General features: G+C 45.2%; 8 protein-coding genes across 11 annotated transcripts in view; 4 read left to right on the forward strand and 4 right to left on the reverse strand.

Moving 5' to 3' along the window:
- Positions 1-679: 679 nt before the first annotated feature.
- On the reverse strand, positions 680-24,779 carry LOC128303946 (sodium/potassium-transporting ATPase subunit beta-2). 2 transcript variants are annotated; one of them, XM_053041050.1, is made up of 8 exons: positions 24,727-24,779; positions 21,783-22,330; positions 13,770-13,910; positions 13,573-13,695; positions 13,335-13,498; positions 13,141-13,251; positions 12,905-13,073; positions 680-5,557 (listed from the first exon to the last, which is right to left on the reverse strand). In XM_053041050.1, the coding sequence occupies exons 2-8, from the start codon at positions 21,910-21,912 to the stop codon at positions 5,454-5,456; spliced, it is 942 nt and encodes a 313-aa protein (XP_052897010.1). In that variant the 5' UTR covers positions 21,913-22,330; positions 24,727-24,779; the 3' UTR covers positions 680-5,453. The 2 variants fall into 2 exon arrangements, with proteins under 2 accessions (XP_052897010.1, XP_052897009.1); XM_053041049.1 differs by lacking the exon at positions 24,727-24,779 and adding an exon at positions 23,334-23,456.
- Positions 24,780-29,474: 4,695 nt separating this feature from the next.
- LOC128304568 (dynein axonemal assembly factor 1 homolog) lies at positions 29,475-33,608 on the forward strand. The gene is made up of 10 exons (XM_053041766.1): positions 29,475-29,515; positions 29,583-29,674; positions 29,739-29,878; positions 29,982-30,069; positions 30,139-30,281; positions 30,347-30,445; positions 30,519-30,583; positions 30,655-30,740; positions 30,810-30,853; positions 30,914-33,608. Exons 1-10 carry the CDS (start codon positions 29,475-29,477, stop codon positions 33,515-33,517), a joined length of 3,402 nt encoding a protein of 1,133 aa, XP_052897726.1. The 3' UTR covers positions 33,518-33,608.
- A 116-nt stretch (positions 33,609-33,724) lies between these two features.
- On the reverse strand, positions 33,725-35,026 carry LOC128303595 (zinc carboxypeptidase A 1-like). Its single transcript, XM_053040593.1, has one exon. It carries the CDS (start codon positions 35,024-35,026, stop codon positions 33,734-33,736), a length of 1,293 nt encoding a protein of 430 aa, XP_052896553.1. The 3' UTR covers positions 33,725-33,733.
- A 1,267-nt stretch (positions 35,027-36,293) lies between these two features.
- On the forward strand, positions 36,294-41,819 carry LOC128303984 (cytosolic 10-formyltetrahydrofolate dehydrogenase). 2 transcript variants are annotated; one of them, XM_053041093.1, is made up of 3 exons: positions 36,294-36,323; positions 38,937-41,643; positions 41,710-41,819. In XM_053041093.1, the coding sequence occupies exons 1-3, from the start codon at positions 36,294-36,296 to the stop codon at positions 41,763-41,765; spliced, it is 2,793 nt and encodes a 930-aa protein (XP_052897053.1). In that variant the 3' UTR covers positions 41,766-41,819. The 2 variants fall into 2 exon arrangements, with proteins under 2 accessions (XP_052897053.1, XP_052897052.1); XM_053041092.1 differs by lacking the exon at positions 36,294-36,323 and adding an exon at positions 38,806-38,850.
- A 124-nt stretch (positions 41,820-41,943) lies between these two features.
- Positions 41,944-43,762, reverse strand: LOC128302662 (sodium channel protein Nach-like). Its single transcript, XM_053039529.1, has 4 exons — positions 43,472-43,762; positions 42,347-43,398; positions 42,169-42,275; positions 41,944-42,092 (listed from the first exon to the last, which is right to left on the reverse strand). The coding sequence occupies exons 1-4, from the start codon at positions 43,760-43,762 to the stop codon at positions 41,944-41,946; spliced, it is 1,599 nt and encodes a 532-aa protein (XP_052895489.1).
- Positions 43,763-48,459: 4,697 nt separating this feature from the next.
- Positions 48,460-49,642, forward strand: LOC128302663 (putative nuclease HARBI1; the record flags this gene model as incomplete). Its single annotated transcript, XM_053039530.1, has 4 exons — positions 48,460-48,557; positions 48,670-49,102; positions 49,166-49,310; positions 49,374-49,642. Coding segments are annotated over 4 exons (945 nt in total), but the record flags the coding sequence as incomplete, so codon positions are not given.
- A 66-nt stretch (positions 49,643-49,708) lies between these two features.
- Positions 49,709-50,474, reverse strand: LOC128305158 (uncharacterized). Its single transcript, XM_053042478.1, has 3 exons — positions 50,352-50,474; positions 50,049-50,281; positions 49,709-49,964 (listed from the first exon to the last, which is right to left on the reverse strand). The coding sequence occupies exons 1-3, from the start codon at positions 50,472-50,474 to the stop codon at positions 49,709-49,711; spliced, it is 612 nt and encodes a 203-aa protein (XP_052898438.1).
- A 5,209-nt stretch (positions 50,475-55,683) lies between these two features.
- The window catches only part of LOC128301905 (inositol-trisphosphate 3-kinase A), a 16,565-nt gene continuing 1,795 nt past the window's right edge, over positions 55,684-70,453 (forward strand). Inside the window, exons 1-3 of one of the 2 annotated variants that reach the window (XM_053038574.1) lie at positions 55,684-56,122; positions 60,564-60,659; positions 69,088-69,188. In XM_053038574.1, the coding sequence (XP_052894534.1) occupies positions 55,991-56,122; positions 60,564-60,659; positions 69,088-69,188 (329 nt within the window). In that variant the 5' untranslated portion in view covers positions 55,684-55,990. Of the gene's footprint in view, positions 56,123-60,181; positions 60,420-60,563; positions 60,660-69,087; positions 69,189-70,453 lie in introns of those variants that run through there. The other variant, XM_053038575.1, reaches the window with a different exon arrangement.

The following is a 70,453-nucleotide window of genomic DNA, read 5'->3' on the forward strand; positions in this document are numbered from 1 at the left end:
AATGCTATAACTCATAACGTACATAAACGCACCCTCCAAATCCAGCGCCATTGGTCCCGCGTGACCTGGCAAAACCGTTTTCAGCCGTATAAAATCCAGAGATGTGTGTCGCTACGGACTTTTCTTCTTTATTTCAATAATTGGTTTATTAAAAAGATTTAATAGCTTTACATTCCATTTTCAGCCTCCCATTTCTGCTTTCCTCCGCACGCTACCATTACGAACATTCCATGATGTGATTTTCCTTCTCGCCTCCGCTACACCAAACGCGTCACCCGCTCGCACTGCTCGTCTTCCCTTAAACCGACACCCTTGCGAACCTTGCTCATCGTGGTATCCTGTGCGACCTCAAACTTGAACCATTCCCTGCCCTCCTTCCTTGCACCAAGCCGTTCGCCATTTCCAATCTTTCAATCGCCTAGAACTCTCGTGTTGCGTGTTGCATACTAACAGAAATAAAATGATTTTACCTTGTTCTCTCAATTGTTTATGCTTGTTTTTGTTTGTTGCTTTCGTCGTCCCCGAATTCGATTACTTCTTGTGTTATTAATGTGGTGGGTGGTCTGTCTCCAATAGATCTTCAATAGCCTTCTTTAGGAGTAACAGGTTGTAATATTTTTTTTGTTCACTACTTTTCGCTCGCTTATTTCGTCCCTTCCATCCATTCCCGCAATGATGTGCCTCATTGGAGTGTTTAAGAAACAAAAAGCTGCATTACAAACGCCACTCGCTTAAAGCGTTTGGATTTCGTTTTTTTTTCATCTCTTTTATTTTTGTTCTGTTGTTTGTTTCGTTTCTCCAATTACTAACGTTTTGGGTTGTTTTTTTGTCATTTTATCATTCTTCTTGCAATTTATTGGGTTTTCTTTTGTTTTATAGTTTTATAGTATTAAGTAATGTGGTATTGGGGTGTTTTTCTTTCTGTTCTGCAAAACTTTTGCTCATTTTGCGTGATTTGTATTTTGCTTTCTCTGTTGTTTCTTCACGATGCTCGAAAAGCGACACTACCCGGCGACAGGTATTTAAACTAATGTGTGAGTGTTTTTTTTCTCTGTGTGTTTTGTGTGCTCGTGTTTATATGTGTGGCATGTGTAGGAGATGCGTGTGGTCATGGTCATGTAGATTAGCGCCACACGGTTTAGGCGTGTGCTTCGGGCGTGAAGTATTGCAAGTAAAGATGTGTGTACTGCTGCGTTTTTGTTTTGTTTGCTGCACTGTTCTATCCCATGTTTTTTGTTTCTGCTTTTTTATGTATTACTTTTACTTTTATTATTCAACGACATGTTTTTTTTGTTTGTTTATATCTAGAAGGTTTTTATTCATTATCATCTGTGTCTTGGATGTATGCGTGTAGGTTGTGTATATTTGTATGTGTGTGTGTGTGTGTATGTGTAATTGGTTTGTGGGTTTTTGTTTTTTCTTCACTTATGCCATCAACTCATCGGTATCCTAGTAAATATTCTCGACTAACAATAGATTTTTCTGCTTCAGCATCTCTTTCACTAAGTTAGAGATTTCTATTTCTCCTGCGTTTGCGTCTGTTTTCTTTTTTTTTATTCTTCTTTTACCATTTGTAACGTTAATGTTAATTAAAATTTAGCGCTATATTCTGTTTAGGGTTGTTTCTTTTGTATGTTTTTTTTTATTTCGCTTGCCGTCTCTTTCGAGTTTTCTTCCCGCGTATGCGTTCGCAATAACTACACACGCTGCATCTGGCTTTTCCACATCTATGTGTTCGACTTGCTGCTTCTAGATGCACAGAATCTTTGGAGCAGATAAAGGATGTACGGTTTCATTGCACCCGATGCATAAAAAGAAGGAAAACCAAATCCGAACATAGCATTTCTATTAACCACACGCTGTAGAGAAAACATGTAATACCTATATATGCGTATATGCGTGCAGCGTGCCGCGCGTACAAACACGAACGACCGACGACAACGACGACGATGACGATGCGAAAAAACAGTCCGGTGGCCATTGCATGGCACCGAAAAACTTAACAGGACACGAGATAAATGCTATCCTAAATAAATAATTTCTTAAGCCCTTCCCGCTCGTAACGCCATTTCCATCCCGAGCGCTCATAATATACTACCTAAACAAAGGGTTCCACCGTCAGTAAGCACGCTCCCACCAACACGGATGGCGCACGGAACTCCGACGAGCATCCCGGCCAATATGATGAGTGGATGTGTTTGTGTGTGTGTGTGTGTGTGTGTAGGTGTGCAGTACACATATCGATCGATCGATTTGGTTTTATACTTTATATTCTTAAAAAAATACTTATAACTCGTAATTTTCATTTGTGTTCCTACAGATGCCCTAAGCTCCCATAAAGTGTTTACGTTCTATTGTACGACTCTCTCGCCCTAACACCTCTTACTAAGCGTCTATGTGTGTGTGTGTGTTTGTGGGTGGGTGCATGCGTTGGATATTTTCTGTTTCTGCTTGTGTGGAGAGTCCTTTGCGCTTTCTTAACGGTGTGATGCGTTTATATGATGTTGCTTCAAGTTTCAATTTTTTTTCGATAAGTTATACGCTCCACTGATGTTATACCAGAGTTTTTTTTCGTTTATTTTAAATTTTAACTCTTTTTTGCGTATATTTATTCGATGCTGATGGTTTGCAAAGAATGATTTTCTTCTTTTCCGATTGAAAGCTGCACCAATTGCAACAATAGGTTATGTTTCGTTGGAATTTAATTGTTTTTACTACGAAAACCGATGTTTGGAGTTAACGTATACTTGGGCTTAGGTAACCAAGTAGTAAAGGTTTGCAAATTTAACGTTGCTGCAACGTTCCACGACTTTCCATTCCCACACCAAACTCGACGACATCGGTTCGGGGCTTTAACGCTTTCGTGACATTTTTTCACAATAACAGAATACACAATCTTGCTTGCTAATCCAGCTGCTGAAACTTCACAAACAGTGCAAACACATACACACACACACACACGCGCATAATTCGCGAAACAATTGATGACGTGACGCATATTAACGTGTTAGTAGATCGATTATCTGAGAGTTTGAAACGTTAAAGATGTGTTCGATTTGTGAATGATTAATCATAGACTGCTGATTACGAAAAACACAGGTGCTCAGATACGTGAAAGAACCAGCCCAACGCCTAGCAGTACATTACGTTCCAAGTGCTAACGAGTACAAATCTCTGTAAAGGCCAAAGAATTCAATTTATGAAGATAAACACCTTGAATGATGTTTAGTTTACAGCATGGGCACACCTGTCCGCGCGAAATAGTATCCTAGTACACGATTCATGTCAAGTGTAACATCGTTAAAATGGCGACTATAACAACCACAGCGAACACAAACAGCCTGCGCGCGGAACTAACACATGTAACGCAGGTGTATAAACACGCCGCATTTCAATTTGACATCTGTTTACAACTCTAGCTTCGCTATTTATAGTTGTGTTTTAGTTTCAACTTTAACTTTCGCATTTGCATCATCGTCCCGATTTTTTCTTTGCATCTTTTTTTTCATTTTTATACAACTGATGGCATTTTTCGCGTTGCACCTTTTGGTTTTTTTTCAACAAAGTTTTTGCATATTTTTTAACGTATCTCTCGCACATCACATCGCTTCGCTTTTGTTGTTTTTGTATATATTTGTGTGGGGGTGTGTGTGTTGTTTACGATTTCTTTTACTTTATTACTTCTCTTGTATTTAAACTTATTCATTGGGCAGTGAGTGATAAGAATAGAAAGAGGCCCTTCATGTTTGTTTTTATGACTTTGTGTTATGGTTTGCTTGATCTAGGACATTAGAACGTCTCGTGACGATCGGTCGCTACATGAAAACACTGGCAAATCTGGCGAATGGTCTGTTTTGCAAGCGTTTGCGACCGATTTTGTTGTATTTTTACTTAAATTAAATCGAAGCCCCGCAACTTGAGTCGGTGTTTGTTATCCTTTACGCTACTTACTACACATACACACGCCATGCAGTAGTAATGCAACGCGCCATATTACGTATGATAGCACACCATTTTGCCATCAAGATGAAAGAAATCCTCCATGATTTGTTCGTTTTATGTTTTTTTTGAGTGTGTTTTATTACTTTATTTTATTCTTCAATAGCTGCTGCCTAGTACATCGTACACGTTGAACGAGGGCGGTGAAATCCTTACCCGGCCCGACGGCCTATGGCCATTGCCCAGCATGTATACGTTGTGTGTGTGTGTGTATGTGTGTGAGTACGGCACGAGAAGAAAGTTTAGCGTGTGATACAAACTACATTGCTCCATGGTTGATGCTTCTTTTGCTGATGTACGGGTTCCTTGACGCAATTCTTCCAACTAGATCTACAATTTGCAGACTATTTCGGGGCTCGAGAAGCGAATCGACATAGATGCGAGGCGACACGGCAATCGAAACGGGGGAACATGTTGAACCCTGTCCCATTTGCTTTATCATACGTTCGGTGCGGTGTCACCCGGTTTCTTATACCTTGTCTAGTACTATGTTCTTTTTGCCAGAGATCATGCTATGCTGTTTTAAGAGGTGTAGGTGGAGTTTATACGGAAAGTTGTGTCACTATATCTAGCATCTGCACCTAAAGAACACATTCGCTCTCCTTTTACTACCGTAGAGTACGCCTGAACGCGTGTATCGGTGTGTCGCAGGTTTAGGTTTTGGTTTGCTTTGTTCATTTTGTTTGCTTGCTTGGTTTGCCCTGACTTACTTGACTCAAGCAGAGAGCGGAATGCCTCCGGGGATTTCTTCTTGTTTTGTTTGCAATTAGCTGTACAACTTACCTACAGTTATTACGATGGTCTTAAATCCTTTACTTTTATTATTAGTTTGTTTTCTTTTTGCTTTTTTAACGCGGGTATTATGTATACTATTGCAATAACAAAATCATACAACAATCTTCACCAACCGATAGTAGCTGAAGTACAAGGAAAAGTATAAAATGCCTAGCCAAATGATTCAAACGTTACGCCACACATACCGTCGCCTACTGCAATGTGTTTTTATATATGCCCTTGATTTTCGCGCCTTCAGCCCTCCGTAGCGCGACGATTTTTTAATGTTTCTTTTTGCATTTTTTGGTATCGCACGCTCGTCAGTTGGGTGTTTTCGTAATGTTTTGGTTTTCTTTTCTGTTGTTTTTGTTTTGTTCAATTTCGACGTTCTGCGCCTTCAACAACGCTCCTCCACGTGACTGCTTGCGCGCTACATTTTGCTGCTGCTGGTTGCTGCTTGTTCTGCGGTTGTCCTAACGCTAGCGTAAACTCATTCGATACTTCTAGGCCTGCTTTGTGCCTTCTGCCCCACTACCATCTTCTCACGCGTACCGACGATCAGACTTCGGTGCACCCTTCTGCTCCCTACAAAAAACGATGATAACACGTGCGCCCGGCGAAATGTGCGAAATGACCCTGGTGGTATTCGCTGTTTAAACTGCCACGTTCGAGCCACCGATTTAATCGATCATCAGCTCGAAATGAACGGACCCTCTTCGCTCAGCCCGATCGTACATGATGTTGCGGGCCCAGGCTTTGCACTCGATGTTGATGAGTACGCCAGCTAAAAGGAGAAGAACAAGAAATACCACATTAATTTAAGTTTAAGTTTTAAGTTAATTTAAGTATCTACAGGACCAGTACTAGATCACTAGTTCTTTCGTTTGAATCGAATCAACCTTTCCAATTGCATTCATTTTGTTTCCAACCCATTTCAATCAATCAATCACGCCTGAAACTATGCAATGCACTGAACATACGGTTCTGTATGTTCATTGAGCTACATCTGCTCTGTATCTGATTTCGGGCTACAATCATAAGATCCCTCATCAGAAGATCGTAAACCTTGAACTCGAGATTTGCTCCTGAAAAGTAAAAGGCCGTATCTCATATCAAAAACCGGTTGGGTGTAACGTTTTAAATAAAAAATTTGGCAAACCGGTTTCATTGACACATTTCCTTGTTCCTGTTGCATAGCGGTACTCGTTGCAAGCAGCATCAAACATAAAACGGCTTAACTTTCCTTATGTGCAAGAATGCAGAATCCCGTTGCAGTTGTGAATTTCGGGGAAAACCGGTTTAAAGAGTTATGTCGTAATTTTAAGGGAATTGATATAATCACCTCCGAGGTCGTTTGAACGCCAGTCAGTTACGGTCACGGCAAGTGTAATGATCATGCGATTGCATCTACTTTCTTCAGCGCTATTGCTTTCCGTGTATTGTTTTTGTGTTAGTGCCAATGTCGTTACGTTCGGAACGCCCGATGTGCAGCAGGAAATATGCTACAGAAAACGCATTCTCAAAGGATTGCGCAATCCAGTGGTGTTTACGTTTGATAATGTGAGTGGTTTGATAGCAAAAGTTATAGCACCGGAAAGTGAATTTTATCGAAGCATTTAATCGCTGTATTCCGCCGTTTACAGCCTCTGCCGCATAAAATACAATACATACGGATTGAAGCACCCCCTCACAGATATAACACTGAGTTGGGTGTAAAGATTGTACGAGGGGGCATTGGAGAATTGTTTGTAACGATTGAAATAAAAGACCTAAAACGGTCCTTCATAATAGGAAGCAATGTGGAAGTGGTGGTAAAGTGCTCTTCACCACCAACCACTACAGCTTTGCCAACAACATCTACAACAACATCGACTACTGCTACCACAACGTGTCCTGCTTTTAGTACATCTACTACTATCTCTACTCCAACTTCGACTGTGTCGACCACTGCTTCTTCAACATCAACTCCAGCCACCACGAGCTCTACAACTGCATCTTCTACTTCGTCGACAGCACCCACAACGGCTTCTTCTACAACGAATACTGCCACCACCAGCTCTACTGCTGGTCCTTCCATTCCAATAACATCATCTACAACTCAGTCAGCTACGGCTTCTCCTACAACTTCTACTACTGCTGTTTCTACCTCTACCAGTGCTTCTACTGGCCCTTCAACATTATCGATTCCATCTTCGACCACAACTGTATCGACCACTGCATCATCAACAAATAATCCTGCTTCCACGAGCTCTACAACTGGTTCTTCCATTTTGCCGACAGTTTTCACAACTACTTCTTCTACAACGATTCTTGGAACCAGCAGCTCTACCGTTGGTGCTTCCATTCCAATAACGTTATCCACAACTCAGTCAACCACGGCTTCTCTTACAACTCCTACTGCTACATCTGCCTCCACTACATCTACAATTGGTCCTGCCTCCACTACCAGCTCTACCACTGATGCTTCTACTTCATCAACATCATCCACAACTGAGACAACCACTACTTCTCCTGCAAATCCTACTACTTCTTCTGCTTCCTCCAGCTCCTCAACTGGTTCTTCTACATCATCTTCGACTGAGTCAACTACAGCTATTTCAAGCACCGTTACCAGCACTAGCTCTACAAGCGATGGTTCTACATCGTCGACAGCATCCACGACTGAGTCGACCACTGCCTCGTCCACAACGACTCCTGTCTCCACTACCAGCTCCACCACTGATGCTTCTACTTCATCAACATCATCCACACCTGAGACAACCACTGCTTCTCCTGCAAATCCTACTACTTCTTCTGCTTCCTCCAGCTCCTCAACTGGTTCTTCTACATCATCTTCGACCGAGTCAACTACAGCTATTTCAAGCACCGTTGGCAGCACAAGCTCTACAACCGATGGTTCTACATCGTCGACAGCATCCACAACTGAGTCGACCACTGCTTCGTCTACAACGACTCCTGCCTCAACCACTAGCTCCACGACTGATGCTTCTACTTTGTCAACATCACCCACACCTGAGACAACCACTGCTTCTCCTGCAAATCCTACTACTTCTTCTGCCACCTCCAGCTCCTCAACTGGTTCTTCTACATCATCCACAACTGAGTCAACCACTACATCTTCAAGCACTCCTGCTACCACAAGCTCTACAAGCGATTCTTCTACATCGTCGACAGCATCCACAACTGAGTCGACCACTGCTTCGTCTACAACGACTTCTGCCTCAACCACTAGCTCCACGACTGATGCTTCTACTTTGTCAACCATAAGCTCTTCGACTGATTCTTCTACATCGTCGACAGCATCCACAACTGAGTCGACCACTGCCTCGTCCACAACGACTAGTGTCTCCACCGCCAGCTCCACCACTGATGCTTCTACTTCATCAACATCATCCTCAACTGAGACAACCACTGCTTCTCCTGAAAATCCTACTACTTCTTCTACCACATCATCTTCGACTGAGTCGACTACTGCTACCACAAGCACTCCTGCTACCACAAGCTCTACAAGCGATTCTTCTACATCGTCGACAGCATCCACGACTGAGTCGACCACTGCTTCGTCTACAACGACTCCTGTCTCCACCGCCAGCTCCACCACTGATACTTCTACTTCATCAACATCATCCACAACTGAGACAACTACTGCTTCTCCTGAAAATCCTACTACTTCTTCTGCTACATCCAGCTCCTCAACTGATTCTTCTACATCTTCCACAACTGAGTCAACCACTACATCTTCAAGCACTCCTGCTACCATAAGCTCTTCGACTGATTCTTCTACATCGTCGACAGCATCCACAACTGAGTCGACCACTGCCTCGTCCACAACGACTAGTGTCTCCACTACCAGCTCCACCACTGATACTTCTACTTCATCAACATCATCCACAACTGAGACAACCACTGCTTCTCCTACAAATCCTACTACTTCTTCTGCCACATCATCTTCGACTGAGTCGACTACTGCTACCACCAGCACTCCTGCTACCACAAGCTCTACAAGCGATTCTTCTACATCGTCGACAGCATCCACAACTGAGTCGACCACTGCTTCGTCCACAACGACTAGTGTCTCCACTACCAGCTCCACCACTGATGCTTCTACTTCATCAACATCATCCACACCTGAGACAACCACTGCTTCTCCTGCAAATCCTACTACTTCTTCTGCCACATCATCTTCGACTGAGTCGACTACTGCTACCACCAGCACTCCTGCTACCACAAGCTCTACAAGCGATTCTTCTACATCGTCGACAGCATCCACGACTGAGTCGACCACTGCTTCGTCTACAACGACTCCTGTCTCCACCGCCAGCTCCACCACTGATACTTCTACTTCATCTACATCATCCACAACTGAGACAACCACTACTTCTCCTGCAAATCCTACTACTTCATCTGCTTCCTCCAGCTCCTCAACTGGTTCTTCTACATCATCTTCGACCGAGTCAACTACAGCTATTTCAAGCACCGTTGGCAGCACAAGCTCTACAACCGATGGTTCTACATCGTCGACAGCATCCACAACTGAGTCGACCACTGCTTCGTCTACAACGACTCCTGCCTCAACCACTAGCTCCACGACTGATGCTTCTACTTTGTCAACATCACCCACACCTGAGACAACCACTGCTTCTCCTGCAAATCCTACTACTTCTTCTGCCACCTCCAGCTCCTCAACTGGTTCTTCTACATCATCCACAACTGAGTCAACCACTACATCTTCAAGCACTCCTGCTACCACAAGCTCTACAAGCGATTCTTCTACATCGTCGACAGCATCCACAACTGAGTCGACCACTGCCTCGTCCACAACGACTCCTGTCTCCACTACCAGCTCCACCACTGATGCTTCTACTTCATCAACATCATCCACACCTGAGACAACCACTGCTTCTCCTGCAAATCCTACTACTTCTTCTGCTACATCCAGCTCCTCAACTGGTTCTTCTACATCTTCCACAACTGAGTCAACCACTACATCTTCAAGCACTCCTGCTACCACAAGCTCTTCGACTGATTCTTCTACATCGTCGACATCATCCACAACTGAGTCGACCACTGCTTCGTCTACAACGACTCCTGTCTCCACCGCCAGCTCCACCACTGATACTTCTACTTCATCAACATCACCCACACCTGAGACAACCACTGCTTCTCCTGCAAATCCTACTACTTCTTCTGCCACATCATCTTCGACTGAGTCGACTACTGCTACCACAAGCACTCCTGCTACCACAAGCTCTACAAGCGATTCTTCTACATCGTCGACAGCATCCACAACTGAGTCGACCACTGCTTCGTCCACAACGACTCCTGTCTCCACTACCAGCTCCACCACTGATGCTTCTACTTTGTCAACATCATCCACAACTGAGACAACCACTGCTTCTCCTACAAATCCTACTACTTCTTCTGCCACATCATCTTCGACTGAGTCGACTACTGCTACCACCAGCACTCCTGCTACCACAAGCTCTACAAGCGATTCTTCTACATCGTCGACAGCATCCACGACTGAGTCGACCACTGCTTCGTCTACAACGACTCCTGTCTCCACCGCCAGCTCCACCACTGATACTTCTACTTCATCTACATCATCCACAACTGAGACAACCACTACTTCTCCTGCAAATCCTACTACTTCATCTGCTTCCTCCAGCTCCTCAACTGGTTCTTCTACATCATCTTCGACCGAGTCAACTACAGCTATTTCAAGCACCGTTGGCAGCACAAGCTCTACAAGCGATGGTTCTACATCGTCGACAGCATCCACGACTGAGTCGACCACTGCTTCGTCTACAACGACTCCTGTCTCCACCGCCAGCTCCACCACTGATACTTCTACTTCATCAACATCATCCACACCTGAGACAACCACTGCTTCTCCTACAAATCCTACTACTTCTTCTGTCACATCCAGCTCCTCAACTGGTTCTTCTACATCTTCCACAACTGAGTCAACCACTACATCTTCAAGCACTCCTGCTACCACAAGCTCTACAAGCGATTCTTCTACATCGTCGACAGCATCCACAACTGAGTCGACCACTGCCTCGTCTACAACGACTAGTGTCTCCACCGCCAGCTCCACCACTGATGCTTCTACTTCATCAACATCATCCACAACTGAGACAACCACTGCTTCTCCTGAAAATCCTACTACTTCTTCTGCCACATCATCTTCGACTGAGTCGACTACTGCTACCACAAGCACTCCTGCTACCACAAGCTCTACAAGCGATTCTTCTACATCGTCGACAGCATCCACGACTGAGTCGACCACTGCTTCGTCTACAACGACTCCTGTCTCCACCGCCAGCTCCACCACTGATACTTCTACTTCATCAACATCATCCACAACTGAGACAACTACTGCTTCTCCTGAAAATCCTACTACTTCTTCTGCCACCTCCAGCTCCTCAACTGGTTCTTCTACATCTTCCACAACTGAGTCAACCACTACATCTTCAAGCACTCCTGCTACCACTAGCTCTACTAGCGATTCTTCTACATCGTCGACAGCATCCACAACTGAGTCGACCACTGCCTCGTCTACAACGACTAGTGTCTCCACCGCCAGCTCCACCACTGATGCTTCTACTTCATCAACATCATCCACAACTGAGACAACCACTGCTTCTCCTGAAAATCCTACTACTTCTTCTGCCACATCATCTTCGACTGAGTCGACTACTGCTACCACAAGCACTCCTGCTACCACAAGCTCTACAAGCGATTCTTCTACATCGTCGACAGCATCCACGACTGAGTCGACCACTGCTTCGTCTACAACGACTCCTGTCTCCACTACCAGCTCCACCACTGATACTTCTACTTCATCAACATCATCCACAACTGAGACAACTACTGCTTCTCCTGAAAATCCTACTACTTCTTCTGCCACCTCCAGCTCCTCAACTGGTTCTTCTACATCTTCCACAACTGAGTCAACCACTACATCTTCAAGCACTCCTGCTACCACTAGCTCTACAAGCGATGGTTCTACATCGTCGACAGCAACCACAACTGAGTCGACCACTGCCTCGTCTACAACGACTAGTGTCTCCACCGCCAGCTCCACCATTGATGCTTCTACTTCATCAACATCATCCACACCTGAGACAACCACTGCTTCTCCTGCAAATCCTACTACTTCTTCTGCCACATCATCTTCGACTGAGTCGACTACTGCTACCACAAGCACTCCTGCTACCACAAGCTCTACAAGCGATTCTTCTACATCGTCGACAGCATCCACAATTGAGTCTACTAGTGCTTCCTCATCACCTACTACAACCACCATTTCCACAACTGAGTCTTTTACTCTGCCGACAGTTCTCACAACAGATTCATCCACGGTTTTATCTACAATTATTTCTATCTCCACTAGTTCTACAACTGCTATTTCTACATCATCTACCACCCAATCGACCACGTTAGATTCAACAACTCCTAACTCTAGCACTGAAATAACACCCTCAGTAACTCAACCTTCATCTACTTCTACAATAACCCCCGAAACCACCACTACTACCTCTGTATCCACATCTTCATCTACTACATCGTCAACAGAAACGATTACCATTTCAACGGTATCTCCCAGCAGTATGTCAACCATGTCAATGTCCTCATCTGCAGGAACAACTACTTCCAATTCAACCCCAAGATCAACTACAAGCTCATCCTCAGTAAGACCAACAGTAACACTCTTTCCCACCGTAACTCCATTTTCATCCACCTCTGCGCGTTCTACCACTAGTACAACGAAAGTTGCTTCCTCCCCGAAATATCCAATTACGTTAATATCAACACGTAAGAGTAATTTTAATGTAGTTACGTTTCCAAGCGGTTTGTTCACTGTCAAACCGATGCCAACATCGAAAACTCGTTCACGGCATTCTTCGTACACTAAATCAGCTTTCAAAAATAATGATGAACAAATCATTGTATACAAAAAGGCACGACAGTTTTTCTTCACCTCTGTATACTAGAGTTTTCAGTGACTACTGCATATTTTATCGAAATAAATAATTAAAACAAGCTTCCAACAACATCAATCCCAACCGTATGTTTACTTCCGTTTGTAAATACACATTTGTACTTTACAACAAAAGATACTTACTCTTTGGTTTTTCGAAGTAGACCGCTACTACAGGCGGCAGGTATCCATCAACGTTCTTGTACGGGAAGAAATATCCAGGGAATCCGCGACGCGGGATATACTGAATGGCACCGATGTGCTCATTATCGGCAGGGTTTTCGCCGGCACAGGAAACCCAAACCACATTAGTCTGCAAGTGGGAGTGAGCCTTAGAAAAGAATTTTCCATTTTGTATGAGCCTTTTTCAAACGACTTACGTTTTTATTTCCCCGAGCTTCCTCGCCACGGATATGTTCCTTAAGATCGTCGGGCATTTTCTCCGGCAAGTTGATCGAGGTATTGTACATATCCGGTACCCAATTGTAGATCTGTTCACCAAAATCACAACGAACAGAGAAAAAATGTATTTGATTAACACAATCACCAACTCGTTTGCCATCATATATCTTACCTTGTTCAGCTTCAAGAATATGCACGGGCTCTTTTTCTTAAAGTTGTATCGGTTTTCCTTGACGCACGGGGACCAGTTAGTCATAGGAACTTTGCAAACCTTGCCCTCCGGTGGTGGATTGTCGAACGAGCAATCGACGCGGTTATCTTCCTCTAGCGTGTAAGCTGCAATAGCAAAAGGATGTAAGATTAGGAACCTACCTGTTTCAACAATTGGAACCATCAATGCTAGTACTCACGTTTCAAAAATTCATCGATTAGTTTGGTCCAAATCTCAACGTTTCCGTTGTCGGAGGCTCTGTACCAGATTAACGAACTCTCCACATTCTGGTACTCTGGCGGAGTTGGTCGAAAGCCCAAACCTGTGCGACACAATTAGGCAAAGAATTTATAGCGCCTGCTCGTACTATTGTGCAGAAGAGTGGCAAGACTTTACCTGGATTCGACCCAATCAACGAACTGTCAAGTTGATATTTAGGCATCTGCATGTCTAGCGTCTGCCAGAAAACTGCCAGCATCGCGGCAAAGAATCCGACAAGGGCAGCATAGAAGCACACGTAGAAGAAGAGGATTTTCGCTGCAATAAAAAAGGAATTGGAGAGAAAAACACACACAATACTTGATTAATGAAGGTTTCATTAGTGTTGACAGTTGGTACGTTCTCCGGTGACGCACATTAATATGTATATTTAATATATGCAAATTTAGCTCAGAATAAAAACCACCGTCAAACCCGCATTATGGAAAGGGAAACGTTCATCCGTCACATTAAGCCGCAGCGCATTTTCTTCACGAACCCGTGCTTCATCAGCTTAAGTGACTTTCTATAAATAACGCTGCCTTCAAAACGGCCACGGCACATAGCATTTGCCCTTCAGACGTGCATGCGACAGCCAGATGAAACGTGTGAAATCCTATCTATCACCGTTTACGTCACTAATAACACGTGTGACATAAAAACACTCCGTCAGAATCCGTCCAACATCTGCAGGCTATTCCCGCACCATACCGGTGTGTTAGAAGTCCTGCAAGAACGATTGCTCAGCCGCAGTGCCGTTAGGAGCGTTGGTAATTGAATCCAAAACTTTGCTGATTGATAGTAGCCCCCATTTCCCGCGAGGGCTCTGCTGACTCATCCGTTATGCACTTTGTGCGCCTTCATTAAGAGTCCTGCTCGTAAAACAAAATCATTCCCAGGGGCCATTCGAGACACACCGGTGTGTATGTGACTTCGGAACCTTCCAGGAGCATGGGTTGACCTGGTGTTGCTTATTTTATATCAAGCTGTCCTATATCCAGGCACGGCACATGCACTCGACTATGTTCGTGTCACAGCACAACTGAACTATAGGCGTGCCATGTACGGTATGATCTGACAGCTGCAGGCTTGTTTGCTGCATTCACAAACACTGACCATGGCAGCGGAATCATGGTTGGCTGTCGCTGCCATTCCCAGCCTATTCAACCCGTCCGGGAATGCGCGATGTTTTGTGAATAGAATATCCCCGCAGGGCATAGACTGTGCAACGACAGAAAAACACTCTCGAGAATGCAATAACTTGCATTGCTGCCTTGAGGATAGAATCTTATTATCAGTGTGCATCGTATAACTGGGCACAGTTTTTCAATGCCCTTACCTACTACTATCCTACGAATACGAACGATATCAGCTTTTTCACATTCTTTTTGTATACAACCTTTTTTTTCCTTCGCTTGCCTCATCTGCACACTGTCGAAAAATATCAATTTTCATCAACAAGATATAACCGTCAATCATTATTCAGCAATTAACACGAACCACAAGCACCACGAAGGCGCCCGCTCGTGACGACTGTTTAACGACTGCGTTTGCTTTTACCCCCTACCCTCGTTAGTTAACTGCTCTCAGGTCGCCTTGACACCCAGTGAATGTGGTAGTATTCCATGAGCTGGAATCTCGTCGCTTCACCCAGAAGGTCACACGCAAGCTGACTCCCGACGCGATGAGCGGGTGGTAACAAGGCAGCTGGGAGGACTGGCAGCGCAAGTGAACAAATGAAGCGTGCTAATAAGCGTAGTGATAGCCGGAGAACAGCACAAGAACCGCGTGTGGTGATCACCAATGGAGATCAGCCGCCTGTTTCGTCATCGGAAATAAAAACTTGTCAAAAGTCACGGAATAGTTGAGCTCCTGCAGCACGTGCTTCCATGGGGAAAATTCAATTGCCATCATTCCTCAACCACTGTGCTAACTAAATTAACGAGAATAAACGAGTGTCCGTGCAGGGCATAGTCTGAGTGCACGGAAAAGGGAACCGCAATTGTTCGGGTATTTTCGCGCACAACCGGTACTTGTACTTGTACTGTACTTCCCCCAATCAGTCCACCTGTCATGCTGTATCACGCGCTGTCGTTGTTTTGGGGGAATTCTACGCTTATAATATCATCGCGCGGTCTACCTTACATAGTTGCCGGCTAGGCACATGTATCGGCAGCTTGCCACAAAATATTAACTGGCAATGCAATAAAAATGCGCTAACAGTGAGTGAAATTAATTTATACGAGCCAGGTTCATAAATCATTCCGCATGGTTCTCAGTGTCTCAGTCGCATGTAGCGTGAATGAGTGCACGGAGGTACATGCCGGCCGTGATTGATGACGTAGAGACATTGATGGTTGGTTAGTCCGTTCGCCCAGCTTAACTGGATCGATTATTGAAAAGTGCCCCAACAGGAACGGTACGGTACCGTATCGCATCGGGGAGATCAATTGAAATTAATGCTTATTGATTGTTTCTACATAGAATTAATTGAACCCAACCCAATGCTTAATTGTCTCCGTGCTGGTGTTCGGTTGCTTTGGGGCGAAAGTTGCGTGTTGTAGTGGGCTTAGTGTTGGTGGCACTTAATTGAGATGTCTACGAACGCGAAGAACTAGAAAATCGTACCCAATGAACCATGCTGCTCTGGCATACTTTCGTTCGCTCCCTTAAGAATGTATGACATTTTCAGATCAATCGCATTCTTTCATGATTGGTCGGTGAGTGAGATAAGACACGGCGCTCGGAAGTGGTCTTACGCCAAAATTACGCCCTACAGCATATTTTGATATTTTTTTCCATTTTATTTCCATGTACCCTTCTTTCCATGCACTCAAATGATGTTAAGAGGAAATGGTTGTTTTTTTTTATTTGAATCTCATTTAAAGTGTAAATTTTAACAACCCATCGAAACTGTACACAGCCTAGCAACAGAGGGTGTAAAAAATGTGTTCCGATGCTAGTAATTGGAGAAGGGAATTCCGTCTGCATCGCAAAGTTGATAATGAAACAAAATAAAAAAGACAACAACGAGATCCGTATTACTCACAATAAAGCACGCCTCTCCATATTTTTTTGTCGCCGGCCTTTCGCGTCAAACCATTCAATGGTTTTGTGTTCTGTTTACAGTACCACAACGACTGGAAACACTGTTTGTGTTTGTTTAGACAGCAAAAAATAAACCACACACGCTCACATAAACTTCTGAACATAAAACTGCCTACGAGCTACAAAAACTCATCGACCGAGAATCATTCAGAACGTTCGTCACGTTTCGTGTGCTGTGTGCCGGAATAAGTTATGGCTGGTCGAAAAAGCGTACAGCCAGAACTAATGCCAGAAACAGCGTGTACTGATACAGGCGAGCTTGTGATAAAAATTTCGCCAACGTTCCGACCATCAAACAGAAGTGGGTACCGAATGAGGTCATGGAATTCATTGACGCCATGTCAAAGCCACAGTAGCGGGCGGACGCGACAAGCCACATTTATCAGTAGACGTTGGCTGCTATGACAGCGTTATCGAGATATATTGAATATCGAGTGGTATTCCGGTAAAGGGCTAAGGGGGCTAAGGGATAAACTATTTGCATTAGGGGAGGTGAGCAGAAGATTCATATCTAATGGCCTGTACGGTGCGCTGTATTGTTTGCCTGTACAAAACAAACTGGATCTTGATAATGCCGTCCCCTTCATCATGGTGGAACTATTGGCGACATTCGATAACCTCATCAGCCAACCATTATCATCATCATCATGGACGTTGTGTTCCAATAATGCGCATGGCTCGTTGAAAAGAGCTACTCCAAAAGAACTCCTCCAAAGGAAAGATACGCTTCTTCGCTTCCGGTTTGTTCTAAACGTTGCAGGAAGCAACGTCTGCGAAAAGATTCCATAGTTTGATAAGAGCCATATCCTGTTTCACGGACACCATCAACGCATAAGCGTGGATAAGCTACCGGAAAGGGGATGAAAGATAGAGCTGAAGAGTGCAGGTTTCACCCTCTGGAACCATCCTCTGGAGAAGGAAGAATTCACTTCAATATAAACAAACTTTGCTTAAAAAGCCAACCATCATGCCCATGGGACGTTAGATCTCCATGTCCCTGAGCGAGGCAAGAACCCCTTCTCCCCACGTAAACACGTTGCGAAGAAAATAAAACCACGAGCTGCTAGCTGCCAACGCTCACCAATATTGCAACGTTTTGCGTCCAACTTGAAGCGCGTTTCGCAGCCGCCACCCCATACGCGCAACGTCAGCAGCGCATTTGCGATATTTTGGTGAGCGTTACGTTCGGAGGACTTTTTGCCACCAGGGGACCTCTGGATCGGCAGAAATGAATGCCGAAACATTGGACAACAGTGTGAAAGAGATAGCTTTTGAAGAGATGGGTGAGACTAGCATCATTATTTTGCGGCGCGATATGTATATTAATAACTTTGTTGAGCTGACCAGTACAACTGGCGCAAAGCGTCAAGTGTAGCCGTCAGGTGCTATGGCCAATGACAGCCATTAAGATTAATCCCCAACGAAATGTTCTACTGAGCAGCTACCACTTTTGTAGTGAGTATCGTTTCTAAGGTCAAATCCAAACACTTCGCAACTAATGCCAAAAGTCAGAAAAAGTTGCAGAACTGGTTCCATTGCCCCAATAGCTCTCCAGGCCACCACCTCCTTTCCTTTGGAGGGTTAATTTTATTCCGTTTCTTTTCCGATTTCTTTCACGCGACAAGAAGAAATAAAACCAACATTACCTGGAGTTGCAAACAAACCGGTGCGCAAGATACACAGCTGTGTGTTGGTATCGTTGCAAATCCACCGCAAGAATCGCTGATCGTTCCCGCCCGTCGGTGTAGTCTAGAACGACAGCAGCTCATTGGATTTGCTCAATTGGAGAAAACAAACTACACACCAATAATGATACCCCCGACCGTGGAATGGCACAGTGCAAACAAGCACGTGGAACTCCCCGTTCAGCCTTTCATGGCACAAATTAAATACCCTTCCCAAACCGGTTCGATCGGTTGGAAGTCGCGAATGGATAGACTTCAGTGCTTGATAAATCTCACCGTACCACAGCGCCGGCAATAACTTCCCCCTTGAAACAATTCCCCATCCATCAAAACCCCTCGGTGGAATGGGGACTTTTGCTGTTGTGTTGTGCAGATGATTCAAGAACATCTCCACGGTTCCACCAACGGTACGCTCTTGGACCTTCGAGGTGAAAATATCGTTTATTGGAAAAAGTAAAGTGTACGGTTATTTATAGGCAGGGCGCAGGCGCACGGAACTCCCTGTCCCGCTTTGTCCGCTCCATCGGTTTCCTTCCTCGGTGCCGTTATTGAACGTGCCTGGTTCCGCCAAAAACTGGGCCCCCGATGCGGAACGCTCACACACACACCCACACCCACACGCCCACCGGGATCATGTGCCGTCGTAAAACCGTCTGAACCGTCCACGGCTGTCTTAGGTCTTCGAGCCAGTTGTTGTAGCGGAAGTGCGGAAGAAAAGGGAATGCCTGGCGGTACTACAGCAACGGGGCAAGTTTACGAAGTATTAAATTTAGCAATTGGTGCGCATACCGTTCGTGCTTCGGTAGAATTTGGTTTTGTGCATGAAGACTCTTCCGTTCCATCACAGCGTTACGTGTAGGGATGGAATATTGAACCCTGCCCGATGCATGCCTGAGTTGGCCGTTATCGATCGTAGTGCTTAATAGGATTCGTAACTTAATCGTTGTTGCAGAGTTTCGGGTTAGGAATACTTCCAACTGGAAACTTGAGTTTTAATGGTCAGAGTAGGCTATGGCGATACTGAGCAATGTATGGAGTTCTGACAGTTCTGGAGCACCTCTACAGCTGTCAAAGGTTACTACTATTTGTTGACTTTTTTGCCAATGAATTAAGCCAAGCTAGTGCTGAACTCAATTTCTGAATACACTCACGCTATTTGAGTGCTTACTGTGCACCAGCACGCACACAACTGCATGTTAACCTTCTTAATTGTCTCATCAATGCTCTATGCTCGTCGGAAAACCTTCCTCCAGGAGGACGTTCGCGCGCTCTCTTCGAACCGTACGTATTCGAGCCATTGCAGCATTGAAATTCAATTCGCTTCAATTTAAATAACAAATATGTTTGCGATGCATACCTATGTCTCAGACGGACGGTACGGGGTGTATCGTATCGATAGGCATACGATTCACTCTACATTGTGCGACAATGGTACGAGGTAGTGACGTTGGTAGAATGGCTTACTCATACATCACATGTCGGTTGAAAGTTTTATTATTAATAAAAAAAACTCGACCATTCTACGAGTGCAATACAGAGAGAGAAGAACTCGGTTTTTGTTAAGGTTACATGACTTACATAATCAACATTTTGAATAGGATATAATACTACTAATCCATGTTTAATGAGCCAGAGTCTGAGTTGTTTTTTTGTGTTCGAAACCCAAACATTTCAATCTCAATTTTGCACCGAATTATCTCGCAATAGACGCTTCGAAACAAACTGTCATCTGAAATCAACACGCTTTTATCAAATTATGCATATCTCATTCGTCAACCGTATTACTGCAGGGCCAAAGACCGACCTGCTTATGTAATGATCCGGTTCACCTAATCGTGTCGCCTTCACGTGTCGCTAAATTGACGCATCCGGAAACTGAGCGACATGTACGAATTACGATAATTGTTAAGCTTTGGTAGAAAATGACACAGTCACAGACACAGTGCTTAGTTTGTTTCGTTTTTTTCCTACCTTTGGTACAGTATCCTTCAACGCGGTACAATCGTACAATATCGGATGAATGCGAAACGAGCTTTTACGTTGGAGGTCAGGCTGGCTAACTGTGTGAAGACGATTACATAACCACTGCCTTCGTACTCCACTCACAAACACACACGCACACCGATACAAACGTGTCCAAACACAGACAGAGTCAATCATAACTTCAACCGTGTGTACGTCCCCAGACATCATTGAAGGATGTTTTTAAGTTAACTGTGATTTTTTGACTACTTAAAGTCTGTAAACTTTTGTTTTCATTCAAAACTGCTTTTCTCAACAAGAATGAGTGCTACAGCTCCTTAGCTACCCACTAACGAGTGCTGTAAAGTAGAAGAAAGGCAGGTCCTACAACCCTTCAAACATGAGCTCCAAAAACTTGGCACACCTTTGCAGGTTGCGTAAGCGCTCCTGCTGCTACTGTTAGTCGTTCTTCCGTTTTCTTGTTTGCTTGGTGATAGCAACAATTCAAACGGAGGATAAAAAATAACGCCACAGCTACCACCTACTTCAAGGCTAGATCATCAATCACATCTATCCTCATCGCATAATTTATTCATGCATGTGTGCCTGCTCGCACGATACTCGGTGCTTTTCCCTATTGGTTTATCTAGCATTATCGCCTATGTTTCACACATTTCAAGTGCTGTTTCGAGTACTAAATTACACAACGCTCATAAACCCTCAACGGAATGTAACGTGTTGAACCTTTTGCTTAATCATTTTGCACCATTTTCCGGCAAGCCGTTGAACAATACCATAAGGCGATTAATACGTGAACTGTGCGCCCAGAAACAATTGGACGAATTGTGTGGAAAAGTAAAAATTTATGTAACCAGCTTTCCAAACGGTTCGACGTGAAGAGCAAACAACAAGAAGGAAAAAAAAACATGCAGGTGAGTGAAAATCCTCGCGAGAGGATCCCATTTTCTTACTTCACTTTCTCTGAACTGAGAATCATTGCAAGCAAGGTTCTCTCGCACTCACACCACGGGAAGCTCTCGCGTGTGCATGGTGTAGTACTTCCTTCTACAGCCGTGCGTTTTAGTAACGCGGAAGGACACTTGATGGCGCTGCTGTCCTATCGCACGGGAGTGAAGCTTAGTGCCCTTGTCGGGCTCTTCCCCAACATGGCCCGATAAAGCGTAGCAACAAAAAGCACACACACACACACACACGCCCGGAGCAAAAATCCAATATGGCTGCGCCCTATTTCGCGTTATACCAACAGGGACATAGAGCAGGATGACGGATGGTATCGTAACTACTACTACTACTAATACTAACAGTCCTACTACTAACACAACTACGATACAGGAACACATCTTCGTCCTCCACCCCTGTTTGGGGCACCACTTACCCCAGCTAGATCCGGTACGGCCAAGGCATTGGCTGGTTTCGCTGTTCCACAGGAACGTCTTAAATCCTTCCCATTTGCCCATCTTGGGCGGTGGGGCATAGTACTGTTCCGCTACCTTTTTGTCCGCCATGGTTGCTGCTGTTTCTGTTGCTGCTGCTGCTGCTGCTGTCTAATGCTGTGCACACGTTGGCAGTGGTCTGTTGTCCGGGTGCGGACGGGTTCCTTTTTTTCTAGGACGATCACTTACGCTCTTACGCAGTCCTGCAAATCGGCCACCCCACCGTTACTGGCCGTATCGATCGATCTTTGATCCTTTCGCACCACGGTACACTTCTTTCTTCTTTTTTTTCCTTTGCAATTCGATGCACCACTCTCCACAACCAACCAACACTCTTCTCTCGCGATCGCTCTCTCTCTTTCTCTCCCTGTGGCGCTTTCTCGCTCTTCCGCTTCCGCTATCGGTTATCCACAAACACGCGCGCGAACGCTCACACACACAGCACACAGCAGCAAACTCGTTCCCAGCACCAACTCTCTAATCCCCGAAACTGGATCGCGGTGCGTGTGTGTTGATCGGGCGGCAGAAATGTCAATGGTACGGTACGTTAGACCACCAAATCACCGACACACCACAATGGGAGGGGACAAAAGTACGGGAAAATTGAAAAGAAAATGTTAAAGAATAATCGTTAATTTTTATGCAAAATGGTTGTGTAACTATACTGCGTTACTGGGTAGGCAAAATCTGTCTCTACTAGTTCTATATCGCGCGGTTACCGAACGAAATTCGCCCAACAAGGACCTCAGCCAAAACCGGGATGTTCCGTTCGGACTTTTTTATGTAACCACCTTCATACGAAAGGCAATGTGCGCGAGCGCACGTCTTTATGGTGTCATACTTGTCCTCTTCAGGACCACCACCACCACCATATCCCACCCTCCCCAACATCCCCACACACAATCGGGACAGTGTGTATGTATGTGCGCGTGTATGCACTCAGTTTTCATCGTCTCTCACAGGTTAGCAAGGATCCTGCAGGAATCATACAATAACTGCAATAACTGCAATAACGCATATTGCAGTGAATGCTAAGTTAAATCGTATTACTTTAAGCATGTAACTTAATAGAGTAGGAATAGAATAAACTTGTCCAGAAGCTCATCAAGCTCCATCGTTTGCTGCATCTCTCTCACAATTTGTGAAAATTCTCCATTTTCCCGCTATTGTCCTTGCAGGTCCTTGTCTAATGCTCCAGAAAAGTTTCTCTCACACAAATCCACACCAACACATACAATCAAGTACGAACACATACACACACACACATATACACAAGAATGAAAAGCACAATATAGTGTACTATTGTCGACTCCTTTTTTATAGTCACCAAAAGGCTAGTTGCATCTCTTATATCACTGCCGTCCTTTTCAAAAGTTTTACCCAACACTTTTCACATTCGAGTTAGCAATTATAACAGCACTTATATCCTGTAGTAAATTGAAGTGATCTAGTTCTACCCCTACACAAGGCCCACAACGGCTAGCACAACGTACCCGCACAGCGCAGAGCACCTTTACAGAGTGCGTAAGAAACGCGCTCGGACCAAGCAAGCTACGATACGCCTGTAACCGATTCAGTCGCGGTTCTGAAAACGAGTCACCATGCTGCCAACTGCCTTGGTTATTTATCCACCAACCCTTAAAGAGATTCGGAAAAAAGGGGGGCATTCAATGCTCGCGCGATCTCTCTCCTTCTGGTTCTCTCGCTGTTCGATAAACTCTTGCTTTTTTTAGTGTGCTTAGTACAGGGCGAACTCTCTTTGTATCTCATTCTCTATCTTTCTCCCTCTTATTTCTCTCTCTCTCTCTTCTCAGTATGGAAAAGTGTGAGCTCTATCATTGTGGTGGAGCATTTTCGCACTCTCGCAAAATTTCAAAAGATCCTCTTGCTCGCGGAGAATGAGCACACCGCACGCTCCGCTAGTATGCGTCCAGAATGGAGAGAAATGGAGGACAAATAAAATGGCTAAGCAGGGAAAGTCGTTTCGAAAAAAATAAATTCGCGCAAACCGTTGGTGCGCATGCCTGCCGCTTTCGATCGGTGCTGCAGAGACCTGAGACACTACCAGCAACACCACGGACACAAGGACACCCTCACCTCCTTCCCCTTTCCATACCATTAGCACACATACACACCCACAGCAGGTGTATTGGTGTATCAGTGGAAAGAGAAGGTAAGACAGAGCGAGGCACTACCATGTTCCCGTATGACAAAAGTTTTGGAGGACACCGACAAGGGTGAAAAGTTGGCCGAAAAAAGGGGGACAGGCAGGCATCACGCACGGGAGGCACGACCCGTAGACGGACTGGAGCCACAATTCGTCCATAATGGATCAATGCGATCCCACTGCTGGACTTATATCGTTCCGATGAAGTCCTGATAATGACGGTAAAGGATTGTATTCCTTCCTTCTGTTCTTTGCACACTCTTTTCACACACGTCGTCTGTGCTGCCATTCTCGCTTAGTGGCCCACACTTCCACACACACACACACACACTAACACGGACACACGAGCTGGCCCTCTTCAGGACGAGTTATGACACTGGGATCGATAATTATTTCCTTTGCGTTAGCCATTTGTCCTATGTTTTCCGCAACCAGCGTACCATGTGATCCACTTTCTTGTTCATAGGCCGTGGGCAGTGGGCCGTTTTGCAATGTAATATGTGTTATGCTTCGTGTGTCCTTCTACAGCCAGGGAGCTAGTTAAATCATCATCCCACCACAACGCGTGCCCTAACACCACAACACCTTTTCCACTGTTTTCTTTTAAAACCACGACTACTTTTCTCCCTTAAATCCTTAAAAAACTCAAATCAAGTTTGAGTTTTCTATTTGCTAAAGTGTTTAACCCGACGGAACAGGCACGGCAGAAAAAAGCTAACCTCTTACTATGACCACATAGAACCGAATACTCTATGCAAGTGGCCTTTTCCACGGCTCCCAAGGATTGTTTCCGGGGGAAAAAAATGGCAACCGAGTGAGTGCCACCAGTGCAATTACGTATATCAATCGGTCTCTTTCTCGCTTTTTGTTACGCTTTCCGCTGGTACTCACGCTCCGATTTTCCAGGAAAATCTACCACACTGGATAATGTGCAAGGATCTTCGCTGCCGGAGACCGAACGAGTGTTTGCGTCCGAAAGAGAGGCACGGTTTATAGTTCGTGCTCTAATTTTTTCGTTCCACCACCGTGCGGATGCCAGTGATTGTGTAATCATCAGTTGGTTCCAATTCGCTTGACCCACCGTGCGCCTCCATCGGTGTGTGATGCAGCCGCTCATTTTCCCTGGCTGCCATTTTCTTACTCCTTCGGTACAGAATTGAGAGAGCACGGTGCTCATTCGATACGGAAAGAGAGAGTAGAACTCATTTGAATGTTTTTTTTTAATTTCTCTCTTTCCTATGCTGTGTGTATATGTGTGGTTGACGTATTTAGGGAGGAACACCTCCTTTTCGAAAATGTGTGTGGAGTACCCGAGGAAAAAAAAACATAGAAACTCCCTGTACAAAATGAGAGAACGAGATGTGATACGGCCAAAATCCATTACGTCATACCTCAGCTGTTACGCCATTAGTTTTCTCTGCAGCATACACCGTACACTGTTCACGCGGCAGTATTAGCACTCAGCACTACCAGGAAGGCTCGTTCTGTCCTTGAGTCTCCTAGCTTAATCTGACTTCTCCATTGCTTGCTATGATTGCTGTTTAATCGTAATAGCAGAACAAAGAAAAAAAAATCATATTCATTCCTTTTCTTCCAGTCGGCACGGCATGATGAAAACGGCATTAACAGGCCTGTTTGTCCCACCTCATCAAACCTTCCACTTTGCAGCACACTATCTCGAAGCGAACATGTTTGCGCCCGCTCCGTCAATCAGGCAGCAATTATGTAACCATTCGGCACACACTCGAGCACAGCTTTTCTCCAGTGCCGGTGAGTGTTAATTTCCTTACTTGTTTAATTTTTTTCCATTTTTCCCCCTTTTCATTCTGCCGGACGAACTGGAGCGTCATCACTTCCGGTTTGCTTCGGGCATATTATATTCACCAACAGCCAGCCGTGCCTTTCTAGCTTTTCATTATTAGGGCACGATGTGTTACAGGTTGGGTTGGGTGTGTTGGTGCAAAAGAAAAACGCCTCCAGCGATAGTGTTCGATAAATTCGTTTTCCACTTCGAAGCGGCTAACGAAAGCCGGAAATCTATTCGAGGTCATTCGATGTGCCGTATGGCGTGTGGCCAAGGTGTGTATGGAAGCAGAAGAAGATGAGCAATACATTGAGTTAATGTATTCAGGAAAGGTGTGAACAGGAAATTGAATGAGGCGCTAGTAAGAGTAAATAGAAAAATAACTATAATGTTAGCACTAGGGAAGGCAGGAAGCTTCGGATGATAGGAATTGAGGGGAGGACATCAAGGATACTAAGAGAAATCCAGAGTGTAGCTCGAAAAAAAGTATAATTAACACGTCGCAGGTCGTGATTCGAAATCTCGTTCTGGCCGGTCATAATTAGGACGATTAGGAAGATTTTTTTAAACTAGACTGTCGAAATGCGATTAAATTCATGTTATCTCGCTATATATATAGTTCACACAGGGATATTCGTTGGGATAATTGTTTTTACCAGTTACGTCAGATTAAAAGAGATCTGATTTACGTTGCTTACAGTGATAGAGATTTGATCAAATAAAAAAAAAACATGATTTCAAATCTTTAAATCAATAAATTACAGAGTAAAAAAAAATACACTTAAAAAATCTGTATTCATCATACATTAATACTAATAACTATCACTATACTATACTAATAATAAAAGCAATGTGACAAGGTGACTGTTATCCGTGTTTTCCGATTTTCCGGCAACCGTCGGGTCGAACGGGCTTCGAACATAAATACTGAGCAACTACACAACTTGGTGGAATAAACATGTAATGAGAATGACGTCGAACGACCCAACCAGTAAAAAAGGCACACTTGATTGTGAAGGTTGGCCTACTAGAATGAATATCATTGAATCAATGAATGTACACTCATTATTTATTCATTGTTAAAACGTCATTGTAACTATATCATTCTACATTTTTTTATTTTTCCTCTAAAATGGTTAGAAGGGCAATTCTAAGTCTAACACTAATAAATTGTACTAATAAGGAACAATAAATTAAATATAGCATTTATCATGGAGTTTTCCAGGTAATTGTGATTATTTTTTCACAACAATATTTGTTCTCAAAACTACTACACACACACACACACACACACACACACACACACACACACAGTAAACAAAAACATTACACCCGTTGTTTTGTTTTGAAGCTTCAGATTGAAGTAGAAGAAAGACCACTCTGTTATCGTTTTATGTACTTACATATATCAAATACATTGCACTCGTTGCTCAATATTTACCGTCGGTCGGGAATACAGCGAACTAGCATTACAGAACACAGAACCGCTTCGAGTGTCTCAAGATGAGCAACATCGTCACGACCCGTGATTGCTTCACCATTGCCCACACAGCTGCTACACGTAGTCGTTAGCAACGGCGGATCAAACGTTCGCACAAACCGATGCAAGTGTTTGGAGGCACCGACGTCACAGCCGCTTGATCGTGATCTACGGCGATAAATAAACTAACGCCAGACGAAAACCATCGCACATGCTCTATCAATTAGCACAGCACCAACGCGGACCATATGCCAATGACGACACGGAAATTACACCTCGTACAGATTCCAGCCGACTGCGAATGTTTAGCGCGTTTCCAATCGTCGGCGAACCAGTTCCATGGTGGAGAAAGAAAAAGTATATATGCCAAAACATGCATTGATAATTTCCGTTAACGAATGAAGATGAATTTGTGCCGTGGATGGGATTGATGTCGTACCGTGCGTCAGGTTAGGTGATCACGCACTGGCCTAGCGTACCGATATGATTAGCCGCCTTCAGCCTCCCTATGTGTCGTTTTTATCACCTTCGGCAGAAGCATCGGTTTCCGACGATCGGGAACAATTAGCGGAATGTGGTAATTAGCGGAGAATTTAATATTCACATTAAATTTCCACCTCAAGGACACTATTGTTGGGATGTGATGGCGCTCCGGGCGAAGCTCACGTGAGACGAGCACCACGTGAGATGGGGAAGCATACGTATCGAGCGACTGATAAACAACCCCGACCAGTCGTTAGCAGGTGCAACGTCACAGCAGCGGTCATACGTCATCAGTTTTTCATGTAGCTGTGTGTGTTATTATTGGCATGCGTATAATTATGATGTATGTTGCAGCTGTGCTCTCATGCTGAAATTTGTTTATTTGCATTAGATATTATTACGGCAGATTAGGGCGGTGCGAGGATAAACACTGTTTAATGCTCTTAACTAGTGTTAAAAATATCCTCCATAAAATTGTGTAATCAAAGGCATTCTGTCGTACGACATTGAAAATCTATTTTTTTAAGTAACACTGCTTTGTAACACCCTGAGTTACATTTAATGTACTTAATTTTGTTTGTACTACAAAAGCGATAATGCTAAAAATCTCACACAAATTAACGTATGAAAAATCTTCCCCATTACCGGTTATGAAATGAATTTCTCGTTAAATAATAAATTATCCCATTTCACACCTGCTGTAACTGCATCTTCGCTGGTCGTTGTTTGTTGAATAGAATGCATTCTCGGCTCCAGCAGCCCCACCGCAGTTCACCTTTCCATTATTTATATTTTTAACCTGTCTCATTTACAAAGTGTCGTATTAGCAGGGCCTTTTTAACGCTGGCATCACAATTCATTTGCATCATTAGCGCAAGCTTATGAATCTGCACATCACCGGTCTGATAATGGAATCTTTCAGTAGGCTCCGTATCCCCGCAAAGCGCGCAAAGTCACGTTTCGTGCGGCCAGTTAAACTGTGCGAAGGTTGTGATTGCATCGAATGCCTGAACGGGTGCTGCAACCGATACCACCGGAAAGGATAAACATTTGCACATCTTTGTGGCGGGCGTTCAGTAAAAGTGAAAACAATTTACAATCCATATGTATGCACTAGAAATGGCACAATGAGTTCTTCAATTGAAATTATTGATTTGGTTAATTCATGGATGCTTCCGGTGTTAATAATAGATTTTGTACAATCTACTTGTAGCAAATATCGAATTATATTCTTTTTGTTTAATATTTCCATAGAAAAACACTCTAAACGATCTAAACCTTTTGATGAGTAGGTATAATTCTTGAAACGTTCAATCAATGTTCTGATATCAAACTCCAAATAAAATTCGAGTGTGATACTTTACACATTACAAAAGAATTTTTTAATATTTTGTTTCTTTGAACGTTTATATTAAAAAATCTGCGATTATTTATATTGTTTTGCGGCAAAATACGAACGTTTAGTTTGAAAGAAACCTACCATCCCGTCATACATTGAATTTGAATGAAATATTTCACGTACCACAGTTCATCTTCGTGCATATACTGTGGCTTTCATTCAAACGTACCGTCACGTAACCAAGCAACCGTTGCTATTTTCAACCTTCGTTGTTATTTTCCTATCCGTAGTTGGAAGTCGAAACTAGTTTCAGTCTTGCTTCACTCCAGATAACTCGCATTTTATGTTCTCTACCGTCAGGATGGTGCGCGAACAGTGCGATGAAGAGTTTGGTCCAAAAACGTGAGTCCATGTTGATGTTTCTGTTTTAGCGTGAGTCTAATGGCGTTATAATATCTTCCCACTATAGAATGACGAAAAAGACCATTCAGGCCTCGTGTCGCAAGAACAAGCTATATCTCACACCGCATCTCAACGATGTCCTATATTTGCACTATTCAGGTGAGCAGAATCGTATCATCCTCGCATTAGAACAGTTTGCTTAATCTTTTCCTTTTCGATGCAGGATACAACGCCATCGCTGGATTGGAAGAGTACGTCGGGTTAAAGTGCCTTTGGCTCGAATGTAATGCCATTTCGGGTATATCCGGTTTGGAGCATCAGACCCAACTGCGTTGTCTGTATCTGCACAACAACCTTATCAAGGTCAGTACTCTGCACGTGTACAGCAGCAGGGGAGAAAAGTATGGCGGGCGAGTTGTGCAAGTATTGATTTCTTTTTGAATGACATCTATTTGTTTTGCTGTAGAAAATCGAAAACTTGGAAAACTGCAAACAGCTGGACACACTAAACCTTTCCCATAATCACATCGCAAAGATAGAAAACTGTGGAAGTGGTAAGTAGTGAAACGAAAGCCTTTAGAAACTACCTTGCTTATGCAGGAATGGAACTATTTTTTTAACAGATGTTTTACCCGTGCTCAACACGCTAAACATATCGCACAACTATCTAAAGTCGATTGAAAGCATTGCTGAGCTGAGAAATTGTGATTTCGTGTCGGTTTTGGACATTTCCCACAACCGCTTAGACGACATTGCGATTGTGAAGGTAATTGTAATAAGTTTGAAACTGTTTATGTATCTCTTAACGTGAAAAACACTATTTCCGCCTAGGTTTTGAGTGACATGAAAGGATTGCGCGTGTTAACTATGGTGGGTAATCCGGTGATTAACGATATCCCTTCCTATCGTAAAACACTTATTTTGGAATGCGTAAGTATATAAAGTAGCAAACAGAAAAATTCGATTATATTGGATTTCCTTTACAAAACCAAATCTATTTTAGAAATCTTTGACGTATTTGGACTCTCGACCAGTCTTTGATAAGGATCGGGCCTGTGCGGAAGCTTGGTATGTAATTATTAATAAATATTCCCACTCTGGATATAGATGCACCTCATTTTTTATCTTTCCCGATGAAGGAAACGCGGTGGATACGAAGCGGAACGTAAGGAGCACTTGCGTTGGGTAAAGGAAGAACAACGCAAGATGCGCCGAAGCATCAATGGTACGAGTCAATCGATTGATTTGGTTAAAAAGGGAAAATTTTTAATCGTTTTCTTATTATAATTGTTAGCAACGCTTCGTTTACGTCACCGAGGAGATGGAGAGCCGGAATTGGTAAGATAAATATATGATTTTAAATATACGAGTTATCGTACTAATTGATTCTAATTGCAGCTTAAAACAAGTAGTGATGAAGAAGAAGTACGTGAAATGGAAGATTCTATTACTGAAAAAGATGAACTTCTGGAAATGGACTACCAATCGAATGAAGTAGCATGGAAGGAGATGGAAGATCTGTTTAATCAACACACGAGTGCCCTTAAACCATCTGTTCCGACATGTTTCCCCGTTCAGCCGAGATCACCATGTCGTGCTATGGAAAATTCATCTGGAAGAGTAACTGTTGATCAGTGTAAGGAGGATAATGCAAAGAAAGCACTCATCGAAGAGATAACTACCGACGAATACACAGATATAACTTCAAAGAAGGATGACTCCGAGAAACACACTGAAAAGCTGGAAAATAACTCAACATTCTTAAAGGAAGGAACAGAAGATGATATATGTTACATGAAAGAGAACCAATCTGCTGAACAAGATGACTTAGAGAAGGATCATAAGCTCGTCGAACAAATTGAGGCAACCCAAAACGATTTTCAGGAAAATTCTATATGTGAGAGTTCTGCAATAGAAACCGATCCAACTCATTCTATAGAGTCTACCAAGAGCTCTGAAACGAACCGCAAAACAGAAGCTCGAATTGCATCAGCTGAGCAAGATGATACACTTAACGTCATCATCGAGTCAAAGGAAATCTCTATAACGATGCAACCATCTTGCAGCAGTATGAGTGAGTGCCCGCCTACAACCCAAGATGATTGTGTTCAAGGTTTTGAACGTAAATCCTCCACCACGTCTATTGACTCTGTCATTAATCATGAAACTAAACGCCGTGATGGTGAGAAGGATGATGAGCGTAAATTATCCACCACCTCCGCGGACTATATCACTGGATCTGATACCAACTCTGATCCTACACTCGTCACGGACTGTGATAGCTGTGTGCGTAACAGTCGTGGCAGCAGTCGGGGCTGCTCTTCCCGTACGGACACGTCCGACAGTGAGGATATGTTTGACAAGATAGTACCGAAGAAGCATCGCAAGCTAGCCTGTGCCATCCGGTCGGTGAGCAGCAGTGACAGTAGCAGTGAACTGGATGAACCTGGTGGCAGTATGCTGGATAGTAAGCTCGATCACCAAAACACGATCACGGAGTTTATCGATGAGTATAAACGGTTTTTCCACTCGGTGGATCTGCGCGATCCGAAATGTGTTCTTAAAAATCGTCACAAAATTGTGCGTCCACAGACGGCAAAGACACAGCGCACGGAGCCCATTGTCTACGAAGGTGTACTGAAAACGATGGAGCAAACTTCCAACTACGCAAAGATAGAGCAAGTGCGCCAGGAGCGCGAACAGGGCGATCGCAGCCTGTCTAAGGACGCTGTTCTGGAACGTCTGATGAAAGGGCATGATGCTGTGGATATGAATATCGAGAATCAGATGATATCCATCGGCGGTAAGGCACACAACTTCAACGAGTACCGTCTAGAGGTGTTCCGGCAGGATCAGGAAAAGCTTCAAAACCTTATCGACCGTGTGACGGCACAGAAGGATAAGTACAATGCGCACATCGATAGCATTCACGACCAGCTTGCAAACATCATGAATGACTATGGACAGATCAGCGTGAAGCTGCGAATGGTAAACGATATGATACAGAACATTGGTGAGGAGGTAGGCCAAGAGGAGCACGAGGACGTTCTATCGGGTTCTATCGAAGAAATACGTGCAAAAGGCGATTCGGAGGAAATTGTTGAAAATATAACCAAAGAACAGGAAGAGAAGGTGGCTGAAGTTGGTATGAAACTGTGTGACACTGCTTCAGGTGAACCTGTGGAGGAGTTGACCTCAGATGAATCCGTTCCAGATCTGTGTGACTTTAAGAAGCGTGTAGCCGCACAGATTGAAGTTGGTTTAGCGGATCCAACCAATTCTAACGCACGCAAACCCATCTCAAAAGAGTTCGGTTCCGATCCGGTTTATCGTAAATTTATTGACATCCAGTACGAGATTGATAAGCTGACCGAAGATCAGATATTCGATGCCCTCTCGGAAGCCGCCCGAGAGTTACAGGAGGAAGAAGAACTCGAAGCAAAGCTGCTGCACGATGCTGTGGACGAATACTGGAACCCAGCTACCGATCTAGATGACTTCCGACGCAATCTCAATCTGGATGCGCATCCGATCATACAGCGCTTTAAGCGCTTCATCGAATGTCAAGGCACCGATACGGATGATACCGATTCGGAGGCACACGTACGAAGGCTCGAGAGTGCGTACCACAAATACGAACGTCGCCTTTCTAACCACCTGTTTGACGAGTATCTGATTTTGAGTCGTAAGGCAAGTATTGCGACTACCACGGGCGGTGAATCGAGCGCAACGGAGTTGGAATTGATAGAAATAGAGGGTGGCCATGTTTTACGAGCGTCCACCAGTAGACGTGCAACGGCATGGGATTTAAAGGACTCGCTGGAACATCCGGTTGTGGAGGTAGAGGAAGAACCAAATGATGAGATCTCTTCTGAAGGTGATAAAGAACCGAAACTGGAAGAGTTGGAAGATGAAGAATCTAAACCAGAAGAACAGAACGCACAACAGAGCACGAATGTGGCCATGCAGGACCCGTCTTCAGATGTTTTGGAGTATCAATAGATGCTAGTTGTGACACCATTATAGCAAGCATAGAGAGATATCTCTCGTTAGCAGCACACAAATTATATACGTAGTGAACGTGTTGTTATCACCGAGCTGGAAGTTCAATAAAGCAAACGCACACTTGGTAGTACTGTTTTCGTGTTGAATGTTTTTAATCACCTCAGATTCATTGTCTTCATGCTCCCTAAACACTACAAAGCTCTAACCATATAATCAGTTCTTCACATCGTAGTAACCGCGGTCGGCCGATTCTTCCAACAGAGTGACGAGTGAATCAAGTGTTTCCTCTCCGGTTGGTACAATCTGCTCCGGTGGCAGAACAAATCCATTCCAGGCGTCCGAATTGGGACGCAGCTCGTACGTGTAGGCGATCTTGACGTCCTCTACACCGTAGCTCCAGTCCACGCTGGATCCGCTCGCCGGATAGATGGCATCGTACACATTACCGTACTGGTACTGGGTGCCGTACCGCTTGGCTAAGGATTTGACGGTAGCTTCAGCGATCTCGTTCAGATCCTGATGGTTCGGTGAGTGTTCGGAGGTGTGTCCGTACGGGAAGAGCAGCAGCTGCGAGTAGGAGTGGAATGCGATGTAAGCACTGAGCTTTCCGCGCAGCTTCTCAACGAAAGCGGACAGCGATCGAGTCTCCACTTCCGAGAAGGCTTTCGGTCCGGCGTACGTATCCGAGCAAGGATTGTTGCTAGTGCCCTGTTCCGCCCAATGGAAGTCCCAGTTTCGGTTCGGGTCCGCTCCGTAGCAGAAAGGACCGTAAGGTTTGCGAGTTTTGCGCCACAATCGATTCACCTGGAACGTGTACGCGTATCCGTCCGGGTTTACATTGGGGAACACGTACCAGTCGTACTTCTTGGCGAGTGCGCGCACCTGCGGATCGTCGCTGTTAACCAGCTCGTTTAGGATGTACGTCACCGTGGCGGGTGAGATCCACTCCCGCGCATGAATACCTCCCTCGATGAATACGCCCGGTCGTCCTTCCCCGTACGACAACTTCACACCCTTCAGCGTGCGGTTCTGATGCGATCGGCCCGCGTCCAACAGTTCCACCTCACGATGCTCTGCCGCCATCTTGTCCAACCAGGTGTGTATCTCCTCCAGCGAATGATAGTCGTTCCAGCCGAACGGACCCTTGGCACGCTTGTTCTTCAGCCGGAGACGCTCCTCGTCGAACGATCGCTGCACATTCTCGTCTATCATCTCATGCGGGATGTAGTCCGCCTCGAGCGATTCCGTAAAGTCGGCCAGCTTGTGTGGTGCGACGATGATATCGAACCGATCACCCACCTTCCGGGCGGTTTCGAGAAATATTAAACTGTCACTCACTTGCTCCATGGCCGCGACCACCCTCAGCTGTTCCTCGCTCTTGGGCGTCACACGATACAGCGGGTAGCTATCGTACCGTGCCATTTCTGCCGCCTCGATCGCTACAACACTGAGGGAGGCCAGCAAGGCCATCACCGCACACCGGGAGAAAACACCGTGTCGCACCATGTTTAATCGACCGTTCGTTCGACTGTACCGGCCGATTCCTGCTGGAGGGCCTCTTTTATACGCGCAGGCGTAAATGCGGGTCGTCCCACCGGGTGTCTTCTTGCCACCTTACCACAAACGGTTTAACGGCCTTGTCTCGGAGTAGCACCCGAGCTGAGCTGAGTTGATGATAATCGATAAGTAATGTGCCGTTCTAAGTGTGCACAAAGCGAACAAACCCGTTGCCGTTATCATGCGCACTTGCAGCGTGCGGAACCCAGCTTAATCTGGCATACGTACGCCTCCTAATCCGCAAGTCGCTTGGTTTTGAGAAGAATTTCCCACCAACAACCATCAACTGCTTTGAAGTGATCTTGAGACAAGGTACGCTAAGCTGGAGAATTCAAAACAAAACAAGCACGTGGACGATCTGTTTTAGATGGTCACGGCGCTTCTGGCGGACATCCAGAAAGAGAACTGCAATAGCTGGCGAATTCGTTCATCGTAATTGCATCCACGAGACGATAAATTTTACGTTTATTGCGTTCAATAACCGTGCATAACGGATTCTCTCCCTAGAGAGTAAAAGCCACTGGCAAAAAAAAACACACATTCACACTGGAACTGCATTCGATGCGCTGGCATTACGGTGTACTTGTGTCTCATCTACCGGGCCTGAGGGCTTTCCCTATTGAGTGGACAAACAGGACGTGAGTACGCTAAACTGGGGCTTCTTGTGCCGGGTAATCTGGTACTTAACTTCAAGAATTCCAACCGATTGTCTGGGTAAATATGTTGAGCTGTTAATATGTTCAGTGCGTATTAACTGTAGTGCAAGTCCGTTTATAGGTTATAATTATTTCTTATTTATTTTCGATGCATATCAAGAGCTACTCTTTATTGTAATGTTCTGGTTTTTATTTTGAACATTTCTTCGTTCTGCGTTAGCGTAGGGAAATGGCAAGCGTATCGCACACACTTGTAACATAAACAATACAAAATCACTCACTCAGCCACTCGAACCTGAAGCTACTTAAGTGTTGCGCTAAATTTAATGGAAAGTTTGCCTGGGAATTTATTTTATGTACACGCTCAGCTCCTACGTCACACAGCACAAGTACAGATAAGATATTTTGTTTAAAAGTACGAGTTTTTGTATCAACGCTGTTTGTGGGCGAGAATTATTCCTGCCGCAATGGATGATTTGAATAATATATATAAAGTGAAATTTTAGATCTGTCAATTTTATTTCAAATTTTAGATTCTAAATTTTATCATAGAAAAAAGTATGTCCACAGCTTCCGAGTGTCATTGGATGGTTAGAATGGTTTTAGAAGTGGCTCCTTCTGGGCTCTTTCTCTTTCTGGGTGCACATAGTCCAGGCATTGTTTTTTATTGTTTGGACATTCGCTTCAACATTCGGGGGGAACACAACGATCGCTTTGCCTCCGAATTCACTTTACTGTATTGTCTACTGGCGCGATAGGTCTCTGTTGTAAAGGCCAGTACTACTATCTAGACCTTTCTTAAGACAGGAGACGACATGACAATCGATCATGACCGGGTTCACGAAGAGATATTAGTTTAAAAAACTTCTTCGATTCGGAAGTAAACCCATACAGTTTGAACATAACCTTTGAAAGCAATTGCCTTACTGTTTTGGTAGTGGCCGTTGCAGTTTAAATGATAACATTGTCAAATTTTGGCAGTGCATCGTGGAATAGCTACAAAATCCAAAACAGTGCTAGGTTCGTCTCTAGCTGGCAGGGAACTCGTATGAAAAATCGATGAAATTTGTCGTATTTCTCTATGCGTACGCTATAGCGATCCAACACATCCGATAGTTCTCTGTTGAAACTCGCTATTTTCGAACGGCGGGTGATACGGACTTTTGCGATGTGTGTAAGTAGGGTATGTTTAGAAAGGGAATGATCCACGAACTCGCTGATCTGTTTAAAGGAGCTGATATCGTGACGGTACTCACAGTCGGAAGGATACAATGGTTGGGGCACGTGAAGAGGATGCCGGTCTCATGACCTACCAGAAATATGATCGTCAGCGACCCGTTCGGCACGAGACTTGTAGGAGCACAGCGAGTTCGCTGGCTGGATCAAGTAGAGTCGAACCTGTCGAAGATCGGGTGTAGCCAAGGGTGGAGGAGAGCAGCCATGGATTGAATTTCCTGGAAGCGGATGGGCGATTTGGCCATGTTAGCACGACGTGCTCAGTCCTGAGTAGGCCAAGTAGAGAGAGATAGCGATCCATCAATAATAGTTTGTCTCGAGGACTGCCCGTATACGCAGGGGAGCATCCAAGATGGGATCGTTCGATGCCATTCTCATAACGAGGTTATCAACCCATGCTCGTAAAAATGCTCGACTGCATAAACGTCAACTCTCCGTACAAACTTCCGATCCATGATAGATGTTGTTTGGATCGACCTCAAAGGTGCGAACACCTAACCTTGAGAAATGAGAATCCACCCACCATCAAATAACAATTAATGTATGCACATGCCATTGTACTGTTTCAGCTCCACTAATCCAGTATTGTACCAAATACTGTGAGGTGTATTTACTGAATTAATTAAACACATTTCAAACACGAGTATTTTTACATCTCTTCAAACTCTGTGAGTTGCGCTACACGTTTGCTACGTTCTAAAAATAAAAGCAAACGATAAGTTATCAAATTTGAACTCCCGGTGTCGTGGCCATCGTGGCGCGTAATAGTGCACTTGAAATTTCACAATCCCTCCCAACGTGCATGCAAAACAGCTGGAAGTAGTTTTCTAGACCAATTTGGCTAGAAATAACCGGTTGCAGCATCCCGTGAGCCATATCAGCACACACGGGGTCAAATCGAAGAGAACGAATCGATCGAACAAACATAACCTGGAAACGGGAACCAAACCACCCGGCCCGTACGTTACTGGATCGATCCGGCTGGTCGGAAACCGTATGCGGACGACAAACAGTTTACCACGAACGACAAACAAAACCCCTTCATTGATGCGCTATAAAACCGGCTGTTGGACACGCTTACTGCAGCTGATGCAGAAGCGTTCCTCTTCCGTCATGAACGGGGAGGTGATTAGCGTGATCATCGTATCATCGATAACAAGCGATTACTGATGAACTTTCTCTGCCACCCTGGAACTGGTACGAGTCGGTTTTGAGGGGTAGTAAATACGATCGTAGCGAGTAAATAAAGCACGTTCGCCTGACCTGTATTGCAAGGGCACTATCCACACCCACCAACAACTGAGCTGCCTAGAACTGTCAAAGATGCACCACTATAGGGCTCGCCGACCTGTCAGCGCGATTGTGTTCGTATTACGGCGTGCCTTCTGTTTCCCAATTTAAATACAACAGTCAGCACTTTATGCCATACGATCCAGTCCAACCGAAGTTGATTATCGCATGAATTAACGAAAGAAGTTGCCGGCGACTTCACGGACCCCTACCAATCCACCGGGACCGTCCTGATCAACATGATTGGCAACTTCTCTAATCACTAACAGCCGTAGCTGCGATGGAGCACTTGTTTGCACGAAGACAGACACGCGCACGTACGGTTGTGGCATGATGCAGCATCCCACTGATAAGTGATTGTGACTTTTCGGCTACCCTTGGCGCTGTCCCGTCGGGACGGCATTGTGGTCCGATTAGTGGTGTATAAATAAGGGTCCCGATCGTGATCTGCATATCAGTCCGTTTCGTGGCGCTGCTGTGGTTGTTGGCAGTAAGGATTTCCAGCGGTGGACAGATCTGTTTTTATTACGGAAGTGGCTGAAAGAAATGGCGGATTCGGTAAAGAGTGATACAAAAACAAATGGCTTTCATGTGAGTGTTCGTTACGCTGCGACAGAAGAACACCAAACTAGCTTGAAACCAACGTAAGAGCTTCTTATTTCCATCCACCCCTACAGAAAACAACCAATGGCCATCATACGGAGGAGCTGAAAATTGCCATCATCGGGCAGAGTAACTTCGCGGCGGAAGTACTCGAGGTGCTGCTCGAGCGAGACCACCTGGTGGTCGGTGTGTTTACCATCGCCGACAAAGGCAATCGTGAGGACGTACTGGCAACGACGGCCCGCCAACACCGCATTCCGGTGTTCAAGTTTTCCGCCTGGCGTCGCAAAGGTGTCCCAATACCGGAGGTGCTCGAGCAATACCGCTCGGTCGGGGCGAACCTTAACGTGCTGCCGTTCTGCAGCCAGTTCATCCCGATGGAGGTGATTGATGGGGCAGCATTCGGTAGCATCTGTTACCATCCTTCGATTCTACCACTTCACCGGGGCGCTAGTGCCATCTCCTGGACACTGATCGAGGGTGACGAGCGGGCCGGTTTTTCCATCTTCTGGGCGGACGATGGGCTAGACACGGGGCCCATTCTGCTGCAGAAACAGTGTCCCGTGCTCGGGGATGACACGCTCGACACGCTGTACAAACGGTTCCTCTACCCGGAAGGTGTCACGGCGATGGCGGAATCGGTGGACATGATCGCGGCCGGTACGGCTCCCAAGATACCGCAGACGGAGATCGGGGCCAGCTACGACCCGGCCCTGTTCCGCGAGGAGAATCAGTACATCAATCTCAACCAGCCAGGCGTGCGTATATTCAACTTCATCCGTGGATTAGACTCAGTTCCGGGTGCGCTAGCAACCGTGGTGACGGATGATGGGGTTGACGTACCGGTCCGCCTCTACGGAGCATCACTCAGTGCGAGAAGAAGCATGGCCAACGCTAAATTGATCCGATTCAAAGGAGCCGTTGGACCTGCGTTTGTAACGCGGGAAGGCATTTTCATCACCGGAACGGACGGAACGCTGGTACGGGTGAAGCGTGTCAAGCGTGGCAATCGCGTTATTCCCGCTGGCCAATGGTTTGAGCAGTCGGAAAGCAAAGCGATATCGCTGGAGCTGAACGAAAAGGAGCAGGAACAGGATACACTGCTCCGCAGCATTTGGAAATCGATCCTGAAGGTGGAGATAGAGCCGGAAACGGACTTTTTCGCCTGTGGCGCTGGTTCGATGGATGTCGTGCGTCTGGTGGAGGAAGTGAAGGACACTCTCGAGGTACCGATCAGCAACGAAACACTCTTCATGGCTCCGGTGTACGGGGAGTTTCTGCAGGAGGTCATACTTCGGTTGCGCACCGGAGGTAGTGATCATGGTGCAAACATTGGATGCGATTACAAGCACGTAGTGTTGAAAGCGAACCGCCGTCAAATATCCGTTCCGACGCAAATGTTCATCAATGGACGGTTTGTCGATGCGGAAGAGAGCAAAACGATTGCGATCGTGAATCCCACCAACGAGCAGGTGATCTGTGAAGTTGCCAGCGCTTCGAAATCGGACGTTAATGATGCGGTACTCGCGGCCAACGACGCGTTCCGAGGCGTTTGGTCTTCGGTATCGGCACGTGAGCGAGGTCAACTAATGTACAAGCTAGCAGACCTGATGGAACAGTGTAAAGAGGAGCTGGCGACAATTGAAGCGATCGATTCTGGTGCAGTATATACGCTAGCGCTCAAAACCCACGTTGGCATGTCGATCGATGCGTGGCGCTACTATGCCGGCTGGGCGGATAAGATCGAGGGCACCACTATCCCGGTGAATCCCGCCCGTCCTAACCATGTGCTAACGTTCACGAAAAAAGAACCGATCGGCGTTTGCGCCTTGGTCACGCCCTGGAACTACCCCTTGATGATGCTGTCCTGGAAGATGGCCGCGTGCATAGCGGCCGGCAACACGGTCATAATAAAACCAGCCCAAGTTTGTCCACTGACAGCGCTCAAGTTCGCGGAACTTACGGTGCGCGCCGGCTTCCCACCGGGTGTGATCAATGTCGTCACCGGTACGGGATCGCTTGCCGGTCAGGCACTCGCCGATCATCCGCTGGTACGCAAGCTGGGCTTCACTGGGTCCACTCCGATCGGTAAGCGCATCATGGCATCTTGTGCCGAATCGAACATCAAGAAATGTTCGATGGAGCTGGGCGGCAAATCTCCGCTGGTCATCTTCGCCGACTGTGACCTCGAGAAGGCGGTCAGGCTCGGCATGTCGGCCGTGTTTTTCAACAAGGGTGAAAACTGTATCGCCGCTGGACGGCTGTTTGTTGAGGACCGCATCCACGACGAGTTTGTGCGCAAGGTGATCAAAGGCATACGGACGATGAAGGTGGGCGATCCACTCGATCGAGCAACTGCCCACGGACCGCAAAACCATCGGGCACACTTCGAGAAGCTGCAGGAGTACTGTACAATCGGTGTGAAAGAGGGTGCCACCCTGCTGTACGGTGGTAAACGGGTGCCCAACATGGATGGATTCTTCTTCGAACCGACCGTCTTTACGAACGTTGAGGATCATATGTACATAGCGCGCGAAGAATCGTTTGGTCCGATCATGATTATTTCCAAATTCCATGCGAGTGATTTTGAAGCGCTGGTAGCGCGTGCCAACAGCACCGAGTACGGGCTGGCCAGTGGTGTTTTTACCAAGGATATCCAGAAGGCACTGCTGTTTGCGGAAAAAGTCGAAGCCGGTACGGTGTTTGTGAACACTTACAACAAAACGGACGTGGCTGCTCCGTTCGGTGGCTTCAAGCAGAGTGGATTTGGAAAAGATTTGGGTAAGTGTAGTGCGTCTCAACATAAAGTGTGAAATAACGTTTCCCTTTCTTCTATCTTCACTGCAGGCAAGGAAGCTTTAAATGAATACCTCAAAGCTAAATGTGTGACTGTAGAGTACTAAGCGCGCCATGAATTATTATTTAGAGATACGAAAATAAATTATGTTAAGAACTTACTGCTGCATATCTTTTGTCCTATTGATTTAGGGTAATTAATTCACAATCTTCTAATAAGCATTTGATACGCAAAACGTTTGATTTTTGTCTGCAAGCCTGCAATCAGCGTGTCATCCAAACGCTTCAATCATGATTTTCGCTTGAAGCGTTTCGATTACCGTTTTTCTTCGTTATCACATCAAACAGCAAACGAATCGTGAAGAAATAAATCACTTCAAAGCCCGTTATTATGCTGAAACCCAAAAACAGCCCTAAAAGGCCACCGAAAGAAGCTGAAAAAAGGAAAACGAATGCGAAGTAATCCATCAGATGTCTATTCTTACCGCTGCTTGTTATCGCCCTTCTCACCTAAAACACCAAGCGAGTCCTGATAAATGTCCATCCGGAAGTGCGTTGCAGTTAGATCGGCCAGAAAAATGTGCACCAAACTTTGATTCGTCAGCTGAATGTCTTTGCTGTGCGAAAGGGGAAAACAAACATTTACCGAAGCACTGAACGACCGATGGAGAATGTTTACGATACTTACAAAAACGATAAAGCGTTAAAGGAGAAGGAACGATTCATCACACCCGTCACCATTTGCGACGGGTACTGAACCTTGTCACATCCTGGCAAACATCCACAAGGTGGTGCAATCGACCGATACGCAATGCGCTCCACAGAACCATTCATAGCCGGCACCGCTGTCTGATAACGATCTCTTGCGCGTACCACACATTCCATATCCTTCATTTCACAGTTCCGCAACGAGCCGTTGTTGGGCAGATGGTACGGTATGCAGCCACATTTGGCGTAGATCGAGGCTGCCCTACACTCGACCATACAGTTGACGTACGAGTAGCGCTGCAGCACACTCAACGCCCGCTCGGTACGGCCGTAACAGTTCCGCACGGATGGTTCGAACGAGAGCGCATCCTCGGTGGCGTACGTTGCGGTCGGTGTTAGTGTGACGAAGGACTCTGTGCCGGCAAGCACAATCTTTATCTCCGCATCGTTATCCGGATAGTCGTACGAGTTGTGGATCATCAGCTTAAACCCGTACGAGGCAACATCCGTAGAGTGATAATCTTCCGCGAATGGTTGCAGGAGGATGGAGAGCCCCGTCTGGTAACCGCTGGCCATAACGCGCCTTGGATCCCGCGGGACACTCACCGTAATCTTCTTCGGGTAGTTGTCCTTCAGCAAACCGTAGTAATTAAATGAACAGCACAACCCTTCCGTGCTGTTGACCACTTGGAACAGATTGTCACAGCGCCACTGGGTGCCCTTCCACATGCACCGTTCGAGCAGTGTCCCACAGGGAGGCGTGAACTCACCCATTAGCTGCGGTATTTCCAGATTGTTCATCAGCATAATGTCGTGCAATCGCTTGTATTGAGCTGGATCGGCCTGACCCAGCCCAGCCACGTGGAGGAACAGGCGGAACATATCCGACAGTTCCTGTGCCGTCATATTTCCCGGGCGACGCATCGTTCGGGCACGCTGCAGTGCGGCCGTCGCAGATATCTTGTTCAAATTGCACACCGTCACGGCGGGAAATGGGAAATTCCAGGTTGGATAGTTGGTCGTCTCTGTCACCTGATACAGGACGTTAGGTTATCATCAATAAAATAGCTCGAAAAAGGTTGGGCTGCCGTACGAGGCTGCTTACAGTAACGGTTGGAGTTTCCACCGTCCAGGACCAAGATACCATTAGCAGCGTGATGGCACTGATGGTGGATGCGACGACCGCACAGAACCACACGGAACGTTCCAGCACACTGTAACCATCGCGCACTATCTGGCTGTAGCCGTGCAGGGCTGTAATATCGCAAAGTCGCCGCAGCTGCTTACCGAACCAACTTCTACAGTGGAACTCGATCCGCTTCGGGCGTACCTTGAAGATTCCAACGTTCTTATCAATTACGCGTTGCGTTAGTCCTTTGAAGCTAATTTTTTGCATCGTTTTCCGTCGTACGACCCTTTCGAACGAACGTTTTCTTCGGGGTGACAAATCGAAAATGTATTGCGAGCTCGAAATCCAGCACGCTCAGGGTAGTTTTATCAATTATTCATACTGCACAATCAGACAGGTACTTGTAAGCCCTATTACGATCATGACCTATACTTCGGCGCTCATCATAATTAACCTTCGCTGGTTCGATCATTATTGCACGCGCTCGGAGTCCCGTACAATCCCCCAAAATGATTAGAGGCCTGTTTACAGTACGCTTGTAGATTACATTGACATTAAACCCGGGACATACCCACATCGGTACGGTCTTCCCCTCAGCTGATGCGGTGCTCGTGCGCAAGTGTTTTTCCCTAGCCATGGCTGTTGCTCTTTTTTGCCGCGCCGAGAAGCTTTCCTGATAGACTGGGATCGCGCGACTACTATTCGCTCGCTTGTTTACTTTTTATGCTGCAACCGCTACTTTTGTTGATATAACGTTGTCACGGTGCTCCAGATAGAGTTCCACTCGCAAATGAGAAACGCTCAGAGAGGGCAAAACAAAAGAAAAGGGAAAAAATAATCCCGCCATTGACGTCAATTTTCATTTCAAGCCGAGAAACACAACAATCCCAGCGGCAGTCACGGGTGTTATACTATCAACCAACCGACCGGCACTGTTGAGCTACTTTCTGCAAAATTCCCCCTTAGATCGTCCCATCCATCATCGTACCCGATCTGCAGCGGCTAGATCGATGGACGAAGTTATGAAGCTGATGTGCGTCGGTTGATTCGGACGCATGATAGCGTTACTTAATCTGATCGTTTTCGCACGATTAGTGTATGGCCGTTAGATCAGCTGGCATGGAATGAAATGAACACCGCCCCAAGCGTGAGGTATGGTGATGCAATCGGTAGGGTGTACTAACGTCACATAGCTCAGATCAGTTTAGAAAACAATTCTTCAATACCTTTTACAGGGCTATGTGTCGAGGATGTTGCCCATTATCACTGTAATACTATTCTAGGATCAATTGCTGTTCGTTTTTTCCTATTCTAGAAATGTTACTCAATCCCCATCGAAAGTTAAATCAATTTTCCCCTTATCAGGGACCATCCTTTTATTACGTAATGCTACGATAGAAAAGGAGGGCTGGCGTAAGTTAGACTTCCGTTTCGTAGTGGATATATTTTTATTATTAATTCCTTATTACCCTCTTGTTGATATCTAAAAGTCAACATTCTCGGTCTTTATACCTTTTGATGTTTACTCAGATGCTGGTTTTTGGATTCAGGTGTGTAGTGATGGATCTAATTTGCATCCATTGGCACATGTTGACTAATAACAGAAGCTTGAAGAGCTCTAAACAGTCTAAGCATTCTAGCGTGTTTGAGCAAATGCGGTATCCATTGTAAAATTTATTGACATATGCTCGCATCGTTGCTGTTACATTGACAAAATTGTGAAATCAAATTGCCGTTTTTATACACCCAAGGTACTAGCTACCTGATAGAATTATAGTTTTAATCATTCATCAGTTTTTCGTTTAATATCATTTAGTACTCGGACGTTTTTTTTTCAGAACAATGATCGATTTTCTGCAGCTACGTGAGACATCATCATCGGTTCTTGTATGTGTTTAAAGTTAGCATATGAGCTGAAATAGTTGTTTTTAATGGTGCCTAGTGTCACAATGCTGATTAAGCTAATTTATCCGTAATTATCCCAACAATTTTCAATTGATTTTCGTGGCAAACATGAAGAATGAAGTCACTTAAACTACTGTGACAACAAATGTAGTTAGGCAACCGAAATTTTTTTTCGAAGTAACAGACGAAATGGCAAAGAACTTCATGCAGCAAAAATGACATTGTTATGTGAAACTTGTGAATTCTGACCTGCAGTCAATCATCCAACTGAAAGGATGATAGTGCTGATAAATAAATTCGTTCTCTCATGATGTCTGGTTCTTAAGACAAGACAACGATTTGCATAGGTATTAAGTAGTGTACGACATCGAACGAGCTTGTTTAGCGGTTGACGATCAGCGAATGGGAAATGTTTTTTCATTTCGGGTCTGTCGATCTCCAGCAAGAACCTGATCCCTAGTTATTATGAAAATGTATTGAAGAAAGATATGGACCAGTTGAAAACAAAAAAAAAAGATCACTATCGTAAAACTGTTTCGAATTATTTGTATCAATGTAGAAAGCCAGCAAGGGGATGGCCCGGTGGTAAATTGGTAGCGGCGTCGGTTGTCACACGACAAGACCGAGACAAAATCCCATACGGACCGTTCCACCGTACGCAGGGCTGAATACCCAGCTACGGGTAAATAAAATCAAAGCAAGCCAAAAATGGCAGGCAGAGACCTCGTGAGGTTGTTTGCCGAAGAAGAAAAAGGCCAGTATGCAGAAAAAAAGCAGATTTTACTAAGCAGTATGTTTGTTTCGTTTTACATTTGTTGAAATATGCTGCAATTTAATGGATAAGACGAACTTTTCATAATTATTTTTTTAAAGAGATTGAGGGCCACGAATTACGAAACGTAATGAATAAAGGGGAGTTGCTTCTAGTGTCACGTTTTGTTACTATAAGGGAGGAGAGAGTTTAACATTGTCATTTGTTGCGTTACGTAGTAATTGAATGAGTTCTTAAGGATGTGTGAAGAAAAGAGCGTGAAACAAATCAAAAGCTCCAATTTATTCATAGATCCAAAGCCCCATAGTCGTAATTTCGAAGCTATTTTTGGAATCTATCTCATTTGGAGGTTAGAACACAACATCATTTGCAAAGCACACGGCTGCGTGAGTGAGAAAATTAATCTTCCATCCATCATGCAGGCAAGATTCAAGGAAAATTGAATCCAGCTCCAACCGGTCGGCGTTGCACTGGGGGAATTAATTTCCTCTCGCTTCGCTTCATCCTCTTTCAACAGATCTCATTCGACCTGGTCAAGCTTAACCGATCGGCGATCGATCATTAAGCGATTCTTGTTTGCTATAACCATCGCTACCATTGATTCGCGAAACGCTTCGCTCTCAATGGCACACGATGACGCACGCCGCTCGTTTAGTAGCCACCCGGTGCCGCATTTCCAGCTATTGACCTCAAAATAATAAAATAATTGCATAACATAGCTCGCACACCGCACCATTCCACCTTGCCTCGCGGCAACGCGAACCAAAGGAGAAGTGCGTGCGCTGCATGCGCATTCCGCTCAAATCAACCGTACCAGAAATCAGTCGGTGAAACGAAACCACCACCACCGGCCACTGACGTTCGACAATCCCTCCCCCCGGAGTCTCTGGGGAGCGACCAGCATCGGGGGATTGGTTGTGCGAAATGGAGGATTGCTAAATTATCGAATTTACACTATACCACCGTATCGCGTTTTTTCTCTCTCTGTCTCTCTTTGTTTCTGACGTACCAGTGGAAGGTGGTTATGTTGCAGGTTTTGGTTACCCATTGACGTCACAATGGATTTGGGTGGAATCGGTGAGGAAAATGTAGTTTCCATAGGTTCCATTTTCAACGGCACTGTGAGCCGACCCTAGTGCGAGGTAGGGCTTTTAAACCCTTGACTGATGCGGACGGTTAGTAGTAACGTTCTAGAAGTTTATACGATTCTATGGTTGTAGTAGCTATCCGATAGCCATTAACAATCATTAACCACTTACAATTAAATTCACTTGCTGCATTAAACTTCTTCGTTAGAGTTGGATTGTATTAACTAAACTTGTACAGTTCAATTAATTCTTTTGAGCGAACGAACAAAGTTCGTACGTCAAAATTATGTTGCAACAGTTCGGAAATGGTCCCCAGGAAGAACTATAGGTAAGATGAATTATGCTTTCAAAGTAAAAGTAATAAAGCGAACTGTACAAGTTGAATGACGTACGATGAGCGATTTATAATAAAGATTGAACTGTCTGTAACGTTCGTTCAACGACGTACAACGCAATTTGAACAGAATGTAACGTAGGTAGAGTGTCCTGATCCTGATCGTCAAATGAAGGAGATTTTAGTTAATGACCAGCAATGTTAGGTTTACCGAACTATGTGAACGAGAGAAATGATGACAGATACATACTCCTATGAGAGAAAAGAACGAAAAATCTGCACCGTTCATTCAGTTCTTCATAAGGAACGTTCCAGTTCGCTCAATTTCTATCAACGCAAAAGATTTTCCCAACTCTACACTCTCTCTCTCTCTCTCATCTTGGCGTAACGACCTACTAGATCATGCCTGCCATTTTTGGTTTACTAAACTTATTTTACCACGTAGTACCCCGGGCAGTCAGTCCTTACTACGAGGGATTGGTCCGGATGGGATTTTGGTCTGGTCCGTTCGTGTGTAGACCGACGCCGCTACTATCATGCCACCAGGCCGCCCCCAACTATACTCTGCCTGGCTACATTTTCAAGCCTGAATTCAACCAAACGCTACTTAAATATTGGTCCCTATCGCGAAACAAGTTGTTAAAATTTATCCACCTGCTTGGTTTTATCCACCATTATATATATCTACTAGAAATGGTATCGCGAACGATTTTCCCCTACCAGTCTATAAAATCATACCAACCATTATAAATACAGATCTAGTAGTTTTGTCATTTGTCAAAATCTATGGTTTGTCTTCATATCGTCGGCTAACGAAGAAGTGTTGTGCGTGTTAAAAGCAAGTTAAAACCATGTTAAACGCGTATTTTTCTTGGAAAATGATGAAAATGACGAGAAAAATCTGGCATCACACCGTAGGCGGTTGCGGAAACAGCTAAATCCGCTTGAACTATCAGATAAAGCGTAAGTAAAATCATGGAGCAGAATCATGGCGTACACACGCTTCTGGTTCACAAAAAGTGTTCATAGTCGTTCACAAAAAGGATTATTTTGTGTTAATATGTTGCATTTTTAGGTTTATTCAAAATTTTCGAATTCCAAAGTTGCTGTTTGAGGAAATTCTTGGCAAAATATCGCCGTATATTTCCCCAAAACACAACCGAGGCTTAACGGCAACTGAAAAATTGGCTACTACGTTACGATTTTTGGCCCAAGGATCGTACCAACTGGGTGTTGGTAACGATTATAATATTGCAATTGGCCAATCAACATTCTGTGAAACGTTGGATCAAACCTTAGCAGTACTAGAGCGTGAACTGGCATATGTAATAAATATGGATCTGACAGAACACGAGAAATCAGATGCTAGGAGATATTTCTATTCAAAATTGCCTGTGCCTGGAGTTGAAATGTGTATCGATGGAACTCATGTAAGGATTGTGGCGCCTCGAGAAAACCCGATACAATATTTCAACAGAAAAGGGTTTTACAGCCTTAACGCTTTAATGGTAAGTGGGAAACATTCGTGATAGTTTAAAATATGTTTATTGATGATAAAATTTTTATTTCAGATTTGTGACCATAGGAAAATGATCCGGTTTGTGGACGCTAGGTTCAGTGGCTCGGATCATGATTCTTACATTTTTAATAACAGTCCAATATATACATATTTAGAACAAAAGTGGAGAAGCGGAGATCGTATGTTCAAGATTCTAGGTTAGTATATTTTCATATGACTTTTTAAAACAAATATTAAGCACACTTTGCATTTCATTTCAGGGGACTCGGCTTATCCATCGAAACCGTGGCTGATAAAACCCCATAGAAATGCTGACCCAAATAGCTCAGAAGCTCTTTTCAACGAACAACATGCAAAAGCTCGAGCTATTGTGGAAAGAACATTCGGCATGCTAAAAGGGCGATTTCGATGCATAAATGGTGAAAGGCAACTGCATTATGCACCACAAAAATGCATTCGCATTATTAACGTGTGTTGCATGTTGCACAACCTTTTGATTGTAAATGGTATTTCCGACGAAATCAATTGAAGAGTTGAGATACACATAATAAAAAAAACGTTTACTAAAATCTATACTCTTTATTTTTCATATTCTTCAGAATTTCTTGAAATATTCCAATGTTCCTTCTGTAAAAATTTTAAAAGTGTTTGAAATATCTCTAAGAAGCTGAATTGATTGATCATTTTGATGTAATATAGTTTTCTGGAATTCTTCCAGGCTGGTCGTTGCTGGTCTTTTTTTAGTCTTCTTACCCTGGTCAGGAGGTGTGGGTTGCTCCGAGGACTGGGTTTGGTGCGATGGTCCGGGCTCTGAGGACTGAATGTGATTCGGTTCGGACTCTGAGGACTGAATGTGATTCGGTCCGGGCTCTGAGGACTGAATGTGATGTGATGGTCCAAGATCAGAGGACTCGGTATGGTATAATGGTCCAGGGTCCGAGAGCTGAGTGTGGTGTGATGGTCCGGGATTCTCCAACGGATTTCCTATACCGATGCATAGACTACCTTCAATCCTGTTGGAGATGTCTCGCATATTCGTAACTGCAGCTATTCGCTCTTCCAGTTCGCTGAGAGTGTTCATTGCCGGTTTCCCACCTCCTGTCTGCTGCATTTCCTTCTTATTGTGGCTAAGCTTTTTTTTAACCTTCGACTTTTTTTCAATCCAATTCTGATTATAAAGCAAATAAAAAATAGAAATAAGAAAATAGTTTTTGCAATGTAATTAATTTGCTCCATACCCTTTTCCAAGCAGCTGCTTCCTTCACAGCTGGCCCCATGGAGTTAAGCTCCAAAGCCACACTCTTCCAAAAAGATGTAGGATTTGAACCACCACCTTTTGCCAGCTCGGGGTTTCGCTCCATAATTTCCACCAGTTTGTCCAGTTGATTTTTAGTAGAACGAACTCTCCTGAAATCACATATTTGATTTTATTAATGGCCGTTTATCGTATAGCATATAATTTATACAGTAATGCAATTATAAACATATTGCAATTATGATTAAAGTTAACATTTACTTACTCCTTTCCTTGTTTACGGTCCATCATAATTGTTCACAATAACACTCTGCCAGGTAATTGATGTTTTAACTCCTGGTTGGAGTACAACAGAACTGATTTGATACGAAAATGGTTCCGTTTTTATGTTGTATTTGGGACGTGTCTGCTGCTACGTGATTGCTCCGCAAAAGGGGCTATAAAAGGATCCTGTTTAATTCTAACAACCAGCTAACCAACTGGGTCGAGGCAGTAGGTAAATATATGGGTTGATATAATTAGTTTTGCTCGTTCGCGATACAAATTAAAGACTTTTTTAAAGACTACTCGATTTTTTCCCTACGATTTGTATGGTAGTCATGGCAATTGCCTTCACCGTTTTAAGGGTTGACAAGTTTGCTGCGTTGCGATACCAATCCGCCATAACTGTCATTATAAGGGTTGATATTTTTATAGACTAGTAGTTAATTTTGTTCGCGATAGGGACCATTGTCTAAAAACCGAATATTGTATGTTGACCGAATGTTAGAAATGATGAAAAGCAATCATTTATTGGTTCATAATGCGATTTTTATGATCGTTGAAACTATTTACTGTAGCATAGACTAGCATTGGATTGAAACGACGAAGCTTGGCACTTTAAGACCACACGTATAGAACCGCTCAACAAGTTTTTATTGAGAGTGATTTTTCAAAGTGTAAAGAAATTGGGATTTTGTAATATGCCCTGGAACTATTAGGTACTTTAACATATTCTTAAACCATTGCCTCAACATCCCTCTCTGTAATTTTATAGTACAGAGAAACAAACAAAAAGTAAAATATAGAAAGCAGTATTGCCAGGCTTTGTTATCATGAGGGTTAATGAAAGAAACCCATAACAATCCAATTCCATCGGACGTACGTCAATCCGGCTGGCCCCCAGCGGTACCGGAGTCAGTGCGTCAGCGCGTTAGCGGAATCACCAGCTCCAGAAGTGGAGCTACAACACAATGGAAATCGCATCGTACCACCCGGCAGCGTGCGGAACAATCCGGAGCAATGACACCGATCGGCGCTAGAATCCGATAATTGAAGGTTCAAAATGTAAATACCGTCTTTGTTGCGGCTTACTGCCACAAGGTAACGGTGGTAGCAGCCCCCCAACCTCTAACCCGGGACCACCCATTCCGCTGGCCCTCTATTCCTGGCGGTACAATCTCCACGTTTGGGTCCACATGGAAATGCAGATTCATTTTATGGGTGCTCTTTTATGGTACCGCGGGCGGTTCCCGTGTATCTACAGTGACACTGCCGGAGTTGTCTTTTATTGTGCCGGAGGGCGGCTCGCTCGTTTCTTGTGGTTTATCGGCATGCAAACAGTAACGATATGGAGGATTGGGTATGCCAGTCACCACCCAGCAGCACGCAGCCCCTCCACAAACAAGCAATCGCTGGCCAGGAATTGAGGGTGTCTCATACATTTGCTTTCAAGTGAAGAAAGAAATCGTCGAGAACATCACACGCCCGTAGCGAGTGCGTTTGGTGCCGATAACCGTTTATCGATCAATTGCCTAGCTCGTCATGCTTTCTACTCCACTTCCCGTGCCTGAGCAGAGGAACACAAACCAAGGTGCAGTCTGCCTTGGTTTTTCACTCGTTAATAGCGTCCGATGACGAGGGCTACCAATGAAACGCAAGAGATGAAACTCTTTGGCCCAGTTTTGTTTCTGTGGTCGCTATGACGTCAAAGCGCCACAATTCGGACAGCGATTGTGCTACGAAGCACGTCATTCGCTCATCTTGTGTACGCCAAAGTCTCTGTAACGGACCAGACGGTTTTGAGCAGTCCTTTCACTTCCATTCCGTATCGCAAACCATAGCTTCCGGTCGTGGTGTCATGAGATAACCGACTGTTTGAAATGTTCCAGCAAATGTCAAATTTTGTCCAAGCAATAATCCACAAAGCAAACATTGAATTAATCAAACATGTTTGCTTGCTACGGTAGGGAGTGCATCAATGGTGATTGGATTTGGCCGACCAAGTAGTCCAGTTAGAACCAGTATAAGCAGAATAACCAAACTGTACACTCATTTCACTTCTATTGTACCCGCTTATCGTGCTGTTCGTCATCCAATACCTTCCGATGGCTACAACATGTGGTAGTCATCAATTTTACAAAACAGCAAACCTGCAGGTGAACTCTGTTTCCCTTTCTTATGGAACATGTTTTCGACATCTACGTAGGTTTTTTGAATATTCCGGGAAATAAAAGTGGAAGGTGCAAATAACAATCCATGCCTCACAGCTCTTGAAAGGTGATCATTTGAAGTTAGAGGGAAATCCGTACAGTCACGCAGCAATTGGACCAAAAAATCCCACACAGTGTTGATGTATGCATCGGAACGTTATACTTATCTTAAAAAAACTGAAGTTAGACAAAAAATAAATAAGAAATTGTTCTTACAACGATACACATTTTAGTTTAATTGTGTAACAATTATTGGCGTTTATCGTATTTGAGTAACGTAATTGTTGTCCACTGTTATGCAACAGATTAGTATTACTATTTACTTACATACAATAAAAAAATACAATACATTACAATATAAAACATACCGACATAAACATTAACAGTAAGTTATACATGACTGATTAATTACAAGCGCACCACGCTTGGAAATTCAGAAAATGCATTTTTTTCCAATGCACTTGCAGCGAATTACACCGAAAGCTCGATGGTTCGGAGCTTTCCGGATTGAAACTCACTACTACATCGATACATGCCGGACGCACTATGGGTAAAGAGAGGAACATTTAGATGGCATCAATTGATTTTATTAATTCTTTGAATTGTTCATTGATACTTGCCCATATGTTTAAAATATTGTAAAAGGCTTTATTTACCAGTGGTTTATACTTCAAGCTTACAAAGATGACTGCCTACTTTACTCTCTAATTATTCAAGCGAATTTTAGAAAGAAAGCTTTAACAAAAGTTGAAAACAATCGTTTGGCAAAGGAAGGAATTTTCAACCAATTTTGTCACATTTTTTACTAGAATTTGTGCTATAAACCATCTGGGCTTCCAAATTTTCAAAAATTGCGTATCTTTGAATTCGAATATAAGAGGAACCGGGGCTACCAGTGTGCTCAAACCTTCAACACTTCGCTGACTAGGAAAATGATTCGACTAATAGTTGTATATTTTCAGGCGTTATGAACCTGAAACGGTAGATGTGAAATAATATGAGTACTACTGTAAAAATAGGATTATATTCTCTCAATAAACCAAACAAACTTCGACAATGCCCTTGAATAATTAAACACTACACATAGTTGGGAATGGAATCTATAAATAGAAATATGTTGCCAACTTTAACAATTAGTGGGACAAGCAAAAATAGTGCTAATTACAAGTAAGGTCCATCTGTCCACAATCATTCACAAACGAACACTGGTGGTGTGTTACTGTGTGAGACGAACACGATTTGGCCGCGCCACACAAAAAGAGAAACCGACGCGCATCGCGAGATGCTCACCGCTTCGATTCGCGGTTCAAAAGCTTCATTCGCGTATGTTCCGCCGATACGAACGGACGTGTGCCGCGCACGCAGCGGATCTTGCCGGGTTTACCGTCGCCACTTTCGAGCGTTTCCTGCGCCAGGAAGAGAGCAGCAGAACCGCAGAACGTGAAAGTCGCGCAACAAACAGTTAAAAAACCGCAACAAAAAAAGTTATCAGCACCATTTCCCGGGTCACGCCTTGTGCACGCCAAAAAGAATTTGTTTTGCGTGGTGTTTTGTTTCTACATACGCGCGATTATCGGTGAGGTTACTTACGCTTTTCGGCATTAAAGGGCGTTTGCATACGCACGATGAAGGACTTGGTGTAATTTGTACGCATTCGCCGTGAACCGCAACGAAAGATTAACCGGAAATTGCACATAAAAAGCGTAAGGTGGGTGAACAGTGTGCGTAGAGCTCTTCCCATGCGAAACACAGTGTAAAAGAAAAGACCGAACACGATCGGTGCGTGTGCGAACAGTGTTTTGTTGAGAGCGAGAAAAAAATAGAGGTGAAATTGGTCATCCATGCAGTGACGGGAAAGCTTTCGTTTTTCGCAGCATTTAAAAACCCAATGCCACAGCCAGCAGTGAAGTTAGTAGTAAGTAGGTAGTTTTTAAACAAGTGAAGTTAACCCACACACATACAAGAAACATAGTGTCGCGTGCTTTAGCAGAGCAACAGAAGCAACAGTGAAAGTGTCCGCGGCCAGCGTCCCACAGCGAGTTGGTAACAGTGAAGTGAGTGAGTGTAGTGCAATGCAGAAGTAAAACAAAATCAAATCGTGGATGCACCCACCCATTGTGCCAGGTTTTTACCACACAAATGTGCTTAACCAGCAGCAGCAACACCGTGCGCCCTTGTGCAAGCCAATAAAAGGGAGTGTGTTTGCCGTGCATCGATAGCTGCGTTAGCAAATGAAAGGAAAATAGTGTTTTCCACCCGCCTATTCCGTGCTCCTTGCCATCCGGAAGGGCATGTACACCAAATAGTGTTGATTACACAATCAATATTAATTAAGCAAACGAATGCTGCGCAGTGGAAGTCAGTGGACCATCGCTGATCAGCGCTAGGATAGCCACTGGAAATACAATCGGTGGGAGAGTGTGATCCCGACGGGTGGTTTGTTGGAGTGGCAAAATATTTGCCTTACCCTACATTACGGTACGGTGCGCGCAGAAGGTATCGGTTCCGTTAGCCAAAACCTCGGGACGGAACAAAAGGTGTGCAAAACAAAAATATAAATCTTCACCACCATATCTTCCCTACGCTCGCCTGTTCGGGAAGCAGCTTTGAAGTTTGCTCTAGCGCTATCAAGCAGTCCCTACAGGGGAAAAAAGGGTTAGCCATTTTACACCGAGCCGCCCTGTGTTTGTTCACAAAACCTGCACGCTGCTCGGCAAGTGCAGCACACCGCCGGCATCCCAAAACCGCCGAGGTGAAAGAAGCGTAACTAAGCGGATTGGATACAGAGGAGTCCCACGTAACGACGGACGGCAAATTGTAAACGGTCTGAAGGAAACCTGTTTCTCGACGCGGCTCGGCTAGGCACCTTATAGACTGTTACAGGTCTAACGAGAACACGGTCAACTGCCGCCCATTTGCACATTCCATAACTTCGTGCAAACAAAAACAACTCCATTTCGGGGCGCGTGCCTGCAACTCGCAAGGGGTAGTACCATTAACGCGCCAGTTGGAACGGCTGCAGGAGCGGTGTAGAAGGTGGTCTCATCACATCACACTATATCGTCAACTGTTGATCAGCTAGTCGAAAGTCTTCCCACAGACCGCAAGGAGCAACATCCACGTCATTACCGTCGTTGCATGACAGCACGGTATGACTTCTTCCATATTTCTCACCATGGCAGGATGGACTAGTGACAAGTTTCGTCTTTCCTGTATCGACAACAATGGCCTCAAGCGCACGCTGCTTAAAATGCTAATACTAGACAATGGTACAAAGAACTCGGTAAGTACCTTAAAGTCCCTCGTGCAGTACATTTCCCTCATGTTTGCGCGCATAGGCAATGACATTTTAACACTAATAGGAGTTGGGGTAGTAACGTTAAATAACGGTGTACTAAAACACCTTGAAAGTCTATTGGTTCTAGCTCAAAGCACTCCATAAAACAGTGAAGGTAATCCTTTCACGTGATGATGCGCATCGTTGACTTTTTATCTATCCCTCTTCCGAAGCCACTCATAACCAAGTGTGCGTGTGTGTGTGATAAGGAAGTTATAAAATCTCCATCCCCCCCCAAAAAAAAAAACAAGCTTTTTTGGGGGCTCTTTTGAAGTCTTAGCTCCGCGTTCAGGCGTGTCCAATTTATGCACACCGATAACAACAAGCAAATAAAACACTTTATTTCCTAGCGTATAACGTTCGCCAGCGTTAAAAGATCCTGCATTTTCTTTTAGTGCCATCATGATCGGACGTCATCGACGATCACCTGTGGGTTTATGAGTATAATATACAGCGAATTCCAAGCAGATCAGAATTGTGCTCGGATCCTGTTTGCATCAACCTTGGACTTTCCCACTTGATCACCGAAGGAGATGATCGATTTTTTATTCCCCCTATTTCCCACTCCCAAGAACCATGTCCAATCTTTCATGGTCTTTAGCGAGAAGTGCTACATGACGTAGAGAGCTGACTTAAGTTGCTGTCCCCCATCATTATGTATCTTGGTAATCGGATGCGCGATCCGATGGGCTCGTCTCTTCTCGATCGAGGCCGAAAAATGTTGACCCACCAGAGCATCTTGTACGCAGCTGGAACGAACCTGTAGTGGGGGTTGGAGACTTGTCAATGACACTTTTCACGGTCATTTTGGAACTATACCATTTTGACGTTGGTTTACGTCAGCAGCAGCAGCAGCAACAGCACCCCATCGTCGTGTTCAGGGTTTTATGAAGAATATGCAAATGTTCTGCCACTACTGCTTCAGGGAGATCTGCCAGAAAGGGGTCCGGTTCGTAACCATGCTGGAGTTGCTGAATTGGTGATGTGTCTTTACGTTCAGCCATCATCATGCTACAGCTGAAACAATATGCCCTCCAGATGGTGTAATGTTCACGCGCATTCGCTGACATGCTCCAAATTCCAACCATACGTCATGGTAAGCGGTAATTAAGGTTATTGTCCCTTTTTTTTACAAAAAAAGAATTTCTCTCTGCGTACCAACTTTTGAAACGCAATTCCTGTTTCGTGAACCTGTCTGGATGTACATTCCATTCACAGCTTCACGCTAAAATAGTAACTGCAAACAGTATTGGGCCTGCACAATGCTAACATTGCGGGCTGCTAACGAGTCGCGGAGTAAAATTAGCGCCCGATGACGATGGTTATGACGCCGTCGCCATTCCGTCCGATCATGATAGAAGGCGGCTATAAGTCGTTACAGAATAGAGTGTGCCGATTCTGACACCACGCATCCTGTCCACCGCTCTCGCCACCGGTATCGATCAATGTGTCCCGGATAAAGCTCCACTAGCGATTGGCTCCATGGGACATCGTGGACTCGACTTGTCCACTCCACCATAGACAAAGCATTTCCGTAGGCTGCTAAACCATCTGCACACAGCTTATTATTGACGGATATGATTAGGATGTGGACCGGATTCCAATAGCACACACAGTGCCTACCGGCCGCTGCACAAACCGATCCTGTCCTACCGTCCATCAAATGAACCGGTTACATCCGGTTATACGGTATCGGGCTAGATGACGTTAGCACTATGTCATTGATCTGGACAATGTAGTGGAACGGCTTCTTTCAACTGGACAAACTGGGCTCAACATTCACTCGCCTGATTTTACCGCACAGCTGTGGCAGAGAGCAGTTGTTCTGTGTGCGATTAAAAGAGACTATAAGTTAGAGGCGCAAGCGTCGGGCCCGGCTAGATTGACGTCAGCCACACGTGCAAGAGTGCCTCACATGTGATTGAAAACTACATGCGCCGGGGTCTAGGGTCATGCCTTGCCAGAAGCGCCGCTAGACCGTTTGCGGTATAATTTTCTTCCTTATGTTTCCCTTCATCGTGGTGGAAATTGACTGCAGTCCCCTACTGCGGACGGGAGTGGGCGGAAGGTTTTCGGTTGTAATACAGATGAATACCAGTCTGGTGCCATTCAGGCGAAACCATCTCGTGTGCATCGGTCGTAACAATAATAAGCAAGCCTGGATGGCGGCAACCATGGCCGTTGCATGTTGTTGTCCGCACGCGTGTGCCAAGTACAAGCCAAACAATCAACGATCAACTGCTGCTGTGGTTGTTATGAAAACTCATCAAGTCTCATCACAAAACATGGCCCCCGGTTTGCTTAGGTTTTGGAAGCAGGAAATGGCATTAACAGTGCTAATTAGTGCGATTTGTCATGACGGTAGCCCTGAATAAGTTGAGTCTTCATTTACCATTGAAAGCTGAATGTTGGGAAGTTTTGCTTTAGCCAAAGCAAAAATATTCATACCAGTAGTATGACTCTTGCGATCGAGCGGAAGATGTTCAGAAAGATTTTTGGTCCCGTATGTGTGAAAGCACTACAGGAGGAGTCACTACAATGATAAGCTGTACGAGCTGAACGAAGAATTCGCTGTCGTACAGCGGAACGAACTCGTCAAGCTCCGGTGGGCTGGCCATGTTATGAGAATGACACCGGGAGACCCAATCCGTAATGTTTATTTCAGAACGTCCATAAAGAGTCGTCAGACAAAGGAGATTACGACGCTCCTGCAGCAGGTCAAGACTGTGAAGTGGTTGTAGTATATAAATAAGTAAGTAAGTAAATAAAGATGACTCTTTCATCTATGAAGGGTTCTACTTTTCAAGCTAAGATCCGGATGTATTCTAATCGATGGCGCCATTGCATATTCCAGTGCCCCTCGGGGCCACCATTACTAATTGTCTCTCACGGCATCGTGCGGTTCGACAAAGTAATCCACCGGGAAACTGTCTATATTCAACCGACAACAACTAATCCGACAGCCAAAGAACCAGAATGATCATCACCTTCAGGGCCTAATTATCGACTACCTGACGCAGTCGGTTTGCCAGCGGCGAGTCCCGCGTTTGTTAATTACCACACCGCACCGACGCCGCCATTTGTATCAATATTTTTCGCTAACACATTTGAATACGGCCTATGTCCTTGAGCGCTTAGTTTGAGAGCAAACCAAAGTGCTGGTGTTGGGGGATAGTGTCTGGATAGGAAACAACAGACCCAATGGCGCGAACGGAAACGGACAGACAGAGGAGTACTGATGATGACGATGATGACGGTGATGACTCAGGCCGTTCTGTTGTATCGGAATTGGTGGAAACAGTGAAGCAGTTTCATTCCACTGTCCCTGTACAACTCGACGATCAGGCCGATCTACCCATCGATCACGACCATACTCAGTGGCTCCCTTCGGGTTTTTATTACTCAATCGCATTCGGTACCGCGCATTTACATCATGTTTTGCGGTTTTGTCGCGCTAAATCGACCGTTGCCGATCGGAGATGATCGACGATTAATTTTCTGTTACGCCGGAGGTCACCATGAGTGGGTGAGATCGTCACCGATCCGTGGTTGGAGGTTGCGGTCTGTTTTTTTCCCCACCCTGTCTGTCAATTCGCTTTCTTTGGTCGACGATCATGCGGGGTGGGTGGATCAACCTGCGATCAATGCGATGTTATAAACACGATCATCATCACGAGTATCGCGTTGCTCTGACATAATTTAGTTTTTATTCTACTAACACCTTTCTAATTGATCGATTATGATCGAAGGCGATTATGCGTAAAATACTAACGCATCTTTGTTCGTCTGACACCGAATTTGACACACACCAACAAATGCGTACGTGATAAGGCAGGTGGTGTGCTGCAGCATCACACAATCGGTAACGCACACCATCAAAATTGCTCAAATCAATCTGTTCGTTCTTTGTGTTAAATTCTTCACACTTTACGCAGGTAAAACAGCGTTTGAAATTGATGAAGCTCTATCAAAACAAGGCGCTGTCATTATTGGAGCACCAAAGAAACGGACGCCACGCCGTAAGGCACCGCGTAGTTGGCACCGAAGTTTCCTTTTCATACGTGAGGCTGATTATTAGATCGATAGTGTATTGTGCTTAATGGGACAAAGTTTTCTAAACTTATAAATAGTTTTTTGTTCCAAACACGTATAAACCAACGCCTTTAGAAATCGTGTGTTTTGCACCGTTTCCCGAGTGTGTGTGTGCGTGTTTCTGTACGTGTTTCCCCGCAGTGATATTATGGTACGAGATTGTGGTACAGATTCAGATATGAAAGCGCTCAATCGGTCCGTTTTGTTGAAACAGTTGTCTGTCCGTCCGACCCTGACTGTGTATTGAATGGTGGTCTAATTTGTATTTACCTTCCCCTTCCCAATCTCGTTACAGAATATCGAAGCAGAACGTACCGCGACGGAGTATCTGGTCGACCAGGGAGTGCCAACGGCCAATGCCAACAAATCGCTGCTCAGCTTTCTTGCAATCGTAAGTGTTGATCGCCTAACCGCGCTCCGAAATGATTCTCATTTGCTCAATGTTGTTGCACCTGTCACCCAAAGTCGAAACATTGAAACAGTTCCAGTTCCGTAGCGCCTTTTCCTTCACCCCACGAAGACGCGTCTCTTCCCCTTTGGTGGCCTTGTAAGTCGCGTAGAAGATAAAGGGCTTCGCGAGGCAAAAGGGGCAATCTACCTACCCACACACACACATGATCGACGAGCCGTGACAGGGATCATGTTCGTCTCCCGACATTCAACTCGACCGTGTGACTGACTGACTGACTGACTGAAGCTATAGCCGATGGTGCTTCGGAACGAGGGCCACGGAAACCATTAAAATTCATGCGCACCACCACCGCTTCTGCTGTCGATGCTGGCATTTTGCAATTTATTGTTTCGAGCTACGCGCGTAACGCTTCCGAGACATCGGCCGTGTTGCGGGGTTGCAACATCCTGGCCCTTGGACATGCCAACTCGCCTGCGAAGGAAACGCAAAACTGCGAACCGCAAACGCAAGCAAATCGCTGCACTTTACGTGCGTCCAGTGCCGGTTGATCTAGCGTAAGCACCGCACGGAAACGTTTGACGAAATTGCATGGACTCTTGGTTCAGTGTCATTTTACCATTGCTTTTGCCTATCGCTTCATGTCCCTCCACATTCACGCCTGTTGACTGATGTGGCCATCGTAATCTTCCCAGGAATGTTTACCGCAGTCGAATAACTCAGAACCTTCTGATGGCTTGCGCAGATCGATCGATCAATGGAAACCATTGTTCTAGAACACACTGCCCAAAATTGGGCCATTTAAGCCATCCCAAGGAGAGATCATCTCGGGTGCGCCCACCACTGTCATTTTGCCGTTTTAAGAAATCGTGCACCGCACATGATTACGGCAGCCGTAAAAACGTGTTTCCGTGTTTGGTCAATGCTGCCGAAATGGTCATCGGTAAGATCGCTTCATCCGATAGAGACCTTTGATCGTGGTCACTCCGCTGTCCGCAGTTCGCTCCGGGAGGATCTGACGTCTGTTCGGGGGCCGTATTATAATTCATCTTCGCACCACCACGCGGTGTATGTCCACCAGCGGTGTGCGTGTGCGCTCGTTTCACGCAGCGGCAAAAGAAGTGGCAAACGAACGCCGCCGCCGTCGCCACCTCCACCATATCGTGGGCCGTTTATGGGCCATCGGTTGTGGTGCTGTGAGATGCATCCGTAATGTGTTTATATACCGGAATGTCAACACACAACGTTGTCGGGGTCACCGTCACCGATGCGAAAGACGCAACCGAAGACATTGGACTTTAATTATTCACCATCTTTTCATTTCCCACGACCCACCCATCCTGCCCGTTGGGGCTGCAGATAGTGGTTGGGGGGGATGCTTTTACTACATTGCCGCCTATTAAAGATGTACCCTTTTTCTTCACCATATGGAATCGCTCGTATGGCAAGTTCGTTAGCATTGGTACCGATGACGATGGGAGAGTTCATTGCTGCCTGTGTACCCTTCCACGTCCGATGGCACGGCAACGCCTCATCCGGTATGCTCCCGGCACTGACGTCAAGGAGAAGGTTCATTACGCGGGTGCGAACGTACAACGCGTACGCTTGGCCACAAGGCAAACTAAACAGTTGTGCAAAAAAAAAGAGGGGGAATAATGGTGGATTAGTGGCCTAAGAGAAATTGCCGATTGCATTTCAGCGGATCGCTTGTTTATCTCCGAAACACGAAACGCACGCCGGGCTTTCGCTGCTTCCCCACGGATCCGGATGCTTCGAAAATGAGTATGCACCATACCGGATGGGAGTTTCTTCCCCACCTCGCGCATACTGTCACGCACGCCGCTCGCCACTGTTAGTCCACGGTTTCCATTTCGATGGAGCGCGAGGAAGAAAGTGAAATAAATCCCAAAGAAGTGACAAAAAAGCACGTCTCCTCTGGTGCTGCGAGGCGTAAGCGACTACGAACCTAGTGCGTCATCAGGCGAACGTCCGCATTCCCGGGCTATGGTGAGCGTCAAGCGTCTGGCATTGTACGTTCGTGGCAGCAAGCGCAAGCGGTTGTCCCACTTTCTTGCCCGTTGGAAAAGTAACAACTTTTACCTTAATGCAGTGAATGACTCTGCTTAGTGGATGGCACCGGTTCGTCTGTCACGTTTGCTGCTTGCCGATGGAACCGATACCGATCACATGTAACACTCGAGCAAGATGTCGTTTCGCATTTGCAGCAGCGTAGAGAGGAATACTGAGGATCATGTAAACGTACACAAAATTGAGACAAGATCAGCTTACAAGTAGGTGTAGATCTCGTGTTAAAGACCATACAATTCTAACGAGAAATCATTATAAGGCACATGCAGTGAATGCTCAGGTGTGAAGATCATCCCCCGAACGGAACACTTCCGCATACCACCCGGTCATCCCGATCGCCCTCCTAACCTCCGTCCAGATCCTAAGGGTACCATTTAGAAGATGATGATTATAATTTAAGTCACCTCACTTGCAAAAAACACCATTACACCCTGCTGTGCTGTACCGGAACGTGACCAAGAAGCGCAAACCAGGGCCACACGTCATGTCTCGGGTGCCGGGTCACGTAATTGCTCTTTCACTTTGCCACCTTCCCACCGGAAAAGGACCCACCGTGCGGCCACACGGTTCGGGCGTAAGCGCACGCGATTAATGGCAGCCGCGCAGGGCAGGGTCGTAACGAGTGTCGCGCCAAACAGCCAACAACGACCAATTGACACCGCGGAACCGGGAGCCCAGCGAGACGCGAAAACCCTTTTCGCCCGCATTAATCCCTGGTTGTAATTTATCTGAATTACCCTCAATTAGCATACGGTGCATTGTTTCACCAGCAGGGCTAAAGGGGGAAGAGGGAGAGGTTTGTGACACTTATGAGCGGATGACGACGTGCGCGCGTATACACGCCCAGCCCAGTGGTGTGTGCGAAAGATGCCTGCCCTTAACACCACGGTTTTTGCGCACGCGAATTGCGGCAGTCGGGCCAGTCGTTTTGCGCACGGTTATGATTTAATTAATAGAAATACTGACGTGGTTACGGTGTAATCGTTCCCGGACTCGTGTGGCGATTGGTCTAATGTCGCTGCTTATTGGAGAATTGAGCGTCCAGCGCGTCTGGTGCATGTGACACCGGACCACCCAGAAGAGCCTCCGGCGCAAACGTCCGGCGAATAGGTGCTGTTTTCACAATATCAGTACCTGTTTGTTTGAATCGATTCACAAATTAACGACCATTTTTATATGGAGTTGAACCATCGAGCATTGGAAGAATTGGTTCCTACTCATCGGTATATCAACTTCCTGCATGTTGAGGCCTTTCTAACTCTGTGTTCGTTGCTGCAAAGCACAAACCCTACAAAAACTACCCGAGTGGTTCTCCAAATCTTCGCTCAAAAGCTTAAACTTATTAATGGTCACTCACCAGTAGGTCTTCCGAATGACTTCCGTTCTCACAGTGAATGACCGTGATCTTGACGATGTGACCACCACCACCGCAAGAGCTCTACAGATTCTTCAAATTTAAGAGATCACCAAAAAAAACAACAACCATTATAGCATCTTTATTTTGCTTGCGCATGTTTTTTGGCTAGAAAAACACAAAACCCATCAGGGTAAGCAAATAGAACGAAACAAAAAAAGAGTCAACGCGATCCATACAAGTTTAGCGCGCTATTTCAACATCAAGGAACCGTCGTCACGCATGATAAGATCACCGGTAGCCGTTGGCAACGTTTGGCGTTGTGCGTTGCATCCGAAAAATGGCACCACCACTCGGTCGATCACTCACAGTCACTAAGGTCGATCAACTGAAGTTGGCTGACCCGTTTGGTTGGCCGTTTAGGTCGAGACCCCGATCAAAGACGGCTGTGCGAGGATGTACGAGAGCGATAGGCACTCCGGTTTTACGTGTGGAGTACTGAAACGAATCAAAACAAACGATCATCAAACGACTGTCGCTCCACTGTCGTACCCTTTTCCACGCTTTAGTAATGCATCCATGGCGGAGTTTGCCGACTCGTTAAACATTATGAACAATTGTTATCGCCCCGCGAAGCAGTCGGTGGTGGCATCTAACAATAGGGCATTAATTAAAAATAGCTCGCAGGCGTAACTATCTCACCCTCGGGTGTGCGCTTACGGATAGCCATCCGCAGACGTCATCCGTGATTGACGTGAAACGTACAGTGCGTAGCGTGCGTAAAACTGCATGTTCCTCCCCCCCCCCCCCCCCCCCCCGTGCACGATGGGAATGAGTTATGTGTTTCGAAAGCTCTTTGACTAGCGTTGTGCTTAATGAATCTTTTGAGAAGAGTCATTCACATGAATCTTTAGTGAGGCGTCGTTCAAATCTGAAATCGACTCTCAAAAGATCCAGAGCAGAGACTTATAGGAAGAGGTCATAAAAGTGAGATGAATCATGAATCTCTTAGATGATTCATGAATCTCTGAAATAAAGATTCAGATTCATTCATTTAGTTCAAATATTCATTAGAAACACTCAACACTATCTCGGGCAGTGGCTCTTCCGAAGACCCACACTAAAAGTTGGCTTGTTGTGAGCTGTGAGCGCCATCTGACCCGCAGTAATCGCGTCCAACCACTCATAACGAGAGCGAATGTTTTTGATTTAATTAAGCATTAATGTGAGTTTAAATCGGTTCGAAACAACACACAACACAGCGCCGGCAGCGTGATGCGCGCCCCCTGACCCAAGTCGCCTCGCGCCTCGATCGCATCGTCTGATAGCAAGGTTTCGCATTCGTGCGGGTGGATTAGCTAGATTACTGTAGCCGGCCCCTAGCACAGTTTGGATACAATGCAGCTACATCAGCAAAGCAACACAACACTTCGCGGCATGATTCAGTTTCTTGACAACGGCGAACGCCACACTGGTCTCCCGCCGTGAGTGACGTCAATTGTCCGGTGTTATCAGGGAACGACTTTCAAATGCGACCAGTAGTGAACCAACATCTAATTGCTGTCATGCCTCCGGTCGAGTAGCGACAGTCGAACGAGCCTCCTGGTTTTCAATTTCGGCTGTCCGTTATCAAACCCGGGTGAGTCCCGGGTGGATTTCGATTGGGGCAGTGTATGTGGTCTGGCACACAAACAACAACTTGCTAATGACATCGTTTTGCACTGAATACGTCTGTGTAGATTGTGTTTTGATGTCTGTTTGAACGTACGCAAATCACTTTGCCCAAATTGAGCTAGAATGTGCAGTGCTGCTCGTTTGTTTCCAAGTGCGAGTTAGACGTGTAGGTTTTTGATGATTGACCAGGGGAGTAGAATCATCAGGAAATTAGGTATTAAAATGGGTTCCCGTACATGGCATGCTCTGGAAGACAACTGAGCTATTTTTTTCTGTGAATTGATTTGATTAGATTAACAATGTGACCAATTGTTTAATTGTAGCATCTGTCATTTTGAAAAATTCTCATAATATGCAAACCCCCAATATTTCCGACCAAACAAGCAATTCTTATTTGTTCTGGCGAATGTAACAACTTTAAACACTTAATGTGACATTCTCACACACATCTCGTCTATTTCTTGAAGTTGATTCATTACCTGTGCCCCCAAACAATACACCGGAGACAAACAAACGCAAAAAAAACTTGCCAACAAACGTTGTTGAAGTCATCATCATCCAGATCCATTTGTGTGAAGAGCTTCTATTTCGCTTCTACCGCCAACTTAGATTCCCACTCGCGTGGCTTTGGTGAGCAATTAGGGTAGGTGATTGATATTCACCACCGGTAAAATGAGATGCGAGATGAGTAACAACACACCATCGCTCATCACCTGAACAAGACATCGTGTGTACCAGGTGTGGGGTAGTTTGATAAATCACCTCCATTAGAATGCTTACACGCTAACAGCGTCGATCTTTCCCATAATTTTTTTCGATCCAGAACCTAATGATCATGCTTACATCGGCAGCACATTATGGTCGTATTTGGAAGGCAAAAACAAACTTGCCGGATCTTGTCAGGATGTCGAAGGAAGAGGAGAGAGCCGACAGTGAAGTGGAACACTGCATCAGTAGCTCAGGCTGGTGACCAATACCAGAGATCCGGCATTCCCTCTGTAGTGGGGTTTATTTATCTCACCTATTTTATTCATTTTCATACCATTCGTTGAACCAGCATCGGTATATTTAAGTTCCAAGGTCTACCGAAGGAGGCCCTTTACCGAACGAGTGATCCTTCGTATGCTAACTACAAACCCCGTTCTAACCCAACTGCCTTCTAACCTTCTCCCTGGTTTTGTTGTCAAGCCTTTTTTTGTTTTTTTGCTACAAAATGGAAAGGGCGCTAAGATGGCAGAAGTTCGGTGGCATGTGAACATGTGAGCTGTTTTATAAAACGGTGGGGAACAAGGAAAACAAAAAGAACAACCGTCGAATACGACATTTTATGTACCAACCGATAGGTCCGAGTCCGTTTGACGTCAATCGCGCGGACTCCGGCTTGGCGCCGGTAGTGAATTTGGTAGAGTGAGACAAAACACATCGGACTTACGAACAAGAAAAACGTTACACGCACACGGTATATTAAATGGCAAGAGACCAGATCGCCGCACCAGAGCTCACGAAAGCCACCTGAAAGGTTAGTGTTGGTCCCGGAGGAAGGGACAAATGGTGTAAGTACACGTTTACATTGTACCTACCAAATGGCCTATTACCGTCGAACGACCGATTGCCCCGTGGCTGCAGTAGAAGAACGCGACAGGAAGGCTCGTCTCCGAATGATGCCTAGGAAGGGGAAGTCGCACGATTGGATCGTGTCCGGCAGGAAGAACTTCTGGGGTTTTTTATTCTGGGAAATGGCGCGCGGAAGTAGAACATCATGTCACTGAACTCCGTATCAGTGGTAAATTGGCTAGCTTGATTGGACGAATGGCAAACGAAGGTTTTCGCTGTTCAGTAACGCAGTACGGGACGGAAAACGGCCGAGATACAGCAAGCTCGCCCAATGACGTCAATGACGTAGCGGTTCGCCGAGCCTTCACCGTCCGGAGATAATCGGTGATCGGCCGAGAATTGGAATGCGCTACAGTTTCGTGCTCTTGTTAATTCCACCACAGTTCAAAACTGAGGTGGCAGATTGCAAATTATTCATGGTGTGCGGATAGTTAGTTTTTAGTCATTGAAAGCAACCAACTCCAACAGAACCCTACAAAGTGGTCGTACACTTTCTTCTATGAAAGGCCATGCACTGTGTGTACCAGCCAGCCCATGGCTTATTGCGTGCCCGTCACGCGATCCGATGCTTTGCCAACGGTCGCAATTAACTGTAGGTTGAGCACAGAAATTATGAACCATACCGACCATACGGTGGTCTGAACTTCCATCTTCCGTACCGCGTGGTAGCGACCATCGTACCGGTTCGTTTGTTTATAATGCGGCTCCCCCCTATAAACGGTGTATCGGTCGTTACGAGTGGTTAATTGAATCCACCTGCGATAATCTACCGGCAGTCGATACGTTGATGCCGGAAAAAATATGGCCGCCGAATGGTTGGACGAAAATAAGTTTCGCTACGCACCATTACGCTGATGCGATCCATATGGATGTGAGCTCGCTCTTTGATGTGATATTTTGTATTTGTATACATAGGTATAGAGAACGCATTCCAAACCTGAAGATTCCAAGCATGAAGATGAATCATCAGTGGTCAAATTAATGATTGTGAATTCAAGATTCCTTGAGGTTTAGGAATTCTTCATCCACTTTTTGTCCATGAACCGAACAAACATTGTACTACAAGGAATGAGCCTTTACGCAAGACATGGAACAAAGCCATTGAATGAGCTTGTGTGTTCCAGTGTGTACTGATATCCGCGACATCAACTCACAGTGACGGTGATTCTAGCGCAACGATCACCATGCACGTGCTTACGGCGGGCTTTAAGAATACCCCCGTGTACCGGATATCAGCAAGGCCATCTTTCTGTGATCGTGATGGACCATAATTTTACGACTGAGAATTCCACCTCGACTCAAAAGCAAACAAGCGCACAGACAGATAGCTCAAGACTCTCCCGTTCCAAATATGTGTATTTACCTACGGAATATCTGGACACTATCGCACCTTTGCGCAAAACAATATATAAGGTTGGTTTACTGCGGCAGTAGGGCGGCTCATATCTAATCTAATGTTCATCACCGAACGGTGTGACTTGGACGAGACTTTGAGGAGACAACCAACGCATAATGTCCAATTCATTTCGACTTCATCTTGTGTTAGCTTCACAATACCACCTGTTGTTGGTGGTGCTCAAGGGGTGTAATTAGAATTCTTGCTCAACCTCATGGTGAAGAAACCGTTTATTTTTTCAAATTTTACAACTATCTCAACAGAGTTCTTTTGTATCTTTCTAGAACGCGCTCGAGCTCAGTGCACCCGCCAGTCCCGTCCTGCTGGAATGTAACGCCCCGACGGTACCTCCCGGATGGCTACAACTTTCCGGCCATCCCAAAAGGTAAGGAATCAACCGAATTAGCTCGGACCGCTCGCGATTGCTGTTGTACGTGTTGTTTGATCCTAATGCTGATCCGATGGAACCCTTGATGCGATGGGCGTTTGATTGATTGATTGTGAAATGCTATATTTAATCCGCCGTTCCCCGTCGGATGGGCAGAACCGTTCTGTCCTCGTTTGTACAGGCCCGGGACGTTGTTGTGAGATTGCGCAAATGCAAACAGCTGATAAGTCGTACAAGCGTTCAGCGCTTTGCTGCTTCTTTTCAAACCGGACCGTTTGTGAGACATAACTTCTTCGGTGATAAAGTAATAGTACGAGGTCCCTAGGTTATGACGTGCTGGGCGCCGTCTAGTCGGAACCCAGCTCAAACATCACTCAGCGAGACAAGGTCAGCTAGAAGCATAACTAAACCGAGTGGACACACTCGGGCGCTCGTGTCAAGGAATGGGCCGAACATTTCGTAAAGGTAGCCACCCAGTTTGGACGCGTACTGTAACACTAACACACGTCCCAGTACGTCATCTGTGGACATCCTCTTGCGCATTATTGTGTGGAGGTTTTACCCCAGCGCCTTTTCGAAGGCACCAGAGCAAAGCGTGCAGTTTACAGGCATGTGCCAGAGGAATGCAAATAACGCAAAAGTGTCACAGAAATGCTAACTTGTACATATACGTAACATTCCTCTATAGGCCGATCGGATTCGGTTGCGACCGATGACGTCAAGGCGTAACGGCGAGTTGACTGGAATTTCGCAACAAGCCTTTTGCCGGTGCGGTGTCGTAGGCGCCGTTATCGTGGTGTGAAACCGTGTGCAAATGAGTGCAGTAGCGGAACGGTGTATGAATGTTTCCCATTTAGTTGCCAATTTCGCTACCAAACCGAGGGATAGCATAGCAAGTTCGAAGTTGTTCCATTTGTTGGTAAACAGTAGCATGATCGCTAGTGATTACAACGCTAGGAAAGTAGATAAAAACGCTAGAATGGAAAGACATCTCTCATAATTTTGGATAATAGATACTTTTGATAAGTAGTTTTCGTAGTTAAAACTTAAACGAGGAAGACATAAACTTGTTGAGATCATTCATGAATTAGTCCTTACAATAAATCTCGACTAGACCTAGACCTTCAATGTTGACAAGATAGTGTTTGGCGTCACTGAAAATGCTCTCAAAGCAAAGAATACGTTAAAACAATAGCTTGAAATGAATCACTGCACTAATTCTCGGAAATACGCATGGGACGTACTGATCGGCTCGTAGGATG

Source organism: Anopheles moucheti, chromosome 3, assembly GCF_943734755.1.
Source record: "Anopheles moucheti chromosome 3, idAnoMoucSN_F20_07, whole genome shotgun sequence".
Lineage (NCBI taxonomy): Eukaryota > Metazoa > Arthropoda > Insecta > Diptera > Culicidae > Anopheles > Anopheles moucheti.

Bases quoted from the DNA above. Each gene is read 5' to 3' on its own strand.
- LOC128304568 (XM_053041766.1), top strand. From the start codon at position 29,475: ATGGTGCGCGAACAGTGCGATGAAGAGTTTGGTCCAAAAAC. The intron at 29,879-29,981 runs GTCAGTACTCTG...GTTTTGCTGTAG, and splicing joins TGCACAACAACCTTATCAAG to AAAATCGAAAACTTGGAAAA. The intron at 30,741-30,809 runs GTACGAGTCAAT...TATAATTGTTAG, and splicing joins GATGCGCCGAAGCATCAATG to CAACGCTTCGTTTACGTCAC.
- LOC128302662 (XM_053039529.1), bottom strand. From the start codon at position 43,762: ATGCAAAAAATTAGCTTCAAAGGACTAACGCAACGCGTAATTGATAAG. The intron at 43,399-43,471 runs GTAAGCAGCCTC...GTCCTGTATCAG, and splicing joins TGGAAACTCCAACCGTTACT to GTGACAGAGACGACCAACTA. The intron at 42,276-42,346 runs GTAAGTATCGTA...CCTTTCGCACAG, and splicing joins TTTAACGCTTTATCGTTTTT to CAAAGACATTCAGCTGACGA.
- LOC128305158 (XM_053042478.1), bottom strand. From the start codon at position 50,474: ATGGAGCGAAACCCCGAGCTGGCAAAAGGTGGTGGTTCAAATCCTACA. The intron at 50,282-50,351 runs GTATGGAGCAAA...CTTTATAATCAG, and splicing joins AAGCAGCTGCTTGGAAAAGG to AATTGGATTGAAAAAAAGTC. The intron at 49,965-50,048 runs CCCTGGACCATT...ACCGAATCACAT, and splicing joins CACCACACTCAGCTCTCGGA to TCAGTCCTCAGAGTCCGAAC.
- LOC128303595 (XM_053040593.1), bottom strand. From the start codon at position 35,026: ATGGTGCGACACGGTGTTTTCTCCCGGTGTGCGGTGATGGCCTTGCTG.
- LOC128303946 (XM_053041050.1), bottom strand. From the start codon at position 21,912: ATGGCGGACAAAAAGGTAGCGGAACAGTACTATGCCCCACCGCCCAAG. The intron at 13,911-21,782 runs GTAAGTGGTGCC...TTTTTATTGCAG, and splicing joins CCGTACCGGATCTAGCTGGG to CGAAAATCCTCTTCTTCTAC. The intron at 13,252-13,334 runs GTAAGATATATG...TTTGGTGAACAG, and splicing joins TATTCTTGAAGCTGAACAAG to ATCTACAATTGGGTACCGGA.
- LOC128303984 (XM_053041092.1), top strand. From the start codon at position 38,806: ATGGCGGATTCGGTAAAGAGTGATACAAAAACAAATGGCTTTCAT. The intron at 38,851-38,936 runs GTGAGTGTTCGT...CCACCCCTACAG, and splicing joins CAAAAACAAATGGCTTTCAT to AAAACAACCAATGGCCATCA. The intron at 41,644-41,709 runs GTAAGTGTAGTG...TCTTCACTGCAG, and splicing joins TGGATTTGGAAAAGATTTGG to GCAAGGAAGCTTTAAATGAA.